General features: G+C 44.1%; 1 protein-coding gene across 1 annotated transcript; it reads right to left on the bottom strand.

Moving 5' to 3' along the window:
• Positions 1 to 15,131: 15,131 nt before the first annotated feature.
• efhd2 (EF-hand domain family, member D2) lies at positions 15,132 to 46,438 on the bottom strand. Its single transcript, XM_046398219.1, has 4 exons — positions 45,845 to 46,438; positions 18,043 to 18,190; positions 17,821 to 17,955; positions 15,132 to 16,003 (listed from the first exon to the last, which is right to left on the bottom strand). The coding sequence occupies exons 1-4, from the start codon at positions 46,129 to 46,131 to the stop codon at positions 15,872 to 15,874; spliced, it is 702 nt and encodes a 233-aa protein (XP_046254175.1). The 5' UTR covers positions 46,132 to 46,438; the 3' UTR covers positions 15,132 to 15,871.
• Between the last annotated feature and the right edge of the window lie 25,651 nt (positions 46,439 to 72,089).

Here is a 72,089-nt window from a genome sequence, read left to right as displayed (position 1 = left end):
CAGGGTCGCTGGGAGCTGGAGCCTATCTCAGGTAACTACGGGCCAGAGGCGGGGGGACACCCTAGACTCAGTGATGTGCGGTGAGGTTCATGGCTGGTTTCAGAGTCAGATCTACAAATAGATGGTGGTCTCTAAAAGTGAGAGAGCATTCGTGAACCTTAGTTTTGTTTGCTAACCATCGCACAAAAAGTTGTACTACCACTGAAGGATGGTCGAAGTTATGTGGCTGCAGGGCGCCATTACAGAATAATTGAATCTTTGGTTCGTTATATAAAGCAAGAAGACTGGCTTCCAGCACCTGCAGATAAAAGATGTTGTGATTGGTAAGTTTGTCTTGAGACTTACTGACTCCCTCACAGACTCACTTTGAATATACATTTTTTATTACTAAATTTACACTGCAGGTCTTGATGACAAATTCAGAATTTTTTCCAATATCTGATTTTTGATAAAATGCGTGTTCGTGTGTTTTAGCGGCTGTGCAACGTAATCGCCTGACCTCTGATGCCACGGACCACGAAACTGAGACCAGGATTACAAAGTGGCTTCAAAGATCGTGCTGCGGGGCCTCCTCACAATCAGCACACTAGAACCATGGAACAGTGCCATATAGCGGCGGGGAGGAAATGACTCACCTGGCCACATCTACTCCAGGCTGCTGAATCGTCGCCCCGACGATGCCAAAAAGTTCTGGTGCAAATGCATCCAACACACCAATAGGCCCCACAGTATCAAGTCCTGCTGGGGTTGCTGGTAAGGAGATCTCAGGAACCAACAACCACACTTCTTCACCAGACTGCTCACTGTCAGTGGCAGCCCATGATGAATGATGCTCAGCCACCCAGTCCTGTACTTACCCTGGTACAGGGTGTGAAACGGAAGTCCACTGGCAACTGGGACTCCCTACCAAACATGAGGAAAAACGGAGATTCACCCATTCGCCCTGATGAGGGGTGGTATTGTAACAAAAAAGCACCTGTGGCAGACAAGAGGCCCAGTCCTGCTTCTGTGAGGTTGCAAGAGGTTACGCAAAAGATTATGCAAGGTTCTACTGAACTACTTACATTGACCATTCCCTGCTGGATGATAGAGGGTTGTGCAGATCTTTCTACCTTATACAGGCAGCACAACTGATGGATCAATGAATTCTCAAAACTACGACCCTGGTCAGAATGAAGCCGACTCGGAACACCAAACCACTGTAAAACCACTCAGCCACCAGAACCTGGGCCACTGTAGAGGCCTGTTGGCCCTGTGTGGGTACTGCCACGGTGTATTTACTAAACACATCCGTCATCACTAGTACATTCTTGTACCCACCCCTGGAGGGCTCCAACAGGGTAAAGTCCAGGGCCAAAATCTCATTAGGCCTGGATGCAAGCAAGTGATCCATAAAGCTATGTGACACAGCCCTAGATTCCTTAGCCATCCAACTCCGCTCACACTCCTGGACCCACAGCTTAACGTCAGAAAACATACCTGGCCAATAACAACGCTGCTGTATCAACTCAGTAGTCCGCTTAATGCCCTGGTGACCATGATCTTGGTGCAACTGCTTCAAGACCTCTGGTTTAAGAGCGGCTAGCAAAATGAGCTGGATGGACTCTTCTCCACCATCTGGACGGAAAATCCGGTGATATAGCACCTCTTTCTTCTCCACCAGTCAGTCCCATTGGCGCAGCAGTGCCATAACAGGCTGAGACAACTCGTGCCGCTCAGCAAAAGTTTGTCGAACCTCAGTAGGCCGGAGGCCTCGACTGGCATAAGCAACAGGCCGAACCACACCATTTATCTCCTGCGACAGCACAGCTCTAAGCCACTATGGCTGGCATCGGTCTCCAGGATAAAGGCTTGTGAAAAATCAGCATATGCCAACACAGGAGCTGCAACCAGCCTAGCCTTTAAAGCTTCAAAGCTGTCCTCACACTGTGGAGTCCAGGCGGCACTCAAAGCTGATCCAGGCCCTTTCCTGGACTTGGCACCAGAGAGATCTGCTACTAACTTATGCTAATTTAGCAAAGCCCTCCACAAAGCGCCGGTAGTAACTGGCAAACCCCAAAAATTAGTGCAGCTCAGACACAGTGGTAGGACGCCATTTAGCCACTGCCTCTACTTTTGCCGGATCTGTGGAGACTCTCTCAGAAGAAATAACATGCCCCAGGTAAGTGACCTATTGCTGGAAGAACACACACTTCTCCAGCTTGGCCTGGACAAAACAATGATGTCATCCAAATAAAGCAGAAGTGATTGCCCCTGCTGATCCCCAAACATTCTCTGCATCAATCGTTGCTAGGTGCAACGTGCTAGGTGCATTGTACAACCCAAAGGGCATCCTGTTAAATTCAAAGAGACCAAACGGTGTGCAAAAAGCCGTTTTCGGTCTGTTCCGCTGCAAGACCGGAACCTGGTTGTACCCACTGGCAAGATGTATGGTTGAAAACCAGCGAGCACCTGACAATGCATCCAGGCTCTCCTCAATGTGGGCTGCTACTCTCTCTAATGACCTGAGACTCCAAAAGCTGACTGATATGGGCCTTTACTGCCTCATACTCTGATGGAGGGATGCGCCGGTATCGCTGCCGCACCGGGACATCGTCCAGTAGAGGAATGTCATGACAGAGAAGGTCTGTTCAGCCCAAATCACCATCATGAGCTGAAAAGATGGAACTATACTTCCTCAACAAAGACCTCACTTCCATCTGTTCAGGCTCCACTAGTGTAGACAGGTCCAAAGCCTCTATCTGACCTGGGACGACAGCAGCCTCAACCCACCGTACTTCAGTGACACCAACAGCTATTGTTATCAAAATCACCATAATGCCTTCTGTATACTTCATTGTCATTATCATTATCTGCATTTCCGATACTTCTGGTATTATTACTGCTGCTATGCATCTTTGCTTGTGTGCTCCTTCTCTCACACCCCACCCCCTCTCCCTCTCTCCCTTGCTCTCTCTCTCTCTCTCTCTCTCTTTCTCCTGCTCTCTCTCTCTCTCTCAACCCAACCAGTCAAGGCAGATGACCGCCCATCTTGAGTCGGGTCTGCGTCTGCACCGAGGTTTCTGCCTTCTAAAAGGCAGTTTTTCCTCACCACTGTCGCCAAGTGCTTGCTCAAGGGGGAATGTTGGGCTCTCTGTATTTGCAGTTTAATTAAAGAGTTTGGTCTAGACCTGCTAAAACTGGAAAGTGTCATGAGATAACTTTTGTTGTGAATTGGCGCTATATAAAAAAACTGAATTGAATTGAAAATTGAATAACTCTACTCGTCCTCTAGCGCCTCCAGGGAAACCCTCCCTTTCCAACCTAATAGCCTCACTACGTATCTCCAACAGAGTAGCTGTGGGCTGGCGGCGGATCACCTGCTTAAATTCCCGTCGAAGAGCCCCATCAAGAACATGCTCAGTAAACTGGTCATGGAGAAGAACTTCTGCATTAGGCACGGCATCAGGTGCACACTTAACCTGCTCCATCAAGGCTAGGAGAGCAAGGGAAAACTCATGCAATGTCTCCCCCTCCTGCCGCTTCCTAAAAAAGAAGGCTTGCTGTAGAGTAACATAAGGCTGAACACAACCATAAAGTTCCCTTAGAATGGTAAAACCTGATCTGGGTCCCCTCGCTCAACACTGGGGTGGAACCTAATCTCTTCCTTAGCCTCACCTTCCAAATGATCAAAAATGAACAGAGCCTGATCAGTAACAGATAGATGTCGAGCACGCATGCATGTCTGTACCTCCTCCATCCACTCATGCCCATGCCCGTCCTGCAGTTAAACATGGGACACCTGCGATCTCTACGTATCAAAATCAACTGCTCAGTGTCTGCTGCCAGTGACACCTGGCCAGCCGGGGCAGAGGAAACTGCACTAAATCCATCTGGACCCGTCTGAGAAGCACCCCGTTCACAGAGCAATCGCTCATTATCTGCCCTCAGCTGCATCACTAGCTCTCTGAGCTGCTGCACTTCCTCTTCCATGACAGCCACAGGCCAGCCACCAACGTGTAGTTGTGGTGAACAGGTAATACGACCCAAGGAGCAGATGCTGCTGTTCTGGTTCTATTAAGCAAAATTATACAAAGATCAGCAAACAACCAATAACACACAAGAAGACAAAGAAGAGAGAAAAATAAACAGACAACACAAACAACAAACCAAAAACAGACCCACCCTCACCCACCCAGGAAAAATTGTGGTGGAGTGATTAATGTGAAAAAAAATGCCCCCCCCCCATTAGCCGGCTGATGTGCCCTTGAGCAAGGCACTTAACCCTCCAATATGCTCCCCGGGCGCTTGACGCTGCCCACTGTTCCTGTGTGTGTTTCACTGCATGTAATTTCTCGGGTGTTGCATGTGTGTTCAACTAAGGATGGGTTAAATGCAGAAGTCAAATTCAGTATGTGTATGTAAAAAATATGTATACTGCCAATAAAGTTGATTCTTCGTCTTCTTCTTCAACAACATGGCAACCTAACAATACACATTCACTCACACACTCCAATAAACAAAAAAAGAAATAAAAAGGAAAAACAACAACTATATCTACCTTACTGAATTTAACCCAGAAAACAATCCAAGGAAATGCAAATACATACATACATAATCCAACCCCAATACAGATTAAAACAAAAATTAAACCTAAATCTTCGCAATAAATCAAAATAACAAATAACCAAGAAAATAAAACAAGAATAAAACACAAACCGCAACCGACACAATCCCAATAAACGTGGCTGCTGTTGCATTAGACTTAGAGCCCTTTTACAAGTCCCTCGGACAAATGGGGCTCCACGTCCAGAACGGCTCTGCGTCCTGACCGCTGCAGGCTACCACCACACAAGGAGGAAAAAGAGAGACAGGAGCACAGCCACCTGTCGGCTTAAATAGCTGCGGGGCCGCCCACAATCAGCACACTAGAGCTATGGAACAGTGCCATGTAGCGGCGTGGAGGAAATGACTCACCTGGCCACTCATGCATCAGAAGCACTGTGCTCCTCTGCTGGAGACATCATATTAAAAACACAGTCACTATGCAACTCTTAAAAATGTCATTAATTAACTTGTTCTTCAGTGAGCCCACCACCCACAGGAGGAATCAAAGGGATCTTGGTGCAACGTGGCAAAGGCAGCAGGCAAAGGCAGGGACCTTGGCTGTTCAATCCCCAGTTGTTGAAGCTAGTTGTTGGGAAACAGAATGTTACTTCATTGGTGGGGGAGGAGCCTGAGCTTGTGAATGAGGTCAAGAGATACCAACTAGATATAGTCGGGCTCACCTCGATACACAGCCAGGGGTCAGAAACCAGTCTCCATGAGAGCCATGGGCTCTCGACTTTTTGGGAGTTGCTCCGGGTGAGAGGCAAAGGGCAGATGTGGGCGTACTTATAGCCCCTTGGTTCTCTGCCTGCATGTTGGGGTTTATGCAGGTGAACAGGAGGATAGCTTTCCTGTGCCTTCAGGTCAGGTTGTACCCACCCTTTTTGGGGTCCTTGAGATGGGACTACATAATTCTGCTGGGGAACTTTAATGCTCACAACGGCAATGACAGCGTGACCTGGAGGGGTGTGATTGGAAGGAAAGGCCTGTCCGACCTGAACCCAGGTGGTGTTCAGCTACTGGACTTCTGAGCTAGTCACAGTTTGTCCGTAACTAATACCATGTTTGAACATAAGGGTGTCTACAAGTGCACTGTCCACCAGGTCGATGATTGACTTTGTAGTTGTGTTCGTGGATCTATGGTTGTATGTTCTAGACACTTGGGTAAAGAGGGGAGCAGAGCCGTCATTTTATCACCACCTGGTAGCTGTTGGATCAGGTGGCAGGGGAGGATGCAGGATCGGCCTGGCAGACCTAAATGAACAGTGAGGGTTTGCTAGGGACATCTACCTGAAGACCCTGTTTGCATGGTCTTCAACTCCCACCTAAGGCAGAACTTCACCTGTATTTGGGCTGTCTTGTCAAGGCAAGACAGCTGACAACTCCCAGTAGGCCAAACAATTTATAGCTTGGGCAAAATTGCCCCTTGGATGGATAAGATTTGCCCAGAGTTCCTCAAAGCTCTAGCTCTTGTGGGGCTGTCCTGGCTGACATGTCTCTGCAACAGTGGTCCCCCTTTCCAAGTAGGGGGACCAGAAGGTGTCTCAACTACAGAGGGATCATACTCCTCAGCCTTCCTGGGATGGGCTGCTTGATAGCCACTCATTAGTCAAACATCAGATTCCAGAGGAGGTAGTGCAGTTTCCGCCCTGGCCATGGAGCACTGGACCAGCTTTATAGCCTCGTAAAGGTGCTGGAGGGGCATGAGAGTTTGCCCAACCAGTCCGCATGTGTTTTGTTGATTTGGAAAAGGCTTATGATCAGGGTATCCCCTGGAGGCTCCCTGGGAATATGGGGTAGATGGCCTGTTGCGACGGGCCATTTGATCTCTGTGTTGTCGGTGTGAAAGCTTGGTTCGCATTGCCATCAATAAATAAAGTTGAACGCCCAGAAGACGGTGGAGATGATCATCGACTTTCGGAAAGTGCCAGCTCCATCGCTCCCCCTCACCCTGACAGACACCCCCATCTCCACGGTGGACTCCTTCCGCTTCCTGGGTACCACCATCACCCGGGACCTCAAGTGGGAGCTGACCATCAGCTCCCTCATCAAAAGGGCCCAGCAGAGGATGTTCTTCCTGTGGCAACTGAGGAAACTCAAGGTGCCTACCAAGATGATGGTTCAGTTCTACACAGCCATCATCGAGTCCATCCTCACCTCCTCCATCACCGTGTGGTATGCTGGGGCCACTGCCAGGGACAAGCACAGACTGCAGCGTGCTGTGCGCTCTGCTGAGAAGGTGATCGGCTGCAGCCTTCCATCTCTCCAAGACCTGTACACCTCCAGGACTCTGAGGCGTGCAGGTCGGATCACAGCTGACCCTTCTCACCCTGGACATGGACTCTTTGTAAAACTCCCTTCAGGCAGGAGGTTACGGTCCATTCGGACCAAAACCTCACGCCACAAGTTCAGTTTCTTCCCCTGTGCTGTTAGACTGTTGAACACAACTGACTAACATGCTGCCCTGCACCTTAGCAATTGATTTTGCTCATTCACTGTCCACCTGCAGTTCATTTGCACTGTCTACCTCACCCACTTGCACTATACTCCACCCTGCACTACCTTACTTTGAACTACCTCCAGTAAAGTATTTATTTCACTTATTTTATTTTGTGTTACCTTATTCTATTTTATTTTTATTTTTTTTTATTTTTTTTATTTTATTTTATTCTTCAATTATATGTTACTGTTATGTTCTATGTATGCACCAATCACCAAGACAAATTCCTATTAATGTGAAACCTCTTCACTTACATGGCAATAAAGTCTTTTCTGATTCTGATTCTGATTCTGATTCTGATTAAATCTGTTCCCAGCAAGGGAAGGGAAACAGATGCCCGAGCCACCTCACCTGACTCCTCTCTATGTGGACCAACCGCTAGTCATGCTGCTATAGGTTTAGATTGCTGAGGGAGACACCAAGCTTTCAGAGCAAGGGGACTCACTCATCACTCACTCATGTCCCATCACCAGTACAGCACTAACTCGCCCCCAAAGCTCTTGTTCTCCATCTTTTCTCAGCACTTCCGGAGCATGTTGTTGGATCCAGAATCTCCTACCCTGCCCTCCTGAGGCCTGGTAACGCTGCTGGATTCTGAGCCTTCTATGGCCCTGCCTATTGCACTGATAGTGCTGCTGGATCCAGAACCCTCTCCATGGCCCTGCCTGCATCCTGCTGCTCCTGCTCTGCACTGTTCTCTCTATCCTCCCTGTCTCTCCTCTCTCCCTCTCCTTTCTCTCTCCATCTCCCTGTCTCTCCTCTCCCCCCTCTCCCGCCCAGCTGGTCGCAGCAGAAGGCCATCTACACTGAGTCTGGTTCTGCTCGAGGTTTCTGCTTGTTAAAAAGAAGTTTTTCCTCACCACTGTCGCCAAATGTTTACTCTGTGTGGGGTTTTGAACTGGGACCTGTTTCTCTCTGATTCTCTTCTCTTTTTTGAATGTGTTGTTTACACACCTGTAAAGTGTCTTGAGATAACTCTGTTATGAATTGGCACTTTTATGACAATTTATTAGAGACTTTTGAACCGCTCTTTGTCTGACCTGTTTGCCTTGGGAGACCCTTTTTTATTATATTTCGACTCTTTTACTTTCTTTTACTCTGGACTACACTGTTTTTCTACCCACCACACACCAGGAAAGTTGTGGGTCTTTTCGGTGTTTTTGTTCATCGCTGAACTACACTTTTCGATGCGGCGATGCAGCTCCTCGCTGCCCGCATTGTTTACACTCAGGATCAGCTGATGGACCTGAAGCCGGCCACCACTCCAGGGAAAACACTGAGAGTAATCCCTGCTGAATGCTGGATCAAGACTCACAGAGGATGCAGGGGAAATAAAAAGTTACGGAGGAAGAAGCTTTGAAACAACGGAGGCTTATGACTAAGAACTTTAAGCTGTGTCTCCCCTCTATCGTCATGGGAAATGTGAGGTCACTCGCGAATAAGATGGACGAACTGACGGCACTGTTGCGGAGCCTTTCACTTTTCTTTCTTGGTCGGGAATACTGCAAGTGCAATGTCTGTATGAAAAAGAATTTCCCTTCGGGGATAAATAAAGGAATTCTGATTCTGAAAGCCAGGGCTGCTGCGTTTAGGTCAGGTGATAGACTGGCACTCAGGGCGGTGAGAAGAGAGCTGAGTGCAGGAGTGAAGAGGGCCAAGACCGCATACGCCCAGAGGATCCAGGGACACTTTGCATCCAACGATCCACGGAGCATGTGGAGGGGCATTAAGTGCATCACAGAGTATAACACCAAAGACGCACAATGCCTCAGGGACCCCTCTCTGCCTGAAGCTCTCAACAACTTCTTCGCCCGCTTTGAGGACCCGGACAACCCCCTCAGCAAGACTCACCCCCCTCCCCCACACCTGGTGAAGAGCTCCTCAGCGTGACCCCAGCAGAAGTGAGGAGGACCCTCCACAGGATAAACTCACACAAAGCTGCAGGTCCCGATAATATCCCGGGGCAAGTGCTGAAGGGCTGTGCACATCAGCTCACAGAGATGCTGACGGACATCCTCAACACCTCTCTCCAACAGGCGACGGTCCTCACCTGTCTGAAGACCGCCACAATCATCCCCATTCCCAAGACCCACAGTGACGAGCCTGAATGACTATCGGCCAGTAGCGCTCACCCCGATAGTCATGAAGTGCTTTGAGAGACTGGTCATGGCCTGCATCAAAGACTGCATCGACATCACTGTGGACCATACCAATATGCATACAGAAAGTACCAATCCACAGAGGATGCCATATTTTCTGTGGTCCACACAGCTCTCACTCATCTAGAGAATAAAGACTCCTATGTCCGCCTTCTCTTCGTGGATTTCACATCTGCCTTTAATACAATCATTCCATCCATTCCATGATCCACAAGCTCAGTGTCTGTGGAGCTCCACCCTCTGCAATTGGGTCCTGGACTTCCTGACGGACAGGCCGTAAACAGTGAAGATCCATGATATCTCCTCCTCCCCTATCACCCTCAGCACTGGCTCTCCCCAGGGGTGTGTGCTGAGCCCTGTCCTGTTCACCCTGCTAACACGCGACTGCTCAGTGCAACATCCGAGCTGCCTGATCATGTTTGCAGATGATACAGCTGTGGTTGGACGCATCGTCAACAGTGAGTCCGACTACAGGCAGCCAACACCTGGAGGGTTGGTGCAGAGAGAACAACCTCTGCATCAACATGAAAAAGACCAAGGAGATGATCGTGCACTTCAGAAGGGGAAGACATCTCCCCCTTCCTCCCCTGTAGATCGGAGGGTTCAGATACCTGGGTGTCCACATAACGGACGACCTCACCTGGAGCAACAACACTTTCTGCCTCGTCAGGAAGGCACACCAGCGCCTCTACCTCCTCAGGAGGCTGAGGCGTGCTGAACTGGAGAGCTCAGTCCTGACATCTTTTTACAGATGTGTGGTGGAGAGTGTCCTGTGCTCCTGCATCACTGTGTTGCACGGCAGTTGCTCTGCAGCAGAGAAGACTCTGCAGAGGGTGGTGAAAGCTGCACAGAAGACTGTGGGACACAGCCTATCCACCACCACAGACATTTACACCTCCTGGTGCAGGAAAAGGGCCTCCTGCATCATGAAGGACCCCACCCACCCCTCACACAAACTGTTTGCCCCTCTCCCCTCAGGCAGGAGGCTGCGAAGCATCAAGAGCAGGACCACCAGACTGAGGAACAGCTTCTTCCCAGAAGCTGTGAGACTGTTGAATTCTGGAGGTCCTCTGTAGTCCCTGCTGCTACCCCATACCTTACACCCCACTACTACTGTCATTTGCACAATACCGCAGTACTGTTTATATATCTTTATTCTGATTGTTTATATCTTTTATTCTGATTGGTTTTTTTATATTTATATAGTGTTGTTTTATATTTATTTGCATTAGGTATTTTGTTAGGTAATTGGGCTTATACTGGGACCTGGGAAACTAATTTTGTTCCACCTCATGTTTCTACATGTGTGAAATGACAATAAAGCTCATTGAATCCCTGAATATCAGAGCAGGTTAGGAGAGGCAGTGGTAGTCATTACTGAAAATGGAATGAGTTATGAGGTTATTCATGTAAACACAGATTATGAATCTGTGATAATTTAAGTATGGATTGGCAGAAGTAATAATATAGTCAGCTATTATAATTCGTATGGGCAAACTTATCAAAATATATCTGCAAACATTGGGGGGTCTATAAAGACAATGTAAAATGGTATGGGATTTCAGTTGACATAATCCATTATGGGAGAGCAACAACGCACATGCAAAGAATTTAGTTAATTTTAGTTGTTTAGTTGATGATCACTATTTTGTGTGTGTCACAGTTAATAGTGAGAACAGAATAATATATATAAGAGACAAGTAATAGTAGTAGCACTTTGTTTGAGCATCAGTAACTAAGCGGCTGTTTGTGCTAGATCTCTCAAACCTTGACGTGTTACCCATACTTGTCGACTACAATTAAAACTCATTTGCATGTCCACTGCACAGTCTGTCAGTGTTTCTTGTCTTCTCTTTCTCTTCCCACTGGTAGTCTTTTTTGGTCCTGCTCTGGAACCGAAACCTTTTTGAGCATCTTGAGTTGAACAGAGCTGTTGATTCTCTTCTCTGAACTAAGTCTGACAAAATGCTTGGACTTGCCTTGTCAACCGGAAGAGACTGAGGCTTGCTAGTCAGCTGGGGTGGGGGCTTTGGCTGCCTGTCTAGCTGAGGCTGCCTGGTTGACAGGCTTGAACTGTATGGTTAGCTGAGGTGAAAGGCTTGACTGGAAAATCACTTGTGGGGAGGACAGGCAGATGGTGCAGGGCAATCCGTGACTTGTGAGGGTGCATAATCATGCTCTTAAACAAATGTCTGGATTGAAAGGCCAGATGGCTGTACATCTCAAACTGTCTATGTTGCATTGGGTTGCATTATTATTCTAATTTCTTCTAATTAACTTCTAATTTCAGTCATCAAAATCAGGATTAGAGATTCCAGAGTATAATGACTGCCACATATCTATATTATCATTACTGTTGTCAATAACATTTCCATTCACATTTTTATTGCTGTAGAGAAAAAATTCACTGGACTGGACAGGAGTTTAAACATTTGGCACTACGCTGTTAACAACAATGACATTATGGGATGAAGTGGGAGGGCATTACAGTTAAGGATAACAATGCAGGGTAAGCACCCAACTCTATCAGTAGTTAAGCCATGTTTAAGGGAATTATGCTTAAAATGAATGATACATTTGTGTCCTGTTAACCCCCCAATACATTCATTCATTCATTTTCTATACCACTTATCCGTTAGGGTTGTGGGGAGCTGGAGCCTATCCCAGCTAACTACAGGTGAGACTCTCCAATACAGTGTTGGCATAATCTGAAACAAGATCAAGACAACCAAGAAGACACAACACTGAATTGCATATATATTTAAGGCTCATCATTTTTGCTTTTCATTTTCACAAAGTACAACAGAAAAGTAATGGTGTTTCTTTTAAATTTTAGAAAATTTGGGGAAATCAGTACCAAAAAATAGACGGATCCACACAAAAATCCAGATATTACAACTACCAGTCTTGTTACAGCAGGAAACAACACACTGGTTTTAAATTGTGTGAGTACAGATGTTTGTCAAAACACAAAATAATTACCCTTATTGTTTATATAATCCTCATCAGAAAAACATATAATAGTTGACAAAACCCAAAATCACACTGAAACCCTTTACACAAAAAACATGTTTAAGCCCTGAAATCCTAAAATGTCTCCTTACTTCCAGTGAAGGGAAATCCTAATGCCTCAGCATAACAATATATTTTGGTATTTTCAATGATATGCTTCCAAATTTGTGGCAAACATTAGGGGAAGGCCCTTTTCTTTTCCAGCATGACTGTATCCCAGTGCACAAAGCAAGGTCCATAAAGACATGGTTGGATGAGTTTGGTGTGGAAGACCTTTCCCAGAAGAACTGTCATATGTAGAAGAGCTGCTACAATATGATGTCATTAAAGTCCCTATACCTTTGTCTATATGGTGAAGCTCACTGATGAAGTTGCAAAAGTGTTGCTAAGTGCTTGCTCATGGGGGATTGTCGAGTCTCTCTGTATTGAAGTCTAAATTAAAAAGTATGATCAATGCTTGCGTGGTTTTGATAACTTTTGTTGTGATTTGGCACTATATAAATAAATTGAACTGAATTAAAAACTCTGAGTTGTGTTGAATCGTCAGCAATGAATGAGAGGAAATTTCAAAGAAACCCTTCGTCCTAAAAAAAGAGGCTAAATATTTTTCACACTGTGATGAAAGATATGATTATTCATTAAGAACACTCAGTCACAAAGTGCTTTCATGTATCAATAGACAATGCCTCAATAATAAATGCTATAAAATCAACACCACTATCTACATTAACACTAACAACACTACCTTGCACAGTACTAATGAAGTTTTAAGATTTATCTGAAAAATGAATTAAAATTCCTTTGTGTCCTGATGATACAAAAAAAGATATTTAGAGTGATAATCCTGAAGATCACATAAAAATGTGACATTTTGACTGGTGTGCTTGAAGGAACAACCATTCAGTATACAAATTTTATGCTTTTGAATGTAATGCTAAGGCATACAAATCAGTACACTATAAATTCACTCATAAGAATATTTTCCGAAACATTAGATGCCCTGCAACATGGCATTGTATGACAAAATGTTCATGTATACATCACATCAACAGAACTTTGTAAAAAATACATTATGGTTAGTCATTACCACAGAATTCTGCTAAAAATCAATTAACAATTATATAGCATAAGGTCCAGTGTGCACGATTTACAAGTGTGCTTACAGACTGCAACTAACCGAACACCCTTGTCTCAAACACAACTATTCTTAGTTTAAGGTTAGTTTTACAAATTGAAACATAATTATGAATATTATTATTACATTACGGATGCTAAAATATTTCACACTGGACCATTAATCAATATTACTTATACACACAGTATGCAGCTTTTTCATTGCTGGCCCACTATTGACAGGAAATTAATGATATACTGTATGGATGACATATGAATACATACGTGGACAAGTCCATTATCTCTACACCTAACAAGAAATTAATTAAGACACAGTCGCAGACAAATCAGCAGTAATTAACAATGATGATGTGTAGACTATTTGCAGCATTTTTTTAAAATGCGCCACTAGCCTTACTACATGCCTTGTCAATAACTGAGTCATTTTATTCATTATGAATAATGGAGGCAACTAAAGAGCAATGCTGAACAAGCAATCTTTAACTATCTGAGAAGTAATGTAATGATGGAATATGAATATGAATGGAATATGACACCAGAAGTGGATAAAGGTTAACTTCCTTTTTAAGATCGACCTTCTTTGCAAGAATATTACCATGACAACAAATGCGAAATAAACTGTTGTAATTTAGTAATTTAATCCATGGAGCAAAGGTAACTCTAAATCGTAGTTTATTATGAGGTTATAGGGGTTGTATCAGTTTGGGAAAAGTACGTTTGTAATTTGTAGCTGTTTGTACCCGTTAACTGATTTGAAGTGACAACCGCACCAGCTAGTAGACAACAGTCCATTATATATTATCTAAGATATAATAATTATGATTTACACTCACTACTGTGCATCCCTGAGCACAATCCACTAACAAATCATCAGGATTAACACTTGAGTTCCAAAACAATGCGGAATTAAAGTTAACAATTATCTAAGTTAAATCTACTATCTCTCTGTTAAGACACTTTCATCAAATAACCAAGTAAGTGCAAATTGTGTAGGTCTCTTGGCTAACAAGATTTACCAGAGTTCAGACAATACACAAGCTCCACAAGCTAGATCTCACAAGATGTGAATACAGGACCCCCCACTGAAGAAAATATTATTTACATTTCTGCAGGAACTTGCTCCTCCTTTCCCTATCACCCTTACCAAACAGCAAAGAACTACAAAGAAAGACAATTACTCATAATTTTACAGCAACACAAAAGCAAAACACTTAAAGCTTCTAAATGCTATATTGTGTGTCAAACCTGCAGGTTCATCCATGGGAGAGAGCATACAGTAAGAACATTTCTTTGAAGAAAAAAAATCTTGGGCCTTGTTTTCAACAGTTTGGACTATAATTCCCATAAGGTATGAAAACAATTTACTCACTTCATTGTTGAACTCCCCAAGTCCAAACCAGACAAGCTCAATTTTAGTTTTTATGTCTAGCTAAAGTCCATGTGGATGTATGTTGATGTACGTATGTACTTTTAGATGACTGATTGTTGCATGGTGGCTCATGTGGCTGGTGTGGAGTCTAATTTAAAGGGGAGTACAGTGAAGTTGCTATATCCCACATACCTAAGCGCTGAAGCAGATGAATAAAATGTTAACAGAGTTCATGGTAATAATGACTAAAACTGGGCAAGAAAGACCAATGTTTCTAGAAAAAAAAAAAGCAACAACTTTTTTTCTTTTTTTTAAAGGTGTCTAATGAACATCAATACACAAATGCGTGTGACAGATGGATTACATGTCGGCAAAGTGTAACTGTGGATTTAATACATTTTGGAATGAGTAATAATCAAATAAAGCTCAACAAGCTGACAAACAGTGAAACAAGTACATCCATCACAAATACCAAGAACTGGACACTGTGTCATTTTAGCTACAGTTTACAGATTTAAGCTCCAAACATGATGGGTACTGCATTTTTAGACTGAATAAAGCCCACAACATATTGCTGTGTGGGTGTGTGCATGCTGTGTCAGGTACAGGTGGGACAATGCTTCAGGAAGGTCAGAACCATGAATTGGTGTATTTACCAAAAAGAAAAAAGAAAGCATTGCGAAGCAGTTTATTGTAACATGAGCATGATTTTTAGTTAACTGGAAATTTATGATGACAATCATTTCAATCATTTTCTGTGGGCCACAGATATTGTAAGAATCATCCATTCATTTAATTACTGAACTAAACTTGTGTTGAATTTTTATTTTGATTGTTTGACAGAGCTAAATGTATAAATAATTCTATACAGATGAATCAATCATCTGTTAACTGCAATTTATCGGTTAACTGCATAAACAAGGCTCATTTTTCATGTATTCAGTCCACTGTATCATAGACTAGTGACCAGCATGTGAAATGCCTCAGCCTGTGACTGACTCGAGATTACTTTGGTCTGACATACATAGGGCATTCAAACATGAACATTGGCAAACTGACAGCCTTAGTGCAGCACAGACAGGGAAAGGTCCTGAAAGCAGAGAAAGGCAGTCACTTGAAGGCGGACTGCAGTTCTTTGAAAGCAGCACGTCTCTGCTTCTGCTCCTCTGCCTGCTTCTTCTTGGCCTCCTGCTCCTGGCGGATCTCTGCCTCAAACCGATTGGAGTCACTGATAGCCTGGACCTGTCCAACAGAAAAGCACTGTGGTCAGGTGATGAAATGCAGCTACAGTGGAGCAACTCAGCCAACCAAAACTTGGAGCCTGTAAAGGCCACTACTGAAGGCAGATCCTTGTTTGGAAATTGAATCCTGTTAGTAACAACAGGATTGTATGTTCCACCCATTCTTATACATTCAGATAGATGATAAGTCTCCATGTCCTCCCAGTGCAAAAAAAGTTAAACCAGACCAAATTCTGCCATCTTGCACATATGTTGTTATTTGGACTGTGCAACAGTGATTGGGCAGTATCGAGTTTTGGTCCATTTCCCTCTGCTAACATGGAGGAAGGGGGTATAGGATTTGAAGTGGAGCCAGCCACCAGGTGTTTTGGTTTCACTTTTGGGGAGCTATCATGTTTTGTATATTTTTATATACAGTCAGTGGCTGCACCCACTATCAAAACTGAAGTACAGAAGTAAGAAATAAAAATAGAATGCATCAGATATTTCCTAATTCAAATCAGCATTATATTTTCAACGGCGAGTCCATTATGTTTTGGCGTTCATTCAAAACATTCAAATATTGTTCCAAATACACCCTTTAGCTTCAAAATGCTATTTTCTCAAGTTCCTCTGAAAGCTTTCTCCCATATGACTTGATGTAGGTTTGTACATGATGATGTTGCTACATATAAAGCAGCCCCTAACTAGTCTGTGCTTTTGTGACTTTGTGACTGTGCATGGCAAGATCCCGGTCATGTCCAAGCAGACACGGCAGCGGTGGCCTAGAGGTTGGAGAAGCGGCTTATCACCAGAGGGTCGCCAGTTTGATTCCCCGCAAGTGTGGTGAAGTGATTAATCAATGCTCCCCCCTCCCTCCATTAGCTGGAATGTTGCATGTGAGCGTTCAATCAGTGATGGGTTAAATGCAGGGAAGAATTTCGATGTATGTAAAAAACACACTGACAAAGTTTGAAGCTTAGTTTTGACGTTTTACTTTTAGATTTTAGATTACACACACTACACACACAAACACAAGGAGGGCGTTACTCTCTTCACTCTGTTCTTACAAATAGCAACCTACAAATCCTGAAATTAAGGTTTAATAATAATAATAATAACATAGTCTTCTACCGCTAAGCTTCAAATCTTTCATAATTTCATAAAGTGAACCTCATCCCATCCTTGATTGTGAATGACTGAGCCTTTCGAGGATGACACCATCGCCTGTAACCAATCACCACAAGTTTACCTGTGGAATATTCAAAAAAAAGGATGTTTTCCACAACTTTTCTAGCCTGTTGTTGGCCCTGTTTGAAAATCAAATTCAGCAAATGTATTGTTTATTTATTCACTTTACTATTACAGAAATCAAAGCTAGATAAGATAAAATACAATGTCTTTGTACTGTTTTCAATTGAGCATATGTCAGAAAGGATTAGCAAATTATCATATATTGTTTCTGTTTCATACAGTGTCCCACCAATTTTGGAATAAGGGTTGTATGACATGAATGGACAGAAGAGTGTGAGAGAGTTTTCAGTTGCACAGCTATCCACTGCAGTGATAATAGGCACCAGTGGTTGCATGCCCTGGGCCTGTTGAGTGGCCGGGGGGTGCAGGTGATGTGACACAAATACTAACTGTATGTGTCAATAGATGCAAAGGAATGACTGGGTGTGTCTTGCCCCCTATCCCAGCCCTCTCCATGTTGATATTTTTTCACGTACTAGAAGCATTTTTTTAAGTTTCCAGGAGTGTGTTTGGTTATTTGCTCATTCGTCTGTATTTCACATTTTCATCTAGTGTTTTTGTATAAGAATCTTGGAGTCAACTTACTTTGGCTTCAAAAAAGGTCTTGGCTCCTTTGACCCCCTCTGTGGAGACATCGATTTCAGACAGACGAGCAAGTACACTGAGGCCACTGTCCTCTGCCAGCTCTCCTGCTGCTGCCTTCCTAAAGATCAGCAGGAACTGAGGAGGACAGGAGGACAAGAGACATGGGTCTAAGACAGATGTGATATGATATGTGGCTTATTCTACCTTGTATTCCTGTTTTACTTCTCTGAAGCTCAGCTTGTTGTCCAGGTCCTCATCCACCTCCTTGATCATGTTCTTCAGACTGATATGTGTCTGGGGAGCTCCAAGCTTCTCCATCATCAGCTTCAGCTCCATCAGATCAATGTAGTTGTCTTTCCCTGCGTCATACCTTGACAGAATCAAGAAAAAAAACTGGTTTGTTGCAACTTGGCTACCACTTTAACAAAGTTTTGGTTTTATTTGTCCATGTTCTAAGGTCAATGCTGGCAGCACTGAAAACATGAAATTTAAAAATTCAACCTCTGTTATAAGAAGAATAGAAAGTATAAAAGAAAAAGAATCAGCTTTATTAGCAGTATATATATATTTTTACATACACACACTGAATTTTTCCTCTGCATTTAACCCATCCTTAGTTGAACACACAGTAACACCCAGCAAGTTACATGCAGTGAAACACACAGGAGCAGTGGGCTGCCGCTGTCAGGCACCCAGGGAGCAAATTGGGGGTTAAGTGGGCACATCAGCTGGCAAATGGAGAGGGGGGGCATTTTCTCATTAATCACTCCACCACACCCCAAATTATTCCTGCCTCTCCAGTGAGGGGATTGAACCGGCAACCCACCAATCACAAGCCGCTTCTCCAACCTCTAGGCCACGGCTTATGAGTATCATAGTCCCTTTTACTGGATAATCCACAGACATAACTGTCAACAGTTTACACTGAACTACAATCTACTGAAGTCCATTTAATTTTTGAACTTAGACTAGAAATGTAACTTAACTGATCCACATTGTCTCTGGCTCTGCTTTTGTTTCTCTGCCCAAGGTGTGGATGAGTTTCTGAAGGTAAAATTCTCTCTCAATATTTATTTTTTTCTCATTCTTTATTTTTTCACTTTTTCAGTGCAACAGTGTGCAAGTCTTGCTGGAGAGACTTGCTGAAAATGTGTCTGTTATCGGTATATTTAAATAATAATTCCACCCAAACAGCAATTTCTGGAGTTATAAAGTAAAGTCACCCCGGACATCCATAAGACCCAATGTTAAAATGTGCAACTTTACAGCTGAAATAAATATGTTTACATCTTGGCACAAAAGACTGGCTAACCAACTGGAGGAATAAACACCAGAAGAGCATTTATATATTTTTTAAGCTTTTGGGATTGAAAAAATGAATCTCTTGACTCTCACTTTTCAATCTTACTGCAGCTACTGTATCACTTTTATGTGACTGGTGAAGATGGGAAATACAAACTTTACTTTATGAATGCAAAACAAGAATTGGGGAAAAAAAAGACAATGGAAGTTAACAGAAACAAGCAGAGTATGACAAATGCTGTTGCTGCCCACTGGTGCCTAGGGTTGCCCACTAGCTTATGGGCAAGTTTCTGTAACGGGCTTGCCTCAGCTCCACCCATGGTCCATTTATTTGCCCATTTTTCTGAGTCGGCAGTTAGGAAGAGTCCAGGCAAAGCCAAGATGGTGCTTCTCCAGAGCTGTCCACACTGAGCTTAACATATGGCTTTACAGAAACCTGCAGAATACGACACAGGTGCCTGATCAAAGCAGCAAAATTTAGCAAAATATTCAGTTAGGGGGAGCTAAGTTATGGTTTTGTTACCCCATTTTTGTTCTTTTCCCAAAACCTAGAAAGTTTTTTCAAACAGGAAAATTAATAAATGATTATAAATTGAAGTAGAATTTTACTGTTGCTGAAATGCTGAACCCCTTCCACCATACCATTCAACCTACAGGGTAAAACTTAGTGGTGGAGGGTACAGGTAACTCGCCTAGTCATGCTAAAAGAGGGCCGTCACCAGCCCTCCTTGGAGTGTCTGACTGACTTGGCGGGTGATGTAGCACATCAAACTTCTCCCAAGACCTGGATCCCTAGGACCTTTACTGCTTCTGTCACGCAGATCCGGACCAGGTTCTCTATGTCCTGGATCAAGGCCCTCCTTTGAGCGAGTTTGTGCCGTTATTATGCCATTTGCTTCCTTGTCTTCTCTGTCTAGGGCTTTGTTTGGGGCAACCTCTCCTTCTTGGCTGAGTGGTGCACACCTGCCCTGGTTTCATTTGGTCACCGTCCCTCTGGTTTTGTTTTTCACCCTGATGGGGAAGTGGTTGATGTTTCTGGGGCCTTGCTTGGTCCGTTCTAGCACAAGGCATTTTGCGGCCTTCAAGTGCTAGGTTGGCGTTCTCCCTCTACAGGGATGCAAACATGTCTCCCATGCCACCTGTGTGTACTTGATCCTGATTCTTGCATGGTGAAGCCATCTGTTCTGAGATCCGCAAATTAAAGCAAAACACACAAAAACTCAAAAGGAAATGGCGTTCCACCAAATTAGAAGAATCTGACTTGGCATGATAGTCTCAAAGAAAGGCCCTACGGACTACCAGAGCAACCTACTACTAGCGTTAACTGAAGGAAATAAGAACAACCCCAGGTTTTTCTTCAGCACTGTGGCCAGGCTGTCATAGAGTCACAGCACTGTTGAGCCCTGTATACCTGTAACCCTTAGGAGTAATGATTTTATGACCTTTTTAATGATAGAATTTTACTCAACATCTCCTATCCTCAGCTGGTACTGACCTACCTTCAAATGCAGAAGCCTTGGAAACAACTGTAGGACCAGATAATTATCTTGAGTGCTTTTCTCCCATTTAACCTTCATCAACTAAATTCATTGATCTCTTCATCTAAACCAACAACATGCCTCTTACACCCTATCACAACTAAGCTGCTCAAAGAAGTTTTACCCCTGCTTAGCACTTCCCTACTAGACATGATAAATCTGTCTAATAACAGGCTACTTACCACAGTCCTTTAAAGTAGCTGTAATCAAACTTCTCCTTAAAAACTTTTCTCTTGATCCAGAGGTTTTGGACAATTACAGACCGACATTTAACCTTCCCTTTCTCATTAAGATGCTTGAGAAAGCAGTTGCTAATCAGCTATGCAACTTCCTACATAATGATAGTTTATTTGAGTATTTCCAGTCTGGACATAAAAATCTGGATGACTTTCAATTTTCTACTTCAAAACTCAGACAAAACTGATGTCATTGTGCTCGACCCTAAACAAATTATTTAGTGATAGAGCTACCTTGCATGGCATTGCCTTGGCACCCCGCCCCACCGAAAGAAATCTGTGAGTTGTTTTTAAACAAGATATGTCCGTTATCTCACACATAGCTCAAATTTCAAGGACTGCTCTTTTTCACCTTCGCAATATTGCAAAAAATAGGCACATTCTTTCTCTAAAGGATGCAGAGAAACTAGTCAACCCATTAGAGAGCATATTTCTCGTGTAGGGCAGCAAAGTGGTGCAGTGGTTAGCACTAGCTGCTCTACATTGCCCCCAGGTGTGAGTGTGTGCATGTGGGGTTGTCCGTGTTGGCCCTGAAACTGACTGGCGACCAGTTCAGGGTGTGAGCTTCTCTCTCCTCCCACACATACAGTGGGGCAAAAAAGTGTTTAGTCAGCCACCAACTGTGCAAGTTCTCTGTCTTAAAAAGATGAGAGAGGCCTGTAATTATGAGAGACAGAATGAGAAAAAAAAAATCAGAAAAACTCATTGTTTGATTTTTAAAGAATTTGTAAATTATGGTGGAAAATAAGTAAAGTGATTAAAGTGACATATTTTTGTCATTGGAGGGAACTCACTCCAACGAAATTCGTGCTCTGCATTTAACCCACCCAAGTGACGTGCACACACACACAGCAAACCCGGGGCAGTGGGCGACCGCGTGCAGCGCCCGGGGAGCAGTGGGGGTCCGGGAGGGGGAATCGAACCAGCGATCCACCGGTTACGGGTCCGACACCCTAACCGCTGATCCACGACTGCCCCAGTAGTATTTGGTCAATAACAAAAATTAATCTCAATACTTTGTTATATACCCTTTGTTGGCAATGACAGAGGTCAAACATTTTCTTCACAAGGTTTTCACGCACTTTTGCTGGTGTTTTGGCCCATTCCTCCATGCAGATCTCCTCTAGAGCAGTGATGTTTTGGGGCTGTCGCTGGGGAACATGGACTTTCAACTCCCTCCAAAGATTTTCTATGGGGTTGAGATCTGGAGACTGGCTAGGCCACTCCAGGACCTTGAAATGCTTCTTACGAAGCCACTCCTTCGTTGCCTGGGTGGTGTGTTTGGAATCATTGTCATGCTGAAAGACCCAGCCACGTTTCATCTTCAGTGCCCTTGCTGATGGAAGGAGGTTTTCACTCAAAATCTCACGATACATGGTCCCAGTCATGCTTTCCTTTACACACATCAGTCCTCCTGGTTCCTTTGCAGAAAAACAGCCCCAAAGAATCAGAATCAGAATCAGAATTAGCTTTATTTGCCAAGTACGTGTCAGAATCAGCATGATGTTTCCACCCCATGCTTCACAGTAGGTATGATGTTCTTTGGATGCAACTCTCCTCCAAACACGACAAGTTGAGTTTTTACCAAAAAGTTCTATTTTGGTTTCATCTGACCACATGACATTCTCCAAGTGCTCTTTTGGATCATCCAAATGCTCTGTAGCAAACTTCAGACGGGCCTGGACATACTGTACTGTACGTACTGGCTTAAGCAGTGGGACACGCCTGGCACTGCAGAATTTGAGTCCCTGGCGGTGTAGTGTGTTACTGATGGTAGCCTTTGTTACTTTGGTCCCAGCTCTCTGTAGGTCATTGACTAGTCCCCCTGTGTGGCTCTGGGATTTTTGCTCACCGTTCTTGTGATCATTTTGACCCCACAAGGTGAGATCTTGTGAGTCCCATTGAGGGAGATTATCAGTGGTCTTGTATGTCTTCCATTTTCTAATAATTGCTCCCACAGTTGATTTCTTCACACCAAGCTGCTTACCTATTTCAGATTCAGTCTTCCCAGCCTGGTGCAGGTCTACAATTTTGCTTCTGGTGTCCTTTGACAGCTCTTTGGTCTTGGAGTGTGACTGTTTGAGGTTGTGGACAGGTGTTTTTTTATACTGATAACGAGTTCAAACAAGTGCCATTAATACAGGTAACGAGTGGAGGACAGAGGAGCCTCTTAAAGAAGAAGTTACAGATCTGTGAGAGCCAGAAATCTTGCTTGTTTGTAGGTGACCAGATACATAATCAGAATCAGAATCCCTTTATTTATCCCCGAAGGGAAATTCTTTTTCGTACAGACATTGCACTTGCAGTATTCCTGACCAAGAAAGAAAAGTGAAAAGTATAAAAATAGGATAAACAAAACAAGACAAGTATAAATCTAAAATCTAAAATCTAGAAGTACAGGTATTCACAATGTGTTCAAAATTTTTCAAGTACACCTCCAGGTATTTGTACTCTTCCACCACCTCCACAGCGGCCCCTTTGATGTTGATAGGGGTCACTGGTTCCTTAGTCCTCCTCAGGTCCACCACCAGTTCCTTGGTCTTTGCCACATTGTGCTGTAGGTGGTTTTTCCCCACCATGTGACAAAGTTGTCCACTACCATCCTGGGGCATCCACCTGCATCGCTGTCAGCTTCTCAGAGCCGGCCTGATGGTGTCAAACGCACTAGAGAAATCAAAGAACATGATTCTCACAGTGCTTCCCAGCTTGTCCAGGTGGGTGTAGAATCTGTTCAGCAGGTAGATGATGGCATTGCCCACTTCAAGGCGGGGCTGGTAGGATCCTGAAGTGGTTGGACCATGGGCCGGAGCTGTTCCAGGAAGAGTCTTTCCAGGGTCTTCATGATGTGTGACGTCAGAGCCACAGGCTTGTTATTCTTGGGGTCGCTGGGACACGGCGTCTTCGGGACAGGAACAAGGCATGACGTCTTCCACACCACGGGGACCCACTGAAGACTCAGAGTTGAAGACATGATGAAGTACTCCGCTTAGCTGGGGGGCACAGGGTTTCAGGACCCTGGGGCTCACACCATCTGGGCCTGCAGCTTTGCCTGCACGGAGTCTCTGCAGCTGTCTTCTCACCTGATCAGCTGTGAAGGTCATCGTTGAGGTGGTGGGTGGGGGAGGAGTGCATGTGGTACCCAGGTGAGAGTGGTCCACTCAGGCTTCTGGGGATGAAGTGTGAGCGAGGCCATCCAGATGAAATGTGGGGGGAGGGAGAGAGGCTGGAGTGGCTAGTTGCTGCAACCGTACTGCTGAGGAGTCGTTTGAAGCGTGAATTGGGGTCCCTGTGTCGAATCTGTTTCAACTGATTCAGCTCATTCGCTCATTCCACACCGCCATCAACTGCACCGCTGTTTGGCCCGTAACCTGTGATGGTCCTCATGCCACTCCACACCTCTCTCATGTTGTTCTGCTGGAGTTTCCACTCCAGCTTCCTCCGGTACCTCTCCTTTGCCTCCCTGATCTTTAATCTCAGGGTTCTGAATAGCTCTCTCCTCCTCCCTATTGCCTGCTCTGAAAGCCCTCTTCTTGTCGTTGAGGATGGCTTTGATGTCCCTGGTTACAGTTTACGGTTGTGGTTGGGACAATGGTGTCCACACAGAAGTTTATGTAGGCAGTAATGCACTCAGTGAGCCCATCAATGTCCTGGCCGTGGGGCTCACAGAGTGCCTGCCAGTCTGTCATCTCAAAACAGCCCTGGAGTGTCTCATTGGCCTCGTCTGTCCATCTCCTCACAGTCCTTGAAGTTACGGGCAGACGCTTTATGAGAGGCACATAGCAGGGGGAGAGGTGGATCAGGTTGCGATCTGACATGCCTAGTGGGGGGAGGGGGGGAGAGCTGTAGCAATCCCTTGCATTAGCATACAGCAGATCTATTGTTCTTCCCTCCAGCATTGATCCAGCATTCAGTAGGGATTACTCTCTGTGTTTTCCCTGGAGCGGTGGCCAGCTTCAGGTCCATCAGGTGATCCTGAGTGTAAACAATGCGGGCAGCGAGGAGTTGCATCGCCGCACCGAAAAGTGTAGTTCAGTGATGAACAAAAACACCGAAAAGACCCACAACTTTCCTGGTGTGTGGTGGATAGAAAAACAGTGTAGTCCAGAGAAAAAGAAAGTAAAAAGAGTGACGAAAATATAATAAAAGACGGGAGCGTCTGTAACAGGCTGCTCACGTATCGACGCATGCGCACTGTATACTTATTTTACTGAAGAATTTACCATTTAATTCATTAAAAATCCTACAATTTCCTGGATTCTTTCCCCCGATTCTGTCTCTCATAGTTGAAGTGTACCTATGATGAAAATTACAGGCCTCTCCCATCTTTTTAAGTGGGAGAACTTGCACAACTTTTTTTTTTTTGCCCCATGTCCCATCAATGCATGTCACTAACTTGACTTCTTCCCCAGAGTCTTCGTGCTTTCTCTTCTTTCCGGTACCCATGGATCGTGTCTGGACCTCCTGCTGTGGTACTGCACGCCACCGACGATTGTTATTACCACCTGTTATATTTCTGCATTGTTATTATTACTACTATACTACTATTACTGTTATTAGTACAACTATCATCATTATTATTGTTAATGCTCTCACTCTGTTTTGGGGGGGGGCTGTTTGCATGAAGACATGCGCACTCCTGGCCGTAGTTTTCGAGATCAGCTCAAGCTTCTCACATGTTGAGGCGTGTGGGAGATGCAGACAGCGAGCCGCCTCTTTGCAGGTAATCGTCAATGTTTGATTATTTGTATCAAAGCACTCTATGTCTTGGGACTCAAGCTGTCGGATGTGCAGGCCTTGAGGCTGATATGATCACTGACTGTCTGAGTCTAAACTTCCAGAGTCTCTCAGGTCTTCATACTGATGAAGACATTTTCAATTCAATTCAGTTTATTTATATAGCACAGATTCACAACAAAAGTTATCTCATGACATTTTCCAATTAGAGCAGGTCTAGACCAACCTCTTTAATTAAATTTTAATACAGAGAGTCCAACATTCCCCCTTGAACAAGCACTTGGCAACAGTGGAAAGGAAAAACTGCCTTTTAGAAGGCAGAAACCTCGGAGCAGACCCCAGCTCAAGATAGGCGGCCATCTGCCATGAGGACTCCAGGGAAGAAGTTGGGTTAGTGATATGTATTAATGGGACATAAATGTGTGCAGAAGGAGAGGGAAAGGAAGAAAGAACCCCCGGGAGTCTAAGTCTATAGCAGCATAACTAGGGGCCGACCAAGGCCAGCCCTAACTATAAGCTTTATCAAACAGGAAAGTTTTTAGTCTACTCTTAAATGTAGAGAGGGTGTCCGCCTCCTGGACTTCTGGTTCGCTCTGCAGAGCCTTCCTCTCAGCAGGTTTAATTGACAAGTACAATTGTGTGTCATCTGCATAACAATGAAAGCGTATGGAGTGTTTCCTAATAATATCACCGATGGGGAGCATATAAAGGGTGAATAATATTGGCCCAAGGACAAAACCTTGAGGAACTCGTGACTAACTTCTGTGAGTGTGGATGATGTATCATTAACATGAACAAATTGAGGTCGATTTGATAAATAGGACTGAAACCAGCTCAGTGCAGTTCCTTTGATGCCAATTAGGTGCTTCAATCTGTGTAATAAAATAGAATGGTCAATGGTGTCAAATGCAGCACTAAGGTTTAACAGCACAAGGACAGAGATAAGTCCCTTGTCTGATGCCATTAGGAGGTAATTTGTGACTTTGATCAATGCCGTTTCTGTGCTGTGATGAGCTCTAAAGCCAGATTGAAAATTCTCAATCTGAAGAAAGTCACATAACTGATTGGCAACTGTTTTTTCAAGGATCTTGGAAATAAATGGAAGGTCCATAATTGCTTAAAACCTCTGGGTCAAGTGTGTGTTTTTTAAGAAGAGGTTTGACTACAGCTACTTCAAAGGACTGGGGTACATAGCCTGTTATTAGACAGATTGATCATGTCTAATAGACAGGTGCTAAGTAAGGGTAAAGCTTCTTTCTCTCTTCTAAAAGGCATTTTCTTCTTTGAAGATGTGGGGATGAAGTTTGAGAGCATTGCAACACATGTCAAGACGGCGATGCGCAGTAGCAGCAGTTTCTCGCGCTCCCGGGTTTAAGCCCCCTTTTTGTACTTTTTGTGTTGGTCAAAAGGCCAGACAGATGTATCAATGTCAAAGAAAAAGAAAAAAGAATATGTAGTATGTACGTAGCACATTTCCGTATTTGCAGCGTTTTCCTTTTGCATCTGTTTTCCTATATGCAGCGTGTTTCTGTATATGCAGTGCATTAGTACTTGTCGGCCACGGTACGCTTGGGCTTTGAAATGTCCACAGGCGGATTTGAATGCTGATAGAAGGATGGATGCGGTCCGCTGCGGACCGTCCGCTCTTCTTGCAGTTAAACACGGAGCAACTTTCTGCTCTGAAATTGATTTCATGCACAGGCAGGGTGCTTCACCAAATTAGCCGTGTTGCCGGCCTTAGCAACGATGACTTTTTTGCATATATTGCATCGTGCACGATTGGCATCAATCTTGCTAAAAGGGAGCCACACTTGACCTCGTGGCATTTTTTTGACACACATAACTACAGTTTCCAACACAGATGCACGTTAACCTCGTCTGCATGCCACAATTACATGTAACGTTACAGCCAATCGCCGGCAGCATGATCAGGTCTTGATCACGTGATTAACCTGGTAACGAAACTTGGCACCGAAAGACGAGGCATATTTTGATACTCTGTACTACCGAAGCCTTTCGGTTGGTACAATAAAAGAACCGAAGTTCGGTACCCAGCCCTATCAGCGACACACCCGCTGAGAAACCGACCCTGGTTATTGGCAATTCTGTTTTGCGATACATGAAGCTGACACCAGCAACCACAGTCAAATGTATTCCAAGGGCCAGAGCGGCCAAAATAGAGGGCAATTTAAAGCTGCTGGCGAGAGATAAGAGTAAATATGGTAAGATTACAATTCACATTGGCGCTAATGACCAACCAAAGTTAACATGGAGTCGGTGTGTAATTTGGCAAAAAACTATGTTGGACTCTGCGTTCTAGCGTTCTCTGGTCCCCTCCCGATTATTATTAGCAGAGACGGCATTCATCCCGCCTGGGGTGAGGCGGTTCTTATTTCTACCAATATAGCCAAGTTTGTTAGACAACCAACCCCTTGACAACCCAGGGTCGAGGCCAGGAAGCAGAGTTGCTGTCTTACACACTTCTCTGTTGCTTCTGTAGGACTGCCGCCCTCCGTTAAAAGTAGAATAAATAAAAATAGAAATGCACACAGTAATACTAGGTTTAACAATCGCATAGAAACAGTGTCCGTGCCTCCTCCTCCCATAGTCCAACTAGCACAAAATTTAAGAACTGTTAATCAAATAATCTCTTAAAAATAGAAACTAGCAATTATTTAGAACCAAAAAACAGGACAATCAGATGTGGATTATTAAATATACGATTTCTCCACTCTAAATCCCTCCTAGTCAGTGATCTAATTATTGATCATCAGTCCGATATATTTTGTCTCACTGAGACTTGGTTACAGGATGAAGAGTATGTTAGTTTAAACGAATCAACTCTGTCTGGTTATATTAATCATCATGTTTCTCGAGGCACAGGTCGAGGAGGAGGAGTGGCTGCAATCTACCACTCCAGTCTTCAGATTAACCCCAGACCTAAATCTATCTATAGTTCATGAGTCTCACTCTCAACCTGTCTCACCAAAACTGGAAGTCAGAAAAGCCAGTTTCAAGAGTTGTTGTGTATTGCCCATCTGTTGCTGCTTACTCAGAGTTCCTCTCTGAGTTTTCAGACATCTTATCTAGTTTAGTGCTCAGTAGAGATAAAGTCATTATAGTGGGTGACTTTAACTTTCATATGGATGTTGACTCTGACAGTCTTAAGTCAGCCTTTAACTCGCTCTTAGATTCAATATGTTTCCTTCAGACAGTAAATTAACCAACACACTGTCATAATCACACCCTTGATCTGGTTCTCTCCGCCTAGAAAAGAAGAACATATTAGTTGTCCCTCAAAACCCTCTTCTTTCAGACCATTCAATTCTAACTTTTGAGCTAACTCTAACAGACTTTACAGTACACAACATAAAGGTCTACCAGATGCCTTTCTGACAATATTGTAGACAGATTTAGGGATACAATCCCATCACAACTCCCTTCAGCACCATATACCAGTACAACAGAGCATACTGATTTAAATATTACTCCTGCAGAAACTGATTGCCTTGTCAACTACACTGCAGTCACGTTACACACAGTTTTAGATATGGTTGTTCCACTGAGAAAAAAGGTTAAAAATCATAGGAGGCCCTTCGTAAAGCCAGAACAGCTTATTATTCATCATTAATAGAGCAAAACAAGAACAACCCACATTTTCTCTTTAACGCTGTAGCCTGGCTGACAAAGAGTCACAGCTCTGTTGAGCCTTGTATTCCTGCAGCTCTTAGTAGTGAAGACTTCACAAGTTTCTTCACCAATAAAATCACTAACATTGGAGAAAAAAATCAATAAAGATCTCCCCAGAATAGCCAATATACTGCCAGAAACCTCTTTTAGTCCTACTCCATCTCTGGACAGCTTCCTGCCCATAGACCTCCCTGAGCTGACCTCCAGCATCAATAAATCTAACCCAACTACATGTCTCTTAGACCCCAACTAAGCTCCTCAAGGACGTCTTTCCCTTGATTGGCATTTCCTTCTTAGATCAGATCACCTTGTCTTTAACAACAGGTTATGTACCACTGGCGTTTAAGATTGCTGTTATCAGACCTTTGCTTAAAAAACCTTCACTTGACCCAGACACCTTAGCAAACTATAGGCCGATATCCAACCTCCCATTTTTATCTAAAATACTTGAAAGAGTGGTTGCAAATCAGTTATCTGATCACCTACACAGGAACAGTCTTTCAACAGTTTTTCAGTCTGGTTTAAGAGCCCATCACAGCACAGAAACAGCACTGGTTAAAGTTACAAATTACCTTCTCATGGCATCAGACAGCGGGCTTGTCTCCATACTCGTTCTACTGGATCTCAGTGCTGCTTTTCACACTGTAGATCACATCATTTTATTACACAGATTAGAACATGAGACTAGGATCACAGGGACAGCACTAGGCTGGTTTAAATCATATTTATCAGATAGATTTCACTTTGTTTACGTTAATGATGTTTCCTCTTCACATTTAAGGGTTGGTGTTCCACAGGGTTCAGCGCTTGGGCCGATGCTGTTCACCTTATACATGCTCCCTCAAGGAAATATTATTCAGAAACATGGCATAAACGTTCATTTTTATGCTGATGACACTCAGCTGAACTTATCCTTAATTCCTGAAGAAACAGAGCCATTAGCCAGACTTCAGGCATGTCTTAAGAACATAAAGGACTGGATGACATCCAATTTCTTACTGTTAAACTCAGACAAAACTGAGGTCATTATTCTAGGCCCCAAACATCTTAGAACTAGAATAACTGATAATATTCTCTCCCTGGACGGCATTACTTTGGCTCCCAGTACGACTGCGAGGAACCTCAGTGTTATCTTCGATCAGGACTTGTCATTTATCCATCACATTAAACAGATCTCTAAGACTGCCTTCTTTCACCTCCATAATATTGCTAAGATTAGGAGCGTCCTCTCTCAGAGTGATGCTGAAAAACTTGTCCATGCTTTTGTTACTTCTAGGCTGGACAACTGCAACTCACTATTGTCAGGATGTCCAAATTACTCTATTAATAGCCTGCAACTGATCCAGAATGCAGCAGCTAGAGTTTTGACAGGAATCAGTAAAAGGGATCATATCTCCCCCAGCTTCTCTTCACTGGCTTCCAGCAAAATTCAGAATAGACTCTAAAATTCTTCTACTTACACATAAGGACCTAAATGGACTAGCCCCATCATACCTGCAGGATCTAATAGTCCCATATATTCCCAATAGAACACTCAATAGGGCACTCACAGAGTGCAGGTTTACTTGCAATTCCCAGAATTCAGAAAAGTAGAATGGGAGGACGAGCCTTTAGCTATCAGGCACCCCTGCTGTGGAACCAGTTGCCAATCTTGGTTCAACAGGCAGACACCACCTCCACTTTTAAGACTAGACTTAAAACCTTTCTGTTTAGTAAAGCGTATAGTTAGCCTCAAACAAAGTGTGTAGGGATGGTGGGCATAGTTACAGTCACTTCTTGATATACACCCACAGGTAGAATAGGTCTGACTAACTGTTAATCTTTAATCCCTATCATAGCTATGCTGCTATAGGCCTATGCTGCCGGGGGACACAAACATGATCCACTGAGCAATTCCCCCAGCTCCCCAATACCACCACCATCTCCCCCCACCTCCTCTCCTCTTCTTCCTCTCCCTTCCTCTTCCCTCATCAGATCAAAATGTAATTCATTATTTTATGTCACTGTGTGTCCAGTTATCCTTGTAGTTTTGTGTCTCTCCCTCCCTTTCTTTCCCTCTCTGTATCTTTCTGCAGGTCTCTCTCCATCCAGATCTACATGTTGAACTGTATCCGGCCCTCTGACAAACCCAATGTCTACCGTCAACATCTGCCCATGTTGTTCTTCTATGTAGTGCTAACTTAAACAACCTATCAGCTAAAAAACAAATACATACAATACACAGTCCTCAGAATTCCAATTATAACAACCTGTAATGTTTGTTCTTTTTAATTTATGATGTTTATTAATGTATGTTTCTCTCTCTCTCTCTCGCTTTCATCCTCTCTGTTCTGTCTCCCTCTTCTTTCCCCCCCTTCACCCGGCTGACTATCAGCAGGATAGTTCTCCCTTGCAAGCTGGGTCCTGCTCAAAGTTTCTTCCTGTTAAAAGGGAGTTTTTCCTTGACACTGTCTGCCTGCTCGGGGGTTCAGGCTGTGGGTCTCTGTAAAGCATCTAGAGACAATTTTGATTGTATAAGGTGCTATAGAAATAAATTGAATTGAATTGAATTGAATTCCTTTGTCTGACGGAAACATGGCTGAACGAGAACATGCTGGACCCAGCCTTCCAGATCAATGGCCGGCTTCTCTTCCGAGCGACCTGTAACCAGCTGTCAGGGAAAGCCTGCGGGGGTGGACTATTCTTCTATGTTAACAAAGGTTGGTGTACAAACTGCACAAAGGTTAACAGCCACTGCTCTGAGGCAATAGAGTATATGACTGTGCAATGCCAGCCACACAATCTGCCTCGGGAGTTTACAGCGGTGTTTGTTAAGGCTGTTTACATCACGCCGGGTGCTAATGCTAACGAAGCGCTTCCGGAGCTACACAACAACATCAGATCACTCCAGAACAAGCACCCAGAGGCTTTTTCCATGGTTGCGGGAGATTTCAACCACGTAAACCTGACAGACACTCTGCCTAAGTTTTACCAGCATGTCACCATACCGACATGGGGAAATAACACGCTGGATCGTATTTACACAAACAAACGAGACGCATACAGTGCCGTCCCCAACCCCCATCTGGGCTTCTCCGATCACATCTCCATCATGCCTACCGTCCTCTGCCAAAACGCCACACACAGAGGACCATCACCGTGTGGCCCAGCGATGCTGTCCCTGTACTACAGGACTGTTTCCAGCGTACAGACTGGCAGGTCTTCAGGGAAGCAGCTGTCCGTGAGAGAGAGGTGGACATGGAGGACTATACATCTGCTGTCCTCACTTACAACTACAAGTGTGCAGAGAATGTCACCAGTACCAGGACAGTAACCAACTACCCAAACCAGAAACCCTGGCTGAATGCGGAGGTCCAGTCTCTGCTGAAGTCCAGGGATGCTGCGTTCAGGTCAGGTGACAGGCTGGCACTCAAGGAGACGAGAAGAGAGCTGAGTGCAGGAGTGAAGAGGGCCGAGACTGCCAAGGCCAAGACGGACATCTTCAACACCTCTCTCCAACAGGCGGAGGTCCCCACCTGCCTGAAGACTGCCACAATCATTCCCATCCTCAAGACCTCCACAGTGATGAGCCTGAATGACTATCAGCCAGTAGCCCTCACTCCGATAGTCATGAAGTGCTTTGAGAGACTGGTCATGGCCTGCATCAAAGACTGCATAGATGTCACTGTGGACTGTGGACTGCTCTTCGTGGATTTTACATCAGCTTTCAATACAATCATTCCACAGACACTGATCCACAAGCTCAGTACTCTCGGACAGAGCTCCACCCTCTGCAATTGGGTCCTGGACTTCCTGATGGACAGGCCGCAGACCGTAAAGATCCACAACATCTCCTCCTCCTCCATGACCCTTAGCAACGGCTCTCCCCAAGGCTGTGTGCTGAGCCCCCTCCTGTTCACCCTGCTAACACACGACTGCTCAGCGCAACATCCGAGCTGCTTGATCGTGAAGTTTGCGGATGATACAGCTGAGGTTGGACGCATCATCAACAGCGACGGGTCTAACTACAGGCAGGAGGTGGAACACCTGGAAGGTTGGTGCAGAGAAAACAACTTTTGCATCAATGCGAAAAAGACCAAGGAGGTGATCGTGGACTTCAGAAGGGGAAGACATCTCCCCCTTCTTCCCCTGTACATCGGAGGGACAGCGGTGGACAGCAACAACACTTCCTGCCTCATCGGGAAGGCACACCAGCACCTCTACCTCCTCAGGAGGCTGAGGCGTGCCGGACTGGGGAGCTCAGTCTTGACATCATTCTACAGATTTGTGGTGAAGAGTGTCCTGTGCTCCTGCATCACTGTGTTGCACGGCAGCTGCTCTGCGGCAGAGAAGAAGACTCTGCAGAGGGTGGTGAAAGCTGCACAGAAGACTGTGGGACGCAGCCTATCCACAACCACGGACATTTACAGCTCCAGATGCAGGAAAAGGGCCTCCTGCATCATGAAGGACCCCACTCACCCCTCACACAAACTGTTTGCCCCTCTCCCCTCAGGCAAGAGGCTGTGGAGCATTAGGAGCAGGACCACCAGACTGAGGAACAGCTTCTTCCCAGATACTGTGAGACTGTTGAACTCTGGAGGACCTCTGTAGCCCCTGCTGCTACCCCCCCACCCCCACACCCTTCCCTGACAAGCATCCATGGAACACTGCAGAATGCAGCCATTTTGCACAGAACTACGCCCTACTCGTTTCATTTGCACTATTCCTTCATTTGCACAATACCACAATACCACTGTAAATATTGTTGCCATCCCTGCTTATATCTGTTCACTGTTTATATCTTTTTTATTCTGGTTGTTTTTATATTTATATAGTGTTGTTTTATATTTATAGCATTAGGTATTTTGTAGGTTATTGGGCTTATACTGGGACCAGGGAAACTAATTTTGTTCCAACTCATGTTTCTACATGTGTGAAATGACAATAAAGCTCCTTGAATCCTTGAATACAGCTCACGTGTCAAAGGGAACCTAAGGTTGCCTTAACTGCTTCGACTGAGGAAATAGTCTTCCCCCCTTGGGGCGTGGATGAGGTGGATGACTGAGGATTGATGGGGGTGCAGCCTCAGGATGTGGGATGTTTGCATCCCACGAGTGGGCTGACAGGGGCACCTGATGCTCACCTAAGCCTATAAGCTTAAAGCTGTGGCAGCTCAAGCTCTAGTCTAGAGTGCACTAGAGGATGGAGATCAGAATGCTCTCTTAGTTGAAGGGTTTTCACCCTCTGAGACAGGGCTGTTTCGCTTGCTAGCAAAGGTTGGGGATCCCGACAAAGCCCGAGGGGGCCCTGCCAGTCATATGGATCCTCTAAGGGGTTGAGGCATTGGTCGTCTAAACCTGATGGGGAAAACTCCTCTAAGCCAGCTGCACACCAGGGCAGTGGCTGGGTCTGCCTGACCAGTTCAACCTGACCTGGGAGGCAGACACCCCCTACACATGTGTGAGTAGGCTTTCATTCCTTTTTAATAAAGTTTAGTTTGGGCTGTAATGTCCTAACCCCTAGTTCTGCTGCTATTGCCTCAGACTTCTGGGGGACTCTCCGTGACACACAAGCTTCTCTCTCCTTCCTCCCTCTCCTTCTGCACACATTCATGTCACCTTAATGCATGCTACTAACTTTGATGCTGACTGCTACTGTTATTATTAGTCATAATTCTTTATTCTATAAAAGTGGAAGGAACCTATTGTTAGGGCCAAAGCACTAACAGTGCTCTATCTATTTAGTCCTGATGACACTTAGATGCAAATAACCAGTTACAGTTACACCACAAAAGCAATCAGGAAACCCTGAAGAGCTTAATGACTTTTCATGGAATGGCAGCAAATTTTGAAGCTTTGCCATGGAACAGGAAGTTTTTGTAATTTGAAATTAAACATTGTCCAACCTGAACCAAACGTCACCTCTTGGATAAGACTGCTAAGATCTGAAAAAAGTGTGACTGTTGAACTTCACAATCTGGCATAGTTCATTGCTCTTGTATTACGATGGGTGCCAAGTTCGGTTTAAAACAGCTTGCTTATTAATGGTGTCAGTTTTTTCATGTTCTATAATGTGAATATGGTGTATTGAAAGTGTGGCATCATACTTCTCACAGAACCTATGTTCCCAGAATGCAACACGATAGAGGAAGGTCCTCAGCCTTGTCCAGCCGTGTCACGCGTGATTTCACGCCCCTCTAAGCTGATGCAAAGTCCCCCCATGCCCAATCAGGGCCAAAAGTTTGGAACACAAAAAATTAAAGTGAAAAAAGATCTGAAACCAAAAACAAAATAAGATTTGAAATGTAAGAAAAGAAGATGTGAATCTGAAAACAAAATCTGCATCTGAAAAAAGTAAGACCTCCAATACTGAAATATATACGAAAGTGAAAATTGAAAATAAATTCAAAAGAATTTTGGAACTGAATAAAAATTATATTTAAACTGAAATTTTTTTCCTATATTTATTTTTAATTCCAGTACAATGTTGCATTTTTCAAATTAATGAAATTTTTGGCCCCGACTTGGCTTAACTTTAAGAGATCATGCGGGCTGTAGATTTTGTTCACCCTGCAGAATATCAAGATGAGTAACAACACAAAGTATTTTTTTTAAATAACATTTAAAGAATTATATTCATTGAAAGGCTTTCTTATAATTTTAGTTATTAATTTTATTTATTATTATTATTATTAATAATAATAATAATGATAATTTTACAATTTTTATTCTTTCATGGCCCACAATGCACTTAAGCCTTGAACAATGTTTTTCTATTTTATCCTGGTATTTTATCCCAGTCTATTCTTTCTTTATTCGAATTAAGCGAGGACCATGCACAAAAAACACTGATCTCAAAATTAGAAAAGATAATCTATACTAAATTTTGCTGCTAATTTCCATCTGCAGTTCCAGAGCAGGTACAAACAACACAAATCACCAGACACTAAAACATTCACTTACATAATGTACATCAGTGTTACATAGTTCCTGTCCCAACTAATATGTATACATGTACATCAACAAGTACACTTCAACATAAATAAATAACTACCAACATACTCCAGTCCATCCAGTAAAAAAGAAAAACAAACTATAAAATTACAATTTATTAGTTGTAAAATCTGAATCACAGTCAAGTTCATGTTGGCATGATTGGTTTTGTAATATCTGTTTTTTGCACCACAAGAATGAAAATTTCCACGTTTTTCACACAACTGGAAACATGTTCCAGTGTTTGATTGTGATAAATGAAAAGGCAGATTGTACAAAAGCGGTCAGTCCTACCGGACACTCACTCCTCTCCCTGCTGCCACCAGGCCGTCGGTTCCCCTGCCTGAGAGCCAACACTGAGAGAATGAGGAAAAGCTTCTTCCTCCAGGCCATCCGTTTGCTCAACAGTGAGTGTTAAACTGTACAATCCCAATCCCACTCCTACCTGCACTAGATGTAAATACATTTTTAGGTTTAAGGTTTAATTTTACTCATTTTATTTACCTATTTTTAGTAGCAGGGACAAAGACAGTACAGTCTCTGCTGGGCCTGCTTTGTTATAGCAGAAGAACAACACCTCGGCTACAAAGCGGGCCCAGCAGAGACTGTACTTCCTGAAGAGACTGAAAAAGCCTCTCTCCCCACCAGCATTCTCAGGACTTTTTACAGAGGCGTGGTGGAGAGCGTTGACATACTGCATGTCCACTTGGTACTCCAGCTGCAGTATGGCGGACAGAAATGCCTTACAGAGAATAGTCAGGGGAACAGAGAAGATTATTGGAGTTTTTCTCCTCTCCGTCCAAGAGCTCTGAACATAGTCAAGAACTCCTCACACCCTCTCCACAGATTTTTTGAACTGCTACCGAAGTATAAAAGGCAAAGCCTCCAGACTCATCAACAGCTTCCTACCACAAGCTGTTAGAATACTGAACAGCAAAATCACTTGACATTTCCACCAAAGACAGCGTAAATGGGTTTTGACCTAGCACTGAACACTTTAATGGTCAGCACTGGCACTTCAACGACAGTTTGCTGCTATGGACGTCACAATTTCTTGCACAATCGTCTTGCAATATGTTTAGGAAGGGGTGGGGGAGAGGGTCAGGGGGTGGGGGGCTGTTTACAGGGATCCGAGTGTACTTATTTAGTATTTATTATTACAATTTTTATTCTTTTGTTTTGACCTTCACCCTCCCAATCCCAGGAAACGCTGTCTCATTTTGGCTGCACTGCAGTTGTATGTACAGTAAAGTGACAATAAAAGCCTGATTTGATTTGATTTGAAACAGAACTTCACTGCACATTGTACTGTGTATGATTGTGTGTGTGAAAAATAAAACTTATCTTATGTTACAATCATTGTGAGTTAACAATTTCCTATCAAAACCTTTTAAAGCTTGTTTCAAAAACTCTCAAGTGATTTCAAAACAGTCTTACTGGTCTGAGACCAGCAAGATATACAATAATGGAGATGTGAAAAAATCATGCAGAAATGTTTTAGATGTCTCTATTGTTAACAAACTCCTGATATGTCTCATTTTAATAATGTTGTATCTCAAATTTGTCACCCATCTTTTTAATATGGCTTTAAAAAGTCAAATTGGAATCCAAGTTCATGCCTAAATATTTATCTTCATTAATGGTTTCATTAGCAAAACACATTGTCACTGTTTTCTTTACATTCAAGGTAAGATACAAGCTCCTTAGCCACTTAGAAACTTTTTAAAATGTAAATGAGAGCTTAGCAGCCACTTGTTCAGGTCTGACAAGACATCCTTAGAGAAACCATGTAGAAAAACCATGTAGACAAACGAAATACAGTGGGGAACATGAAATTTTCTTGGTCAATGGAATGAAATGTACCATCACAGAAAATCTGTCAACCACATTAGCTTAGGATGTCATTAACTAGTGCCTGGAAAATGGCTAATGTTGAAAGCAGTCTTTCATAAATACATGCACTTCTAAGATCAAGTTTAGAAAAGACCTGTGCACCCTGAAACAATTCAAAGGGGGGGTTGAACTCTCTCTTGCTCTCTCTTCATCAGAAAGGTATCAATACTGATAGCTTACGCCACCACTAAAGTCCAGCTCCAAAGGACATAGCCAGCTGGTCCTTGATGGGATCTGAGAGTCCATGATAAAAAATGTCAACAAGGAGGCGTTGTTTCTGCCACTATCTGCTGCCAGGATGCGATATTCAGTGGCATAGCAAATCACTCTCCATGTGACTTGTTGTAGCCCTACCAGAGAACGTACAGCCTGTTGACCAGGAGTGTTGTAATCAAAAATCTTATTCAGAAGATTTTGAACAAGGACAGGGACACAAATTGAAGATTCTCTTGCCCACTCAGCAGTTGCCCATGCCTAGGCTCGACCAGAGACATGCATAGAAATGTGTAATGATGAATACCATCTTGGAGCCATCCCCATCTCAGTGGGGAAGGATGCTGCCTGTAGCTCAAAACATATGACCCAAGAAATCACACAGGCTTGGCAAGGTGAGGAGAGAGCAAGGTGACAGGAGCTGAAGCCGGGGAAGACATGGTGATGGGTGGAAGAGCCACCGCCAGAGAGGTCATCTGAAACCATCTCCTCTAGGCAATAGGCCACTACAGAAGAAAACAGATGAGCTGCGCATCAACACTAGCCTGTTGTGAGTACTGCAACTCATCTATTATGGTGCTTCCTGAAACATGGCTTCACCAGAATATTCCCAATTCGTTGTGTGAGTTGGAGGGTTTTGTTTGTCATTTGTTCTGAGAGGCGCATTCATTGAAAAGCAAGGGTGGGGGGCTCTGTGTTGCAACCCTGATGTTGAACTGATGTGCTTGTAGTTGAGATCTCAGAGTTTGGGAATATCATCTTCATCCCCTGATACAGACTATGAAAAGTAGGGTTAAAAATACAGTTGTCCCACCAAACAATATAACAATCCATTACAAGAAAGGCACAGAAAATATGTTGTTATTTCATCTAACCTTTGACTGCTCTGAACTCTTGGTGATTTACCAGGTTTCCTAATGAACACTTGGCTTTACTTGTTGCTCAAGTAACAATTTCTCTTAAGACTTTCCTTATCTGAGTGTCAGGAAATGTGTAGATAGCAAAAGCACATATCACTCTGCCTTAGGTTTCGTAGGAACTTTAAGGCAAACGGTTTTTGATGGATGCTGTTTTGCACTGCCATGATGCATTATATTTCTGTGTAACATTATCCTTTAAAAGAGCCTGGGGCTGGAATTCACATTAGATCTCACAGCTAGAGTACAGAGGCTGAATTTATAATATGGGACATCCTTTCAGTTTTTGTATCTGTCTATCTAAGATAGGTGCTAAAACTGTCTGACTGGGCCTGAAGTCTCTGAAATGGCTGTACAAACGGTATGAGTAAGCAAGCAGGCATTTAAAATGTCTGCACAGGCCTGGACATGGCAGGAACCTGAAGAATCTGAGCAGTGCATCACACATAAACAGCCAGAAGTCAATGCACATGCAAAAACAAGACCACCAATTTAACCTGAGTAAGTTTCCCTAAATGTATTATTCCCTAAATGCAGACTTCTTCAGTTAAAACAAAACTACCAGGAACAGCAGGATGAACAGAGGGGTCTTTGTTACAGAAAGACTGTTGGCAGCACTAATAACACAGGTATTACATGTTGTCTCAACAATTCACAAGCTCATATTTACTGTTGTAACTCAGATGAAGTAGCCAGCAAAGGTGAAATAGCCACATTTTATAACTGCCATCCTATCATACTGACTGCTCCTAAATGGTATCATGTTGAATGCTGGCTGACCAAAAAGTTCTGCCATGCAGCACCTATTTATTTGAGCCTGACTCACTCCAGTCAAACTGCAAAACTGCAAGAAGCCTAATAACCAAATTCATGTTCTATTAAACTATGTGATACGTGGTAGCTAAAAATCCTATCCACATATGCAACTTTGGCTGCAACAGCAAACTATAAAGTTGAATTGAACAACTTCTGACACTCAGTTCACAAAATATTGGCATTGCATTAAATTGGACAAATAGAACTGACACTACATCGTAGCCACATCCCCCACAAGTGACAGAAGGGTGGTGCGAGACTAGACCATTTTAGATGTCACTAACTTGTTGCTGACAATACAAAAGACACAATTCAGATTCAACTGGCTGAGAAAGGGTTCTCCTCACAGATAATGATGAATGTCAAATTGTCAAAGCTTCTCTGCAGTACCACAGTGCGTCTTTTATAATGGTATGTTGCAAGACATTTTGCCTTATCAAAAAGGCAAAGGCCAGGACTCTGTTTAGGTATTGTACCCTCAATTTACAACTTCCTGTTTCATGGCAAATAATGTGTCATCCTGGTTGTGGTGTTTAAGGAAACTCACAAACTTCACAAGCTTATTTATTATCAAAATATAGCTGAACAAAGAGACAGTGTTGTGATGGGCTTCCCTAATTTACAAGAAGGTAGATAGCAGGGTGTTATGCAACCTTAAAAAAGAAGGATGTTATTATAACTGCAAAGTTGTCTAAATATGTAAAAATGCAATATCATTAAAGTCCCTGTTGGTGTAATGGTCAGGTGGCCCAAAATTTTTGCCTATATAGTGTATGTGCAAACTCAAGGGTTCAAATCCCAGCCAAGGCCTTTCTGTGTGGAGTCTGCATAGTATCCCACTGAGTACTCTTCTTCCTCCCACACTTCAAAGGCATGCAGGCTAGGTAAAATGGCAATAGAAAAAAAAACCCCACAAAAAACATAAGACACAAAGCATAATTTTTGTTGCCAGTAGGGATGTTCCTAACAGCTAATTTCCTTGATGTTTAAACAGAAAGTTTAGAATATCTGCCCAGTTGAAAAGTTAAGAACCACTCAGAAAACACTCAAAATTGTGCAAAATTTAATCTGTAACATTAAATGTTGTCCAATAAAATATTGCACATTGAACCATTGGAAATTGTTCAGCGTGCTCTTCAATAACATCTCAGACACAACAGTCAACTTTTTTATGAATCAGAATCAGAATTCCTTTATTTATCCCCAAAGGGAAATTCTTTTTCATACAGACATTGCACTTGCAGTATTCCCGACCAAGAAAGAAAAGTGAAGAGTATAAAAATAGGATAAACAAAACAAGATAAGTATAAATCTAAAATCTAAAAGTACAGGTATCTACATGTGTTCAAAATTTTAAAAAATTTAAAAATACAAGTATGAACATGTGTAAAAACAATATATACATTGTATATATAAAGTAAGTGTGTCTGTCACAGTGCTGAGGTTAGCAGGTTGATGGCGACAGGCAGGAATGATTTCCTGTGTCGCTCTGTGGTGCATCATGGGAGTAAGAGTCTGTTGCTGAATGAGCTCCTGTAGCTGATCAGCACATTGTGGAGAGGGTGAGAGGGAAAGTGCCTGGTCCAGTATAGTCCTTATTTTGGACAACATCCTCCTCTCAGACACCACTGTCAGAGAGTCCAGTTCCTCTCCTACAACATGGTTGGCCTTCTTAATGATTCTATTGAGTCTATTAGTGTCCCTCACCCTCAGGCAGCTGCCCCAACAGGCAACAGCATATGTGATGGCACTGGACACCACCGACTCATAGAACATCCTCAGCATCGTCCTGCAGATGTTGAAGGACAACCCCAGGTATTTGTACTTCGGAACAGGAACGAGGCATGACGTCTTCCACACCACGGGGACCCTCTGAAGGCTCAGACTCAGGTTGAAGACATGATGAAGTACTCTGCTTAGCTGGGGGGCACAGGCTTTCAGGACCCTGGGGCTCACACCACCTGGGCCTGCAGCTTTGCCTGCACGGCGTCTCTGCAGCTGTCTTCTCACCTGATCAGCTGTGAAGGTCATCGTTGAGGTGGTGGGTGGGGGAGGAGTGCATGTGGTACCCAGATGAGAGTGGTCCACTCAGGCTTCTGGGGATGAAGTGTGAGCGAGGCCATCCAGATGAAATGTGGGGGGAGGGAGAGTGGCTGGAGTGGCTAGTTGCTGCAACCGTACTGCTGAGGAGTCGTTTGAAGCGTGAATTGGGGTCCCTGTGTCGAATCGTTTCGTCGTTTCAACTGATTCAGCTCATTCGCTCATTCCACACCGCCATCAACTGCACCGCTGTTTGGCCCGTAACCTGTGATGGTCCTCATGCCACTCCACACCTCTCTCATGTTGTTCTGCTGGAGTTTCCACTCCAGCTTCCTCCGGTACCTCTCCTTTGCCTCCCTGATCTTTAATCTCAGGGTTCGCTCCTCCCTATTGCCTTCTCTGAAAGCCCTCTTCTTGTCGTTGAGGATGGCTTTGATGTTTGGTTTTGGTTGTTTCCTTGGTTACCCACGGCTTGTTGTTGGGGTAACAGTTTACAGTTGTGGTTGGGACAATGGTGTCCACACAGAAGTTTATGTAGGCAGTGATGCACTCAGTGAGCCCATCGATGTCCTGGCCGTGGGGCTCACAGAGTGCCTGCCAGTCTGTCATCTCAAAACAGCCCTGGAGTGTCTCATTGGCCTCGTCTATCCTTCTCCTCACAGTCCTTGAAGTTACGGGCAGACGCTTTACGAGAGGCACATAGCAGGTTGAGAGGTGGATCAGGTTGTGATCTGACCTGCCTGGTGGGGGGAGGGGGGAAGAGCTGTAACAATCCCTTGCATTAGCATACAGCAGATCTATTGTTCTTCCCTCTCTGGTAGGACAGTTCACAAACTGAGTGAAAGAAAGTGGGGAGTGTTTTGTCCAGGTTAGTGTGGCTGAAATCACCCAAGATTGCAATGAATGCACTTGGGTGCTGAGTCTGTATCCGGGCTATTGCAGAGTGAATACTTTCACATGTCCTGCTGGGGTTTGCAGAGGGGGGAACATAAACAGTCACCATGACAACATGTGAAAACTCCCTGGGCAAGTAATATGGACGTAGTCTAACGGCACACAGTTCCAAATCCGGGCTGAAGATGCGCTCCTTCACCGTGATGTGAGCTGGATTACACCACCGGTTGTTAACAAGCACGGCAAGCCCCCCCCCTTTGTGCTTACCGTTAGCAGCGCAGTCTCTGTCCGCACGGACCGTATGGAAGCCTGTTACTGTCACATTGTCATCGGGTATGTCCTGGTGCAGCCATGTCTCTGTAAAGCAAATCAAGCTGCACTATCGGTATTCACTCTGACTCTGCGACAGTGCCGTCAGTTCCTCCATCTTATTCGCGAGTGACATCACATTTCCCATGATGATAGAGGGGAGACACGGCTTAAACTTCCTAGTCATAAGCCTCTTCCGCCGTAACTTTTTGTTTCCCCTGCATCCTCTGTGAGTCTTGATCCAGCATTCAGCAGGACTTACTCTCTGTGTTTTCCCTGGAGTGGTGGCCGGCTTCAGGTCCATCAGCTGATCCCGAGTGTAAACAATGCGGGCAGCAAGGAGTTGCATCGCAGCACCGAAAGTGTAGTTCAGCAATGAACAAAAACACAGAAAAAGCAACATTTGACTACCATTTCACTGCAGATTGTGTCAGTATGTAATTTAGACATATACCGCAGCAACTAAGTCTAAACTTAATGCCGTTGAGGGGCTGCATAGGCAGACTAATATATGATGTGCTCGTCAATGCATCACTTAACAGTGTCAGAGTCCGACATTATTGCTCACTGTTAATGATCTTCAGCACATTGTATGCAAGAATCCATAACCACTGTCCATAAATCTGTATACAGATAAACATTTCACCAATACAACACAGTGTTTGCCTAAAAACTATTACTGCTCTTCTGTAAGCAACACCTGTCCTGGCAGTGAAAATTCCTACCTATATTGTAAGTGAGCCAAAACACAAAGGTAACACCAACGGGATCAATGTGGTATCCTACCTAGCTCTACATGGACATTAGCAGTATTTCTGCCGTCAACAATGTTTGGATGACTAGTTGACTAATCGCGCACAGCCCTACTTGCCAGTTGGTGGCACTATTATGACTCCTTATTGGCATGAAGATTTCAGGCCAGGAATCTTATCAAACACATTAAGTTTTGGCCAGATCTGATTATGTAAAGTTGAATTATTCACATACTCCTTTTTCATGGCAAAACGTGCAATACACCCTCAAAAATTGCCAATTTCAACAAAGACCAAAAATTTAGCACTGCAAAGGATTTTTGACTGTGCTGACCAAATTTGAAGTTGATCTGGTTAATTCTCTAAGAGAAATTTCTTTAAGAACAGCACCTGGAAATGGCAAAAAGAAAAAAAAAAGACTTCTTATTAAACTCAAAATGGCCAACTTCCTGTTGGATTTTGAAATAGATCGAAAGCTTCAAGTAGGTCTAAGTATGACACACAAACCAACCAATGATCATAGATATGTAAAACATACCATGGGAGCTACTTTGACAAAAAAGTGTAGGAGACACTATCGACTGAATTTACCACAATTCTGAGACACACACCAGGTCACAAGCTTCATGAAGGTGCCATTCTATAAAATGGAAAAAAAATAATGTATTTGGGTGGGCAGAGGGTGAATGATTTATGTTTACATGTGTATTCAGATGAACATTGAGCCAATCCATGCATCACTACAGGCTATCATACATTCCTCAAACTTGCAATCAATAAATATACTTTGCTATTATTGTAATTATGAGCTTAAAAGAGCGACAAGGACAGGAGCAGAGACTTCAGCCACTCCTGCCTCAGGCCCCTGCTCAATGAGTTGCATTTCTGCATAGGAAGCAGAAGTGTAAACCTTCTGTGCACTCATATCACATGCACATGCACATTAAAAAAAGACAAGTATTTGAACATTGAGCCATATGTAACCTTACCATAGTGTCCCCACCGAGAAGAATACTGTATTATTATTAAATAAATATGGATAGATCGATAGATATCAATAGATAAATAGATATAAGAGAAAAACACAATAGTTCCCCTTTTGGAAAAAATTCATATAGTTTCTTACTCCGTTCTAGTTATATCATTATATTGTTCATATTTCCCATCGCTTAATAGTAACTTTTTGCTGTCACTTTTACCACATTCCTTTAGGTACTGTAGTTTCATATGCTGCGCTAACTGTGTTATCGGCAAAGTGTCTATGTGTGTGTTAAAATGTTTTATGACAATTTAGACTTTGCAGTTACTGATTATCTGACAAACTCAAAACACAGATAAAAACATTTTTATTAACATTTTCCTAAACCACACATCTTGTCCTGACTGAGAACATCGTGCAACAGTTTTCATACAAGGAAATTCTTTTGCCCGATTTCCTTAACATCTCCACCCTACAATCACGCAAGCCATCAAGCTATAGAAGGAAGGGACTGCACATAAACTACGGCCTCAAACTCAGATTATTTCCTTTATTGATTAATCTATTTTTGATGCATTTAACAATCTACCCCATATACCGTAATATCCATCTTATGCTGATAGGATGGATACTACAAGCAGTATGTTTAAACTTCAAATGTGTATGACAAATAACACAATTTTTCGCTCACTAATACTTACATTTCTTTTTCGAGTTTTGTGATTTTATGGGATACTCACGTTTTGAACATTCTTCCCATGTCTTTAATCTGGTTTCTGGAGAACTCTCTGAACTCGGTGTAGGGGTTGAAGACCTTCGTGCTGGGCTGGCAGTGCTCTCCTTGCCCCTCGTTTAGCTCCTCTCTCCGCATCAACTTAGCGCCCAACTCTGAGTCTGCGTTGGCCGTGGTTGGTTTATCTTCCGAACCATTCTGACATCTTGGGATGACCAGAGCAACAGGATCCTCGGCTCCTTCTTCGATCTGCAGCCGACGTGTGAGCTTGGACGACAGCTCGTCTGTGGCCATTTTCAATCTGGAAGCTTATAATGAGAGCTAACTACAGTAATGTAAGATCAGGAGGCGTCACCGTAGAGGCTTACGGCCAGCTTCCCGTCCGGTCGTTTCCCCCTATGTTTAGACTGTTTACGATTATCTGTGGCAAAAGCACATTGATCACAAAATATATTTACTCGCCTTAACGTTTTAATTTCTGTGACTTAAGCTTTAAGCTCAAAAAACTACTTCCACTCCAGTATGTTGTATAAAGGCAGAGACGATAACAGCTCAGTAGCTACGTAGCATTCTGCAATCCCTGTAGCGCTGTCACCACGCCTTTTAAAGAGGCAGAAAATGATCGTACAGCACGAAGAACATTATAGGCGTCCGGTCTAAGTCTATTTCCCTGTTCATGTATTTCCCACCACCTTTAAGTCCGTGTAAAGCTAAAATATGTGTTTTGAGTTTTCCATACCACAGGAAAATATGTTATTACCACTCAGCCAAATCTGAATGATTAAAACATCGCTAAGTATATTAAATAAGGTTTCAAACTCGTGAAAAATGAGCAGTACAGTCTGCTCTACAAGTGGGCGTGTCCCCTGAAGTCTGTCACTATAACCCGAAACATGGTCGCTCCTTCTAAATGCGTTATTGGACGTGTACAGCCATACATGTTTGAGCCAACAGAATGGGACTTCAGCTCCGAGCCAGAGGGCAATGTTTTCTCTATAAATCAGCCTTGTTCTTCGCATTCTGTGACAGAATGCTATTTTTTTTCTCAGTTAAGCAAGTCAGCAATATGCATTACTCACAGTATAGCCTAGCCAAATAAAGTTAAGCTATCCTTATCCCTCCCCACTTCAGAGTCTGTTGATCAGTTTTTGAACGATATTGTGGATGCTGTTTTAATTATTGATGAACGGGTTGCGTATAATACACAAATCTACATTATATTATGTGAGCTTGTTGGTGGCATTTTGCATGTTTTACATATTTTTATCATATGTTTGACTCACTTTGCTATGGATTAGCATCTCAAGTTTGCATGTTCTCTGTTTCACCTGTCTGCAAGAAAAAAATTCTTTTTGAGGGGAATAAAGCTGAAGTTGAAGGTTGACTCACAAATAATAACGAGTATTGTGGGCAGTGGCATAGCACAAAAATCTGGGATTTCTATGCAGCCTCACTTGTCCCCCCTTTTTCTTTTAGTGCATCCATTTGCCTGTAATAACAGCTGAATCAAGCCACCAGTGTGCCAACGGGTGAATACTGGCCGGTGTTGTAAAACGCTTGGAGTGGTCAGTCAAACTAGAAGAGTGCTAAACAGTCTATTTAGTGCATAATGGCACTATCACTCTTGCTTATACTTCTTCTTATTATTATTAGTGGGCCAATATGCAAAGTTCTGTTGCTCTCTCTCTCTCTCTCTCTCTCTCTCTGCTCTGTGAGCCTCCCTGGTTAAAAGAGAAGGGAGGGGCTGGGGCGATGAGGGGGCCTGGTGCTATGGTAACGTGCACAGCTGCTCAACTGACTTGGAATCAATCAAGGAATCAAGGAACTTTATTGTCATACCAGCTCAAATCCACATGTTTATGGTACGAAATTAGGACTCAGGTCCCGGGAGCAGTATGTAGACTATAAGAATATAAAAATATAAAGTACGAGGTAAACAAAAAGATGAATAAAATAGAAATATCAGAATCAGAATCAGAATTCCTTTATTAATCCCTGGAGGGAAATTCTTGTTTCTACAGACAATTGCACATGCAGTATTCCCGACCAAGAAAGGAGAAAAGTGCAGAGTATAAAAATAGGATAAAACAAAAACTAAAATCTCAAGTACAGGTATTTACAGAAAAACTAAAATCTCAAGTACAGGTATTTACAAAAAACTGTATTCAAAAATTTTTTAAGAAAATTTAAAAATACAGGTATGTACAATGTGTAAAAGTAGAAGTAGCCAATATGTACATTGTATATACAAGTGAGTGTGTCCGTCACAGTGCTGAGTTTAACAGTTTGATGGCGACAGGCAGGAATGATTTCCTGTGTCGCTCTGTGGTGCATCGTGGCAGTATGAGTCTGTTGCTGAACGAGCTCCTGTAGCCGATCAGCACATTGTGGAGAGGGTGAGAGGGAAAGTCCAGTATAGTTCTTATTTTGGACAACATCCTCCTCTCAGACACCACTGTCAGAGAGTCCAGTTCCTCTCCCACAACATGACTGGCCTTCTTGATGATTCTGTTGAGTCTGTTAGTGTCCCTCACCCTCAGGCAGCTGCCCCAGCAGGCAACAGCATATGTGATGGCACTGGACACCACCGACTCGTAGAACATCCTCAGCATCGTCCTGCAGATGTTGAAGGACCTCAGCTGCCTCAGAAAGTAGAGGCGGCTCTGGCCCTTTCTGTAGACCATGTCCACGTTCTTGCACCAGTCCAGTTTGTGGTCTAAGTACACCCCCAGGTATTTGTACTCCTCCACCACCTCCACAGTGTCCCCTTTGATGTTTAAATATATATAAATAAATAAATATAAAGCTAAATGCAGCTATTAATGAAATACAATTATAGTCAGCACACAAAATGGCTGCTTCCACTACTAATACATGGAACCTAATGTACACCCAGTGTATATTAATAAGATACACACACAACAACATGCCTAAACTATCTATCTATCACTATCTACACCACAGACTTTAAGCACTGCACAGAGTCCTGCCATCTTCAGAAATTTTCTGATGACTCTGCAGTGGTTGGGTGTAATACTATGGGGGATGAGAGAGAGTACAGGACGGTAGTGGACAACTTTGTCACATGGAGAGGGAAAAACCACCTATAGTTCAATGTGGCAAAGACCAAGGAACTGGTGGTGGACCTGAGGAGGACTAAGGATCCAGTGACCCCTATCAACATCAGAGCGGCCACTGTGGAGGTGGTGGAACAGTAGTACTTGGGGGTGTACTTGGACCACAAACTGGACTTGGGCAAGAACGTGGACGTGGTCTACACAAAGGGCCAGAGCTGGACGATGCTGAGGATGTTCTATGAGTCGGTGGTGTCCAGTGCCATCACATATGCTGTTGCCTGTTGGGGCAGCTGTCTGAGGGTGAGGGACACTAACAGACTCAATAGGATCATTAAGAAGGCCAGCCATGTTGTGGGAGAGGAACTGGACTCTCCGACAGTGGTGTCTGAGAGGAGGATGTTGTCCAAAATAAGGACTATACTGGATTTTCCCTTTCACCCTCTCCACAATGTGCCGATCAGCTACAGGAGCTCGTTCAGCCACAGACTCTTACTCCCACGATGCACCACAGAGCACAGGAAATCATTCCTGCCTGTCGCCATCAAACTGCTAAACTCAGCACTGTGACGGACATACTTACTTTACATATACAATGTATATATTGTTTTTACACATGTACATACCTGTATTTTTAAATTTTTTTTAAAAAAAATTTGAACACATTGTAAATACCTGTACTTTTAGATTGTAGATTTTAGATTTATACTTATTTTGTTGTGTTTATCCTTGTTCTGCTCCACCTAATGAGTTTGAGTTTAACTTGAATAAAAATAATATGTTTGTTAAAAGAATTTTATAAGGTTCTAAAGAAAGGAAATGTGCCTTTTAATAAGTTTTCTACTTATTCTTTGATATGACGTGTGATGCACTTTGACACAGGAAGTATACACAGGAAGTAGTGTTCTTTTAATTCTATACAGGAAGTTCATACAGTAATACAGTAAACAAAGCATGGTCGCTAATGTACGGTAATGTGATTAATGAACCCGCCAGAAAGCAATGACTGTAAGTGTCACAGTTTGCCTCTTTTGTCAGATATTTCTTTGGTATAAGTTTAGCAATGTTTTGAGTACTTTGATAGTCGAATATTTCCAGTAACTACTACGGTAATGTTGCGTTAAGCTGACGTGCGTTAGCATTACGGTTGACGTTAGCATCTGTTGCTAATTCTATAAGCTAAACACAGTGCAGTAAGTAACAGTGATGTTATTTTCTTTCTTTTGTAGTTTCACTTCAATTCATGTTGCCATTGTGAATGTGAAGTTAATAAAGGAGCAAGTACGCTCATTTTCCTGGCTCTTGAAAAGGAGTGTGGCCGACTGTTTAATCTAAGTTAACGCTCCGGGAGCAAAACACATAGAGAGAGCAGTACAATCCTATTTTTATACTCTTGGTCGGGAATACTGCAAGCGCAATGTCTGTACGAAAAAGAATTTCCCTTCGGGGATATATAAAGGAATTCTGATTCTGAAATGACCACACGCAGACACACGCGCGCGCACACACACACACAAAGACTTTCAAAATAAAAGCCCTTTCAAATTACAGGAAGTGGCTGTCACTGAACTTTTCAAAATAAAAGCTTCAAACATGTTTTGAGATCTACCAAGGAATGTTTCCAGCCAGCTAGCCAGGGTCAGTCCCAGGGTCAGCAGAGTGTCACACCCTGGGTCTCTGTCGTTTGGCTTTGAGTCCATGTGTCATGTTTCTTGTGTTTCCATGTTTTATGTTCAAGGTTTTTTGTCACGTCCTGGTTCTCTGTCTTTTGGTTTTGAGTCCATGTGTCATGTTTCATGTGTGTCTTGGGTTTCCATGTGTTATGTTCAAGGTTTTTATCATGTCCTGTTTTGCTTTTGGGTATCCTGATTGCGTTCTCCCTCCTAATGTGTGTCACCTGTGTCTCATTGTCTTGCCTATTTAGTCCTTGTCTTCCCAGTCACCTGTGTCAGAGCGTTACATTGTCTTCCATTTTCATGCCAGGATCTTTGTTCTGTCTCGCCTCGCCATGCTACGCCTGGCATTTTTGCCACAGTTTTTCGTTGATCCCCTGTCACAGTGAGTGTGAGCTTTTTTGAGTTTTGAATTAAATAATAAAATACTATTGTTCAGACCTCTGCCTCGCATCCCTGTTTTTTGACTCTGCATCGGGGTTCAGCTTTCCCTGCGTCAGTGACGCCGCTTCTCCATGACACAGAGTCTTCGGCTTTGCATTAAGCCCCATTCTAGTGCATCATGCCACTATTGCTATTCCTCATACTTCGTCTTATTATTTTCCTTCTTCCGGACAGATTTTCAGCATGTAACTAGTCCCGCAGCTTTTGCGTGAGCATCCTGACACTTTTACACTTTTAGATGTGCAGCCATATTGGGAATAGTGTGCTATGACTTTTGGTTCCGATCCAATAAATGGTTCTCGAGAAAATCGCGAAAAACTGATGGGCAAACGACATAGACGATGAATGAAAAAGAGAGAGAAGAAAACCCAGAAAAATCGCAAAACATTGCTCTCTTTGTTGCCCCCTAGCTCTGCGATAGTTTCACCTAGAGATGTCATTTGAAGCTTAAACGGGTCAGGAGGGATGGGGCTAAACATTTGTTCAAGGGCCTTTGTCTAGCTACCTTTTTCTCTGGGGCGATCGAGGATTCTCTCTCTTTTACCTAGGAGAGCCTCCCTGGCTGACAGAAAAGGGAGGGGCTGGGGCGAGGAGGGGGCCTGTTTCCATGGTAACATGCACCGCTGTTCAACTGACTTGCAGCCTTCTACATGATTACATTATCTAAGATGGATGCTTCCATTACCAATGAACCTACTCAATGATAACCAATGTAACTATACTGTATTAATGAAACACAGTTATAGTCAGCACACAAAATGGCTGCTTCCACTACTAATACATAGAGCCCAAAGGACACCCAGTGTATATTAATAAGATACACATGCAATTCTGCTCCCAGTGTGGGAATAAATAAGCATTGCCACAGCACAGCTGTACACGCTAGTTGTTGCAGCTATGAGATTTTGTTTTTAGTCATACTGTCACAGTCTGCTCTGTCCCTATCCTGCTCTACTGCTCAGCCACACCCCTTATCTGCTCTACTACTTCTACCTGCACACCATCTCCAATCAAGCCAGTATACAGCTTCACTCCCCTCAGTCTTTGCTAGATTGTCTTCGCTCTCATGCCTGACTCTCTAGCACTTATTCCCGGACTGCTTTCTTGGTATCGACCCGTCTTGCCTCCGACCTTTGCTTCACGTCTCTGCCCTGGTAAATCCACCAGCCTTCTGTCCCTGCTCCTTGCTCCCTCTTCTGAAGCATCGGTTTCTGCTCCTGCACCCGTGCCTGCCTCTTTTCCACCCAGAGATGCTCCTGAGCCCTGGATGGGAACCCTGGACCGTTACGACGGTGATTGAGAGACTTGTGGCACCTTCCTCACCAGCTGCTCTCTTCTGTTCGCCCTGCAGCCCCGCACCTTTACCACTGAACCGGCAAAGGTAGCATTTGAAATCAACCACCTGACAGACAGAGCTCAACTATGGGGAACAGCTGAGTGGGAGAGGGGGTCTCCAGCCTGTTCTTCCTTTGACCCGTTTGCTGCCGAGCTTTGCAAGGTTTTTGGTTTCGAGAATTGTGGTTCTGAGTCTGCAAGGGGACTGCTGGGACTGAAACAATGCGAGCGAACAGTGGTAGATTACTCTATGGATTTCCAAACCAGAGCCAGCCAAAGCAGTTGGAACAGCTTAGCCCTCTGTGATGCCTTCCTTCATGGTTTGGCTGACTACATCAAAGATTGGCGATCCTGAGCCCATGCAATTGGGTTGCTCCTCCCTCTCCCTTAATGAGAAGGAGTGCCGCCGCAAGTCCAATCTCTGCCTCTATTGTGGGGCAGTGAGATACTACATCTCCAACTGTTCAGTAAAAGTCAGAGCTCACCAGTAGTTGGGGAAACCCTGGTGAGCTCGACTGCCCTGTCACCTCCCAAAAACCAGAGACCTCTGTTCCTAAGCCACCTCCTCCTTCCAGATGACCCTCACACTTTGGCTGTCTTCATAAACTCTGGGGCCGATGTCTGTATCATTAATGAGGAGGTGGTCCTTCAGCTGGGGCTCGTGCGGGTTCCTTTGCCTCATTCGGTTCCTGCTAGAGCCTTAGATGGACACATTATGGGCACCGTCATGCATCAGACCTCTCCTGTTCACCTGCTGCTTTCTGGTAATCATCACAAAACAGTCCAGTTCCACATCCTGAACACATCTCTTCTTGCCTGCCACTCATCCTGAGGTATCCATGGTTCCGTTTTCACAACCCTCACATCGACTGGGTCACTGCGACTGTTATGGAGTGGAGCTCCTCCTGTCATTTGAGGTGCCTGCAACAAGCCTCAGCTCCACCTCACTCCTCCAGCTCCAGCTTTTCACCAGAGTACCATGATTTTCACCAGGTCTTCAGTAAAGCCAGAGCTATGTCTCTATTCCTACACCACCCCTACCGTCATTCGGCCTCACCAATGCCCCTACCGTCTTCCAGGCACTGATTAACGATGGGCTCCGAGACATGCTCAACTGATATGTCTTTGTTTACTCATCTTCTCCCGGTCCAAAGAGCAACACATTCATCATGCCCGATCTGTTGTCCAGAGCCTCCTGGAGAACTCCTTGTATGTAAAAGCAGACAAATGTGAGTTCCATGTCTTTTCATTGTCTTTTCTGGAGTACACTGTGGCACAAGGCAACATCCAGATGGACCCAGCCAAGGCCTCAGCTGTCACCTCCTGGCCTGTTCCTGAGAACCGCAAACAACTTCAGTGTTTCCTGGGGTGCGCCAACTTTTACCATTGTGCTACTATGGGCCCACTAGACGTCCTACTATGGAGGACGTCCAGGAGTTCTGTCCAACTTGCAGTCAACACAAGACCTCTCACCGGCCTCCTGCTTCAACCTCAAGACTGTTCAGCAAACCATGTTTTCTGTCTTATTCAATCACCTTTGACTAATTCTAATCCAAAACCTTGATTGTACACAGCTCTGGACAAACACTGAAAATGCTGAAACTACTGTTTTCTCTCTGAAAACAGTAGTTTTCTCTCTGACTTCTCTCAGGAAGCTGAAGTGGACTGGACTTCTCAGCTGCTCGCAAACTTTTACAGGGTCACAATTGAAAGCATCCTGTGTCTCTGTGTCTCAGTGTGACTGTGTGGTATGTAAAAAGACTAAGGTCACGATTTTTGACCCTAGTGATGCCTTGAGAGCCTGCGTAGATCTTGGTCCATTAATACAATATGTAAGAGACACAGCTACAAACCTCAGAGTAAAACTGGACAGTGACCTGAAATTTGACGCTCAGATTAAATCTGTGCTCAAGTCCAGTTTTTACCAATTGAGACAGATATCCAAGATCAAGCCATTTCTCTCTGGACATCATCTTGAGACTTTAATCCATGCCTTTATCACAACTCGCTTAGATTACTGCAATGCACTTTATGTTGGGTTGAGTCAGACATCACTGTCCCGCCTGCAGCTGGTGCAAAATGCTGCTGCTTGGCTTTTAACTGGGGCCAAACAACGAGAGCACATCACTCCGATTTTAGCTTCCGCTCACTGGCTCCCTGTCCATTTTCGGATTGATTTTAAAATTCTTTTATTTGTTTTTGAATGTATCCATGGCGTCACCCCACAATATCTCTCTGACCTGCTTCAGCCCTACACTTCCTCATGGGCTCTCAGGTCGGCAGACCAGTCATTACTGGTTGTCCCTAAAACAAAGAGGAAAATGAGAGGTGACCGAGCTTTTTCAGTTGCTGCCCCAAAGCTCTGGAATGAGCTGCCTTTGAAGATTAGGCAAGCAGACTCACTTCCAGTTTTTTAATCCTCTCAAAACTCATTTCTTCTCTTTGGCTTTTAACTCAGTGGGAGACATTGGGTTTTTTTATAGGTTTTTTTTTTTATTGTTTTTACATTCTTCTATCTCTTTTATTGCCTTTTAATTTGTTTTTATTTCTGTCATGTTTTTTTGTTTTTGTGTGTGTGTGTGTCCGTACAGCACTTTGGCCAACGATGTTGTTTTTAAAGTGCTTTATAAATAAAGCTGAATTGAATTGAATTGAATCTCCAAAATTCTTGAAAAAACAGTTGCCACCCAACTCCATACCCATCTGTCCCACAATAATTTATATGAACAATTCCAGTCTGGTTTCCGTCCCCTCCATTGCACCGAAACAGCACTCAAAAAGCAAAATCACAAATGACCGTCTCTTTGCTGCTGCCTCCAGTTCCCTGTCACCACAGGTGAGCCCCAGGGCTCTGTCCTGGGGCCCCTGTTGTTCATCATTTGCCTTCTCCCTCTCAGTCACATCTAACGCAAACATCAAATTCACTTTCACTGCTATGTGAATGACACCCAGCTCTACCTCTCAACCAAACCCAACTCCACACTCCCACCTTCCTCCCTCCCCTTTTGTCTGTGGCCGCAGTGTGTATCGCACACGCACAAATTATACATCAAAATGTAGGGGTTTTGGTCCCGGGTAAGATGGCGTGCCACTCGTTGCTGTGTCACTCACAGTGAAGGAATTTTTGCCCTGCGACCTTTCGTTTGGTCGCAAGAAGCATTTGTTCGAGGGCCTTTTTCGACTCGTTCTAGGTACCTCTTTCTCTGGGACGATCAAGGATTCTCTCTCTTTTACCAAGGAAAGCCTCCCTGGCTGACAGTGAAGGGAGGGGCTGGGGCAAGGAGGGGGCCTGTTTCCATGGTAACGTGCGCAGCTGCTCTTTTGTCAGCATACAAAATGGCTGCTCCTACTACTACTACATGGAACCCAATGGACACCCAGTGTATGTTAATAAGATACACACACAACAACATGCATATATGACCACACAGAGACACGCACACACACAGATTTTCAAAATATAAGCCTCTTTCAAATTACAGGAAGTGGCTGTTAAAGAGATTTGAAAATAAAAGGTTCAAACATGTTTTGAGATCTACCAAGGAATGTTTCCAGCCAGCCAGCCAGGCAGGGTCCCGGCAGCAGAGCCCCAGCGAGCCCCATTGGCCCACTCAAAATTTCTTGTGAAGAAATTTTCTAGTATGTTGCTTGTACTTCCCATACAAAATTTCGGCACGTAACTAGTCCCTAGGCTTTTACATGAGCCACCTTGGTCTCTCCGACCACATCTCAATTCTGCTGAGACGGATCAAGCCAACCTCGGCTTCATCTCCAAGTGTGCCGATGATGTCACCACCACGAGGAAAGTAACCTCCTTTCGCAACCAGAAACCCTGGCTGAACCCTGGCCGCACTAGACTTACACCACTACCCAGTGACACGCCCCTCTGTGTGGCCACAGCGGATGTGAGGAAGACCCTCAAAGGTATCAACCCATGCAAAGCTGCTGGCCCAGACAACATCCCAGGGCATGTACTGAGGGACTGCGCACACCAGCTGTCTGAGGTGCTGACAGACATCTTTAACACCTCACTATCACTGGCGTCTGTCCCCACCTGCTTAAAGAAGAAGAAGAAGAAGAAGAAGAAGAATCAACTTTATTGGCAGTATATATATTTTTACATACACACACTGAATTCGTCTTCTGCATTTGACCCATCCTTAGTTGAACACACACATGCAACACCCGGCAAATTACATGCAGTGAAACACACACAGGAGCAGTGGGCAGCATCAGGCGCCCGGGGAGCATATTGGGGGGTTAAGTGCCTTGCTCAAGGGCACATCAGCCGGCTAATAGAGGGGGGGAGTATTTTTCGCATTAATCACTCCACCACACCCAAATTTTTCCTGCCCGTCCAGTGGGGGAATCGAACCGGTGACCCTCCGATCACAAGCCGCTTCTCCAACCTCTAGGCCACGGCTGCCCCAAAAGACTGCCACTATTGTTCCCGTCCCAAAGTGTTCCATAGTGACAGACCTGAACGACTACCGATCCATAGCTCTGACCCCAGTAGTCATGAAGTGCTTCGAGAGGCTGGTCATGGCACATATCAAAGACTCCATCGATGTCACTGTGGACCCTCACCAGTACGCCTACAGGAAAAACCGCTCCACGGATGACGCCATCTCATCAGTGGTCCACACAGCCCTCACCCACGTGGAGAGCAGAAACTCCTACGTCCGCCTGCTCTTCCTGGACTTCTCCTCTGCCTTTAACACCATCATCCCACAGACCCTGGTACAGAAACTCTCCACCCTTGGTCTGAGTCACACACTTGGGAACTGGGTCCTGGACTTCCTGACCAACGGCTTTCACCTCAGACTGTCAGGATCCACAACTCCACCTCCTCCTCCATCACACTTAGCACTGATTCCCCCCACGGCTGTGTGCTAAGCCCCCTCCTGTTCACTCTGCTGACGTATGACTGCTTGGCAAGGCATCCCAGCTGTCACATAGTGAAGTTTGCAGACGACACAGCAGTGGTGAGACGCATCAACAACAACGATGAGTTGGAATACAGAGAGGAGGTGGAACACCTGGTGCAGTGGTGCAGAGAAAACAACCTCTGCATCAATGTGACGAAGACCAAAGAGATGGTGGTGGACTTCAAAAAGGACAGGTGCCCCACCGCACATTGGAGGAGTAACTGTGGAAGTGGTCTCCAGCTACAGGTACCTGGGTGTGCACCTAACTGAGGACCTCACCTGGAACACCAACACTTCCTGGCTGGTCAGGAAGGCCCACTAGCGTTTCTACTTTTTCAGGAAGCTGCGGCGAGCTGGGCTTAGCTTAGCTTAGTTGCACTAAGTTGCAGAAAGTTGCACATACAGTGGACTACATACAAAACAACTGAAGAATTTACTGTATACAGTCACATCCATCCATCCATCCATTTTCTATACCGCTTATCCGGCAGGGTCGCGGGGGAACTGGAGCCTATCCCAGCTGACTACGGGCAACAGGCGGGGTACACCCTGGACTGGTCGTCAGTCAATCGCAGGGCCAACACACAAAGACAGACAACCACACACTCTCACACTAACACCTAGGGGCCATGTAGAGTAGCCAATTAACCTAATGTGCATGTTTTTGGTATCGTGGGAGGAAGCCGGAGTACCCGGAGAAAACCCACACAGGCCATGGGAGAACATGCAAACTCCACATAGAAGGGCCCAGACTGGGATTCGAACCTGGAACCCTCTTGTAATGAGGCGACAGTGCTAACCACTGCACCACCGTGCCGCCCCGTATACAGTTACATTAAAAAAAAAAACAAAAAAAAAATGCTGCATCCTCTCTTCTGTTTTGGTCTGGCCACAGCACCTCATCCACATCACAAGCAATGTTTTCCCTGGTCAAGGAGCAGGTGAAATATCGCCTAGCATGGCGAATCCAGCCATGAAAAGCATCAACTGTTATATCTCCACATGCGTCTTCCATAGCTTCCAAGAGGTACACACGTTTGTGTTTCAGTTTCCAATGCTGGCATCAGTTGCCCCAAAACAGAAGAGCTCACCTGTTGCCCTTTGTTAAAGCTCTGATTGCTAATTGTAAAGCTGTGTGATAAGTGTTTTCCCATGTGATGAGTCAGTGTGCATAGTAGGACAATTAACTTTGGAACTCTGAATGACAGTGTGTTCCTTGTGAAAACAAGATTTTCTTCATGACAATTGTGCCAAATACAGAGAATTGTGTGTAGTGTTTTGAAAAAAGTGTGTTTTAGAACTGAAATTTGAGAAAGTGGGAATTGTGCTTGTAGTTTAGCAGAATTGGTTCAGGGGGTTGGTGCCTCAAGTACAAGTATATGTGTGTAAACAATTGAGAAAAACTGTAACACATCTTAGCCACCTTAAAGCTGACATAGCATTCCTCCAGGAAACTCATCTGCGCACTATTGACCAGCATAGATTGAGAGGTGGATGGGTAGGACAATTATATCATTCCAACTTTGGTTTTAAAGCAAGGGGAGCAGCAATCCTAATTAATAAGAATATTCCCGTTGTAATCTCTAGCACTACATCAAACCCTATGGGGAGATACATTATAGTGGTGGGTCATTGTACATTGAACTGTACATTGATTGAACATCTATGCCCCTAATTGGGATGATTATGTCTTTTATATTAACACCTTTTCTCAAATCCATTACATGGATTCACATCACCTCATTCTGGGTGGAGATACAAATTGTGTACTCTCCCCAAATTTAGACCGTAGCTCCTCTAAAATCTCATCCGAATCAAAGTCAGCACAAACAATCCAGCTTTTTCTTCAGGTCTATGAAGTAGTTGATGTCTGGCGTTTCCTCAACCCTACATCTAGGTGCTATTCCTTTTTTCCTCAGTCCATAAAACATTCTCACAGATAGATTATTTCTTTATTGATAAGAAACTCCTTCCAATGGTAACTGCTTGTGAATATCAGTCTATAGTCATTTCTGATCATGCTCCCTTGAATATGAAGGTACGTATTCCCCAGTGATGTGCAGTCAGGGGAGGCAGGAGAGGCCGTGCCTCATCTGTCAACACGGAAAGAAAAAAATGTAAAATGAAAAAATAAATATAAATAAATGGTTATGTTTATCAAGTGATTTGTACTATAAAATTATTTTCCATTTAACTTCACCGGTTTTAATTCTTTTTTATTAAAAATCGTTGAATTGTCACATTTACCGTTCAAATACTGAGAAGAGACGTGCGGTGAGACAGCAGCCAGCGGAGCCTCACCTGGATTGCGCAATGACTCGGCTAACTGTGCTGGCATGCTAGGCAGTGAGACCATATTGCTGTCTCTCTGTATGTCGCTATTAAAATGTTCAAACACTTTTGCTATATGAACTAAACTTCCATAGTTTGGCTAATGTATATAATGTACAGTGTTTTTTGTCAACAACTGTATGTCTGTAACGTGTTTCTTGTACTGAGCAATCACAAAACGGTCGTGAAAAGGCACTAGGTGAGGCACGTAGTTCTGCTGCCTCATGGTAGGGGGCACTTGTGATCCCAGGGATTCTTCTTGCGACTCCTCGACTGCTGAATAAGTGACAGCAAGCTACAATCTCGAGTTAGCAAGTCAAGTGGGACTGACCAAGATGGCGGCGCGGGTGCACGCAGCGGCTCAAGGCTTTTTGTGTTTTTATTCATGTTTTTTTTGTGTTTTCATCACTGTTTTTACCACTCAAAGCCTTAATTCAGTATGGAAGGGCTGAATTGTGGGAATTGGGGAAAAATTATGGACTGTTTGCACCCCCAAAGCTGGATTTTATCCCACCAGAGCTGCAGCGGACCACAGAGGCTCTTGCCATCCCCCCTCTGTGGCCCCGGAGACGGAGGAGACAACGTAAACAAAAGCGGGGTAAGTGGAGTGGGCTGCGTGCTAGGCTACATGCTTACCCACACAGACCGGCTCTTCCCAGTCTCCTCCTCGCCAACGCCAGGTCACTCGTCAACTCGTCACTGGACGAGATTCGAATGAGGATCGTCTCATGTAAGATGGACAGCTGTGTGGCGTGGACCGTTTAAACTGGTTAGAGAACTCAACTCGGTCATGATCATAGCGACCTATATAACACCGAGGGCTAACGCTAAGCTAGCGCTAGAGGAGCTATACTGCCTGATTAGCAGCCAAATGGACACTAATCCAGAGGCGGCTGTGATCGTGGCTGGGGACTTTAACCATGTGGAATTAAAAGCTGTTCTCCCCAAATTCCTGGATCAGGTCTACTGTAATATCCCAGGGGCATACAAGGCTGTAGCAGCTCCTCACTTGGGCATGTCTGACCATGGAGCTGATCCCTGCTTACAGACCTCTGATTTGCAGGACCAAACCCACCACCAGAACCATCCAGGTTTGGACTGAGGAGGCTTCCTCAGCCCTACAGGACTGCTTTGAGCAGACTGGGGAGTGTTCAAAGCAGACGCTGACCTGGAGGAATACACATCAGCTGTGTTGTCCTATGTTCACTTCTGTACTGATGCTGTCCTACCCACAAAGACAATCACGGTTTTTCCTAATCAAAAACCACGGGTGGACGGCACAGTGTGGCCCCTGCTAAAAGCCCGGGATGCAGCCCATAGGTCAGGAGATAGGCTGGCTTACAGCAGGGCCCAGAAAGCACTGAATTAGGGCATCCAGCTGGCAAAACACAGGTACAAGCAGCGCATTGAGGAGCACTTTAATGACAATGATCCACGTAACATGTGGAAAGGCATCAGGACCATCACGGACTACAAGCAGCCATGACGCGACCCTACCTGACACATTGAAAAGCTTCTTCGCACGCTTCGACTCTCCGAGCAGCAGAAGAACTGCACACCTTCCTCAGCCAGAGGTGCAGCAACACTTCACACGGCCCTGATTCACCTGCAGCATCCTAACACCTCACTGTTAGGATGCTATTTGTGGACTTCAGCTCGGCTTTCAACACCGTCCCCCCGGATATGAAGCTCCACAACCTGGGTTTGTCAGATTCACTCTGCTCGTGGATCAGGGACTTCCTCACCAACAGGCCCCAGGTGGTGAGGATAGGGGAGTCTACATCTGCCCCACTGATCCTCAACACTGGCACGCCGCAGGGTTGTGTACTCAGCCCTGCCTTATTCACCCTCCACACACACGACTGCTCTGCTATTCACCCCACAAACATGGTCGTTAAGTTCGCGGATGACACCACTGTGGTGGGTCTCATATCTAACAATGATGAGACCCACTACAGAGATGAGGTCCAGAACTTGACACAGTGGTGTTCCTGGAACAACCTCATCCTGAACATCAGCAAGACCAAGGAGGTCATAGTGGACTACAGGAGGTCCAGGAAGACCGATCACGCTCCCATATACTTGGGGAGGCGGTTGAGGGGTTGGACAGCATTAAGCTCCGGGGCATCCACATTTCCTCTGACCTCTCCTGGTCAGTGAACACCTCACACCTGGTGAAAAAGGCCCAACAGCGGCTCTTCTTTCTCAGGAAGTTGAAACGGACTGGACTGTCTACTCAGCTGCTTGTGAACTTTTACAGGGCCACAATTGAAAGCATCCTGTGTCTCAGTGTGACTGTGTGGTATGGCAGTTGCACAGCACAGGACAGGAAGGACTTAGCCCGGGTGATGAGGACAGCACAGGGGATTGTGGGCTGCAGTCTACCAGATCTGGACTCAGTTTACACTGCCCGAGTCCAGAAGAAGGCAAGACGCATTGCCACAGACCCCACCCACCCGGCATCAGGAAAGCGGTACAGGAACATTAAAACCAGCACGAACAGACTCAGGGACAGCTTCTTCCCCAGAGCTGTAAAAGCAATAACCCCCCTACAGTGAAACACTCATGTCCCACCCCCCTACAGGACTTCACACATACACTCTCCCCCAATAATAATTAAAGGAAGACCAACGTGTAACGTTTTTTGTCCCGTGTGAGGCTGTCTAATTCCAGCTGTATTACAGTACAAACACAATAACCAAAAAAAAAAAGAAAAAAAAACTTTTTTCACGGGTCCATAAACATCATTGGTGTCCAACGTGAGGTTGTCTAATTCCAGCTGTGTTGCAGTATAAACGCAGTAACCAAACACTCCTATACTGGTCCACCAACACAATTGGTGCTCCAGGTGAGGCTGTTTAATTCCAGCTGTGTTGCAGTATAACCACAGTAACCTGCTATTGATGGTTTAGAGAATTTATTTTATTTTATTTTTTTTATTTTTATTCTCCTTATTTTCCTCTTTTTCTCAGAATTAGAGTGAAGAAGCCGTCCCCTCCATTTTTAATTGTTAAGAGTATTGGTTGTGTTGTGTTGTGTTGTGATTGCACTAAGAAGTGCCATAGATTGGATAGTGGATTACGTAGGTTAAGTAGCAGAACACAGACCGTGTTCTCTTGCTTTCCTGGTTCTGTGAGTCCTGATTTGGCATGCACTAACTCCTTAGCATAAGGTATAGTGCTACTGTGTAACTTCAGTTACAACTACTTAGCAGCCATAGTTAGCCGAACACATTGTTGATTTGTGTAGGTTTTGTAAGCCACAGGTTGAAGCCCACCTGTGCAACTTAAACTTGCTAAGCCCAGCAGTTTTGTGGTTTTTATTTTTGTCTGTTCAGTGGAAAGACAAATGAGCAATAGGGATCCCACACCTCAGGAGCTAGAGGCTCTCAAGAGGCAGATGACCTGGTCCTGCAGGTCACAAATTGGCAACTGATGATATGAGTGACCTGAATAGCTACAATGCTAGCGCCTGTGACAGGAAAATACAGGAAGTGGTCGATTGTCACTTGTCTCTCAGATGCTCAGTCAGATAACAATGCCGTACTACCGTAAAGCCCAGTTACAAGAGAACATATGGAGCTGCTTACAGTGTTGTAGACCAGCTACCATGCTGAGCAACACAAAAACCTGATCCTGCAACAAGAGGTTAAGTACCTTAAGGATCAGTTGATTAAATCAGGAGAATGAGACCATGCAGCATGATGGTCATTATTTAAATTTAAACATGCAGCTCCAAACGACGGAAGGTCAGGTGAAGACAGTCTTGAACCTTGATCCATCTGATACTGGTTCTGACCCAGATGCAGCCCCTGTCCCAGAAGAGATGGTTAAAACGCAAACAGCGGATACCACGGAGGTCAAGCTGCGGGCTGAACTACAGGCAACCCGAGCACGGTTAGCCATCTTATGTCAGGAGCTCGAGGGTGCTTGGCAGACAGTTCGAGCCACACCCACAGATCTTAGGACAGTTAGTGGAGAGGCAGAGACCCCCTACACAGTCCGATTTGATCATTCTTGACCAGTACACTCTTCCACTGGTCCACCATAGGCACAGGGATGCCTTATGCACAAGAAGTTTTCCCCAGCACTCCATATCTGACTTTGCCAAGAGAAGAAAAAGGGCAAAACTTCCTCTTCAGCTGATGCCAAGATTTACTTTGTGGGCTGGAAAAAGGGATCAGCAGGAGCCAGGACACTCCCTGAGCTCCCCACACGTACTCCTAATACCAGACACCCTGTTCCTTTAATTGTTCTGTTTGTTGACCTCCTTATAGCATCACCAGCTGTATGTAGAATAGATTGTCCCGACCAACCATGGGAAAGGGGGGGGGGGTGATGTTAACACACCCTGACCCACCTGTTGGTGGTCACCATGGTTACAAAGCCATTTTTTTTTTACACTTCAGCGGGTTGTATATTGGCCATCCATGAATAACAACACCAGATGTTACACTCAAGGGTGCCTTACCTGCTGTCATTTTTAACCAACCATCCTCCGAATTGAACACCAATTCAGGGAAAGGGGGGTCACATTTTTATGTTCCAACTTCCAAGTCACTTGGACTGGACCTGTCCCTAAATTTTCCATAGGTAATAAATAACTCCTTTTAGTTGCCTTAGACCTCTAGGAATTAGAGATAGGCGTTGTTTTAAACTGGTCTCTCATAGAACTGCAGAATGAGCATAGAGTGAAATCTGTTTTGAATGTGAATTTGAAACACTCGTAGAGTGAATTGGCCACCGATGGCTCGGGAACACAGTCACCACGAAGCTTATTAGCCTAAGACCACCATGACACAGCCACTAAGCTTGCTCAGTAGGTGGATCATCACGGCAATCGCAGCCGTCATGATGTATAAGTATACCCAAGCTGCTGGCTACATTTGAATACATAAACATTTAACTGCCACTCCTCTTCTTGCCTTCTCTCTTTTAAGTTTTTTTCTCCTCTGGGTAACTCATTGAGCTATGCTTTTGAAATGACGTTGAATGTGCTGTTGAAGTGCCAAACAATCATAGTAGAGTTAGCTGGTAGTCAGACTGTGCCTCAACTCTGCCCAGACACTAAAGCCTTCATGAACTCTGAACCTTGAACTGTTGATCACTGTGTCTGCTCATCAGCCCACAGGAAGGAAGCCACATGGACCATTCGACCTCAGAGAGAGTTGCTCTAAAGACTGTGGCCCCCACCCCATTCTTCAGACCAAAATCCCCCCTTTGGTCTGAAGAATGGGGTGGGGGCCACAGGGGGGATCTCTGGCCATGTGCTCTGGAGAACAATAGAGCGGCCTACATGTACCCCATAAAGCCTGAGTTAGAGTGACTGTTGGTTCAAGACCCCCCCCATGACGTACACCTAGTCATAAATCTGAATTCAAAACAGAACCGGTACAGACATTGGCTGTGGTCCAGCCATCTCCACAGGGGTCCGAGGCGACGTCACTCAGGTAATAAAAGTTCACTGCGACACTCAGTTGCCACTCATTTTTCCCTGTGCTTGCTGTGACAATGAGAGCTATTCCAGGCTCCCCAAGGTGTCCAGCTGCCGAAAGGCAGCAACAGTCACACATTTGATTATTATCATCACTTTAAAACCCTAGGTCACAGTGTTTTAACTCGCAGGCCAAGAAACAGACTGCTGTGTTTTTTGTAACTTTTCCCTTTCTCTTCTGCCGACGTGGATCTCTACAATCAGCTGATCACACATTAACGAGCCGCGCGCTGACTTTGTTTAAGGACGAAACAAAGTTCGTTTTTTCCTTCATCGGGGATTTTTCCCGCTGCCGCCGAGGGACACACAGTGATACTCCGAGCGAAACCACAGACTGCCAGCACCCTGCTGAGGACAACGCAGCAAATGTTTAAGTGGACTATTAATTTTCCAATTCCGAAGAACCGGAGCAACTCACAGTAAGAGGCTTATGTCTGGGCGGAGACATTATTAAGGCAGACGCATTATTAAGGCAGAGATAGTGTAAAGTAGGGTTGTTTACACATGATTTTCTTCAACTTATATGTGGTGCAATCATTTAATTTTTGTTACCAGCATTAAGATAGAGTTGCTAATGTGTGACTTTCGCTTGTAAGTCCCGCACCCATTTAATTTTTGTTACCGATCATCCAAATCCATCAGTTCCATGAGCTTGCGCATCATCAGTTAAAAGACCAATATCTGAGCAGATAAACTTCGGTTTACTGACTCCCCTATTGTGTGGTGATAGTGTGAGACTCAAAAGAACTGAAGTGGTGATCTTTACTGGGTTCTTAATTCTTTAAGTTCCTCTTAAGTTATATATTCTGCCTCACTGAGACTTGGTTACGGGATGAAGAATATGTTAGTTTAAATGAATCAACTCCATCTGGTTATATTAACTATCATGTTCCTCGAGCCACAGGCCGAGGAGGAGGAGTGGCAGCGAGTCTTCCACTCCAGTCTTCAGATTAACCCCAAACCTAAATCTATCTATAGCTCATTTGAGAGTCTCACTCTCAGCCTGTCTCACCAAAACTGGAAGTCAGAAAAGCCAGTTTTATTAGTTGTTGTGTATCGCCCACCTGCTGCTGCTTACTCAGAGTTCCTGTCTGAGTTTTCTGACTTCTTATCTAGTTTAGTGCTCAGTACAGATAAAGTCATTATAGTAGGTGACTTTAACATTCATATGGATGTTGACTCTGACAGTCTTAAGACAGCCTTTAGTTCACTCTTAGATTCAATAGGTTTCCTTCAGATAGTGAATGAACCAACACACTGCCACAATCACACACTCGATCTGGTTCTCACCTATGGCCTAGAAACTAAGAACCTGTCAGTTGCCCCTCAAAACCCTCTCCTTTCAGACCATTCGCTTGTAGTTTTTGAACTAACTCTAGAAGACTTTACAGCACACAACAAAAAGGTCTATTACACCAGATGCCTCTCTGAAGATAGTGTAGACAGATTTAGGGATGCAATCCCATCACAGCTCCCCTCAGCTCCATGTACCAGTACAACAGACCGTACTGATTTAAACATTACTCCTGCAGTAATTGATTCTTTTGTCAACAACATTGCAGCCACGTTGCACACAGTTTTAGATATGGTTGCCCCACTGAGAAAGAAGGTTAGAAATCATAGGAGGCTAGCTCCTTGGTATAATTCAAATTTACGAACACTTAAACAAACAAGACGGATGGAGAGGAAGTGGTACTCCTCCAAATCAGCTGAATCCCAGAGAGCCTGGAAAGATAGTCTATTGACATACAAAAAGGCCCTTCGTGAAGCCAGAACTGCCTATTATTCAACATTAATAGAGAAAAACAAGAACAACCCACGTTTTCTCTTTAACACTGTAGCCAGGCTGACCAAGAGTCACAGCTCTGTTGAACCTTGTATTCCTGCAGCTCTTAGCAGTGAAGACTTCATGAGTTTCTTCACCAATAAAATCAATAACATTAGAGAAAAAATCAATAAAGATCTTCCCAGAATAGCCAATATAGTGCCATCTCTAGTAATCTCTTTTAATCCTACTCCATCTCTGGACAGGTTCCTGCCCATAGACCTCCCCGAGCTGACCTCCAGCATAAACAAATCTAACCCAACTACATGTCTCTTAGACCCCATCCCAACTAAGCTCCTCAAGGACGTCTTTCCCTTGATTGGCATTTCCCTCTTAGATCAGATAAACTTATCCTTAACAACAGGTTATGTACCACAGGCATTTAAAACCGCTGTTATTAGACCTTTACTTAAAAAACCTTCACTTGACCCAGACATCTTAGCAAACTATAGGCCGATATCCAACCTCCCGTTCTTATCTAAAATACTCGAAAGAGTGGTTGCAAATCAGTTGATTGATCACCTACACAGTTACAGTCTCTTTGAGATGTTTCAGTCTGGTTTCAGAGCCCATCACAGCACAGAAACAGCACTGGTTAAAGTCACAAATGACCTCCTCATGGCATCAGACAGCGGGCTTGTCTCCATACTTGTTTTGCTAGATCTCAGTGCTGCTTTCGACACTGTAGATCACAGCATTTTATTACACAGATTAGAACATGAGACTAGGATCACAGGGACTGCGCTACGCTGGTTCAAATCATATTTAACAGATAGATTTCACTTTGCTCAAGTTAATAATGTTTCCTCTTCATATATAAGGGTTAGCCTCGGTGTTCCACAAGGTTCAGTGCTTGGGCCGATCCTGTTCACCTTATACATGCTCCCTCTAGGAAATATTATTCAGAAACATGGCATAAACTTTCATTGTTATGCTGATGACACTCAGCTGTACTTATCCTTAAAGCCTGAAGAAACAGAGCCGTTAGCCAGACTCCAGGCATGTCTTAAGGACATAAAGGACTGGATGACCTCCAATTTTTTATTATTAAACTCAGACAAAACTGAGATCATTGTTCTAGGCCCCAAACACCTTAGAAATAGAATAGCTGATAATATTCTCTCTCTGGACGGCATTACTTTGGCCTCCAGTACGACTGCAAGGAACCTCGGCGTTATCTTTGATCAAGACGTGTCATTTATTCATCACATTAAACAGACCTCTAAGACCGCCTTCTTTCACCTCCGTAATATCGCTAAGATTAAGAGTGTCCTCTCTCAGAGTGATGCTGAAAAACTTGTCCATGCTTTTGTTACTTCTAGGCTGGACTACTGCAACTCACTATTGTCAGGATGTCCAAATTATTCTATTAATAACCTGCAGCTGATCCAAAATGCAGCAGCTAGAGTTTTAACAGGAATCAGTAAAAGGGATCATATCTCCCCCATCTTAGCTTCTCTTCACTGGCTTCCGGTAAAATTCAGAATAGACTTTAATATTCTCCTACTTACATATAAGGCCCTAAATGGACTAGCCCCATCATACCTGCAGCATCTAATAGTCCCATATATTCCCAATAGATCACTCAGATCACAGAGCGCAGGTTTACTTACAGTTCCCAGAATTTATAAAAGTAGAACGGGAGGACGAGCCTTTAGCTATCAGGCACCCCTGCTGTGGAACCAGTTGCCAATCTGGGTTCGACAGGCAGACACCACCTCCACTTTTAAGACTAAACTTAAAACCTTTCTGTTTAGTAAAGCATATAGTTAGCACCAAATAAAGTGTGTAGGGCTGGTAGGCATAGTTTCACTCACCTCATGCTATATAGCCACAGGTAGAATAGGTCTGACTAACTGTTAATCTTTAAGTCTCTATCATAGCTAAGCTGCTATAGGCCTATGCTGGCGGGGGACACAAACATGATCCACCAAGCAGTTTCCCCTCCTCCTTTTCCTCTTCTATCCTCTCCCCTCGTCAGATTAACATGCAGCTCATTATTTTATGTCACTAACTGTGTGTCCAGTTCTCCTCGTAGTCTTGTGTCTCTCCCTCCCTTTCTCTCTCTCTCTGTATCTTTCTGCAGGTATCTCTCCATCCAGATCTTCAAGTTGAACTGTAGCCGGCTCTATGACCAACCCAATGTGTATTGTTGACATCTCCCTGTCATTCTTCTGTGTACCGACTATCGGCGGGGTGGTTCTCCCTACGGGCCGAAATCGAACTGATAGGATAGTGATTCTCAACATCACATAAAAAAAAGAATACATGAATGTTACAGCAGTTCATTATAATTTTCATTACTATAATTTTCTTATAACTTGTGAAATGTTAAAATCATATTGAGGTGGTAGCAAAAAGTGAAACTAAACAGTTGAGATTTTGTTTTGCTTATCTTTTTAGTAATGTCATTTCTCATGTTGTTAATTGCTTTCCTGCCTGTACAACATCCATTGCACGTCTGCCTGTCCTGGGTGAGGGATCCCTCCTCTGTTGCTCACCCTGAGGTTTCTTCCATTTTTTCCTGTTAAAGGTTTTTCTGGGAGTTTTTCCTTAGTCGATGTGAGGGTCGAAGGGCAGAGGATGTTGCTGATGTTATGTTAAGCCCTTTGAGACAAACTGCTTGTAAAAATGGGCTATACAAATAAAGTTGACTTGACTTGACTTGACTCTTCTATCTTTATCTCTCTCTCACATTTTTACATGGGCATGAGTTAGAGGTCCGAGCACGGGATCACGAATCTCCTCGCGAGACACGTGATGCTCGCGGATCTTTGCCTTTGTAGTCTTTGTTTGCCACATTAGCCACAGTACGTGTGCAATCACCATCTTGGCTCTGAGCTGCACGTCCTGCGTGCCACTCTGCTGCCATCTTGGTCTTGCTGACGTCACTCACGTGACGACCCGCCATCTTGGCTTTGAGGGACACGCCCCCCCCCGCGTCATCCCTCTGCCATCTTGGTCTCCATCGCCATCTCTCTCTCTCTCTCTCTCTCTCACACACACACTCCTGTACATATGCACATCCATGTATAGATATACTCTTGCTGCTGTACCTGTGTTATCTTTAGTTAATAGTTAATGTGTGTAGATAAAACTATAGTGTTTATTACAAAGTGATAGTGCTGGTTAATAAATCCTGTTATAGTTTAACCTGTCGTTGCCTGTGGTTATTGTGAATGTACTTGTAATAACAGCTGGATTCATGACAGTCTGCTCGGATTCATCCTTCATAATTTTAAGAGTCTTTAGTTTTTGCCTCCTTTTAGAGTGGTCCTTAGTTGTTCGATATAGTTGTTTATTTCATTTCTTTCTTATTTTATTACTTTTGTAATTACTTAGCCATTTGATTTCTTCTCTTCGGAGATTGTTAAATTTCATAGCCGTGCATCTTCGGATTGATGAAACGAGTCTCAGGTAATTTCATAGCCGTTTATTTTGTCCCACTGTTAAGAGGAATTTTCCTCCTGCTTTTTTAATAAAGACAGCAGACATAACCATCTGCTCTGCATCTGAGTCCTGCCTGAGACCGAACCTGACAAGTTTGACCTCCTCGCAACACACCAAGTAGAGATTCTCACCTCAAGTCTAGACACAGTGATACAAGCATGGAGAAAATGTATCGAAGATTTTAGTTCGTCAGCTATGTCAGGAGATTGCCAATTAGCAGTATTTCTGAAATAAGTGATGAAAAAGATCTAAAACATACAGAACATTAGGAAATAAATTCCTGTTTTTTGCTATTATTCCCCGCTATACACTTCTGAATCACCAGAGAATGAGTCTGTATTAGATGAGTTCTTTTGCAATTTCAATGTTCCTGGAATAGATCCTGATCTAGTGAATGTGCTAGAAGACGATATCTCAGTCGATGAAATCACAGAGACGATTAGGAAAATGCAAAGTGACAATTCTCCAGGGCCTGATAGATAGGTAGATAGATAGATAGATACTTTATTGATCCCAAGGGAAATTCAATATTCTGATGGCTATCTATCAGAGTTTTTGGTAAAACATTTTCAGCAATGCTTGCCCCTCTCTTTTTATCCATCTTCAGGGAATCACTCTCTTCAAATTCACTCCCTCCAACAATGCGAGAGGCAACCATTTCCCTTATTTTGAAGAGTGACACAAATCTTCACTGTAGTTCATATTGTCCGATTTCCCTTCTAAATACAGATGTAAAGCTTCTTGCAAAGCTCTTGGCTCAACGTCTTGAGGTAGCTCTTCCTTCAATAATTTCAGCTGATCAGACAGGCTTCATTAAGGACCGATATTCATTTTTTAATATTAGATGCTTTCTAAATATCCTCTATAGTCCCTCTCCATCCAACATTTTACTACTGCTTGATGCTGAGAAAGCAAGGGGGTCCAGGAGTGGGTCTGTGATGGATTTGAGGTGTGTCAGGACCAGGCATTCAAATGACTTCATGACCACCGAGGTCAGGGCAACAGGTCTGTAGTCATTTGAATCCAGAGGGCTTTTGTTGGAAAGAGCCGCACCATTTGTGAGGGGGTAGGTGGGCAGGGAACGTGGGGGAACAGGTTGAGGTGTCAGGGCTCCTGCTAAGGCTGGGGTGGGGGAGGTGAACGTGTCAGGATGGACCCATTGTCTTTCAAGTGGCAGTAATGGTCGTTCAGCTCATTCGCTAGGCGCATGTTGTTAATGGAGTTGGGGGCCTTGGGACAGTAGTTGGTTATCTGTCTGAGCCCTCTCCAAGCAGAAGCAGAGTAGTTGGCTGAGAACTGGTGTTGAAGTTTCTCAGAGTACCGTCGTTTAGCATTTCTCACCACCTTGCTAAAGCTGTACTTTGACTCCTTGTACCTCTCTTTGTCCCTGCTCCTAAACGCCTCCTCCTTGTGCCTCCTTAGCCGCTTGAGCAGTGAACCAGGGTTTATCGTTGCTGTAACACACCCTGGTGCGTGATGGGATACAGCTGTCCCCACAGTGTAGGAGGCCACCAACAGTCTGGAGGAGTACACAGAGGGTGTACTCCTCCAGACTGTTGGTAGTCATCCTGAACACATCCCAGTCAGTACAGTCTAAGCAGGCCTGCAAAAGCTCAACGGCTCCACTACTCCACTGTTTAGATGTCCTCACCACAGGTTTGCACCGTTTCAGCTTCTGCCTGTAGGTGGGAATCAGATG

The sequence above is a fragment of the Scatophagus argus genome, chromosome 8 (genome assembly GCF_020382885.2).
Source record: "Scatophagus argus isolate fScaArg1 chromosome 8, fScaArg1.pri, whole genome shotgun sequence".
Lineage (NCBI taxonomy): Eukaryota > Metazoa > Chordata > Actinopteri > Scatophagidae > Scatophagus > Scatophagus argus.
Note: the sequence above shows the minus strand (reverse complement) of the source record. Positions and strands in the feature narration are given on the sequence as shown.

What these genes read in the sequence shown, in the direction of transcription:
- efhd2 (XM_046398219.1), bottom strand. Translation starts at nt 46,131, where the DNA reads ATGGCCACAGACGAGCTGTCGTCCAAGCTCACACGTCGGCTGCAGATC. An exon ending in ATGGGAAGAATGTTCAAAAC is followed by an intron (nt 18,191 to 45,844) that starts GTGAGTATCCCA and finishes GATTCTGTCAAG; the next exon opens with GTATGACGCAGGGAAAGACA. An exon ending in ACAAGCTGAGCTTCAGAGAA is followed by an intron (nt 17,956 to 18,042) that starts GTAAAACAGGAA and finishes TGTCCTCCTCAG; the next exon opens with TTCCTGCTGATCTTTAGGAA.